Below are 72,089 nucleotides of genomic sequence, written 5' to 3'. Positions count from 1 at the left end.
AGAAAAGAAGACAATACAGATATGCCTTAATACAGAGATCCCTAAACTTTATTGCATTACTGTTATTTTATTTGACTTGGTAAAATAATATAATCCACCCATTATGTTATATATTTGGAATTTTGGATTAAATCTTTCATTATTAATAAAAGTATAGAATATGCTTTACATAGTGGACTTGGCTTAGCTTCCAAAGCCTTCACTTTAACCCTAGCTGGACCACTATAAGTAGAGGTATCAGGGAGACGGTTAGATGCATTCCATACAACTGCCCTTCCAAGCCCCTAGCCGAAATACCTTAGTGGAATTTCTCTCACATCCCTCACACTAATCTCTCCTTACAAGTTACATTCTAGCAAGGTGTAGGCGAGAGAACTACGTTGGTTTGATTCATGTGCTAGAGCACTTAGGCAATTTAATTGGGCTAGATGCAACCAAATTAGAATAAATGGTGGCGATTGTGCTCACGAACAAAGACGTCTCATAAGAACAAGAAGTGGTCTGAAACTCGTCAGTTTTGTTAGGTATAATCTATTATTTGCATATATTTCTAACAAATACAAATAATTTGAGGTACATCGTCTAACCATAGCCCAAAACATTAAAAAAAATCAATAAACATTTCTAAGATCTAGTTTGTAAGCTGTGAAAAATAAATTCAGATAAACGAATTCTATATATATACCTATGAATATCAATGTACGGATATTATAACAAGTGCATACATACCAAAAAAACATAGAATTACAATCTAATTTCAGATCGAAACAATAAAACGCCTTCCGAAATCCAGAGCAAAGCAAGCAATATTCAGTAGCCGACCAGTCTTACAGATGCTTGCGGGCACGCCCTATAGTAATAGTGATCTTAGCCTTGTCCATGTCGCTCTTGAACCATTCTTGATTCTCTTGGCCAACGACCGTGTCGGATCTCTCTTCGCTGGTGTCGGATCTTCCTTGCGAAATGTGTAGCTTCTGAGGAATCTCTGTCTGGAAGCCAGGTTTTTATGGTAACTGCTCTGGAAGTTATTATTAGAAAGTGGAGCTGCACAAGCCACGCTTAGACTTCTCACCAACTTCTTTTCTGCTTCAGGCCATGGGTAGAGCTTCTGAAAGCTAATATTTGTTGGGTTTACTTGGGCGTCTATGGACCTACTACTACTGTGACTAAAGCTCCTCTTCAGACTCATTTGATTAGTTGCTACGTCCATCTTTTCTAGCAGAGAATAATTGAAGGCCCTGTGCAAGCAAAATTAACTAGGAGATATTGGTTGAGTGCCGTAATCCTTCATTGTTTGTGTATATATAGAAAATTGTGATCATGCGCTTGCCTATTTAAGTAGGGATTCCTAATAACTTAAGGTTTTTGTTTTCGATAAGGATTCCAATTAACTTGGGTTATATAACCCTAACCCTACCCAAGTTTCCTTTTCGTACAAGGAATGTACTTGTCTGTGTTTCTCCTGTTACATGAAAATTAAAAATTAAAAAATTAAAAATTAAAAAATTAAAAAATTAAAAGTTAAAAAAAATAAAAAAATAAAAAAAAAATAAAAAGAGAAAAGAAATCCAAATAGACCAAAGGGAGCTCTACCCAACAAGATTCTCTCCGGATCTTTTTGGTGAGGATCTTGAAAATTCATAAATCATATCCGTTCATTATACATCGTGCAATCAGTTTTTATTAGATACTGTTTATATTTAATTTTAAATAAAAATATTTAAAATTATTTCTGACTGCATACTATATGATGAACAGATATGATTCATAGATCCTCGGAATCCTCACAAAGAGGATCGGGAAGGATCCAGATTCGATCTCTACGAAGAAACAATAAACGCCTGGATAAAACAGAAGAAAAGAAAACGTACTGCATTATGCGTGATTTTTATTTTATTAATATAATTTGATATTTTAATTCGGTGAAATCCAATAAAGCAACGTATCTAACCCAATTGATTCTTGTTTCGGATTGTAAAGTCCTTCTCTGGTTTGGTCTTCCCTCCATGGTTTTGTGGATTGTTAATGATACGATCCAAATCTCACTCTTTATTCAACCTTAACCAATACACAAAATAGGGAGTGGAATGAAGAAGAGGACAGTCATAGCTCCAATATATTTTTTTGTATTTAATTTCTTTTTGTAAAATATGTTTGTTACAGACTCCACTCACTTCTTGCTTCATATACTAGCTCCCACACACTTTATTCAGTTGACATTTTTTTAACTCACTGCCTAAAAACAAGTAATAACAACTAACGCAATTCTAATTCTGATTAAGGCAACCATAGATCATAACATTGCCCCCTCATTGAAGAACAACCTTGTATTAGAACTTGAAATATGGAACTTTCGCAGAGAAATCATCATAATCCTCCCAAATAGCTGTTTTTGTTGTCTAACCACGTCACTGCACCAAAACCTGAACTCCAGCAGCATTCTCTTGCTTATAAATTCTTATGTAACACCGCTAGTAGGGTAACTTCTGCAGTAGACCTTCCTCTGTGCTTAGCACCACCCTTGTGAAAGGCATGCCTTCAATCCAAGTGCTATGTTTCCAAAATGTGAGAGATGGAGCAAGGTGGTAGAAGATGGGACCATCTGCATGTTGAACGGTATGGATAAGGAGCCCAAAACTTTTGGGTTCCATACCAAAGCAGATAAGCAACTCTACTACTTTTATGCAAATATGCGTTTGTCCGCTGCAGACCTGCAGGATCTCAAAACAAGCGTCACTTGTAATAATGGCCGACCTCTCTTCTGATTCCACATGATGAGAGAGTACACTTGAATTAATGCAAATCCTGTTCATATTTTCATGGTTCATGATTTTAACCTAGATTCCTTGTAGACCTCTTCCTTTCTTCACATAATTAGCAACAAACAATAGTCTGGACAAATTGGTCTAAATTTGTAGAACAATAATACAGGCATTCTCACATAAAGAATGAAGAATATGAGGAGGCACAAAAAGGATAGCCTTATTGATTAGTCGATATTATACTATATATTTTACCCTATTTTTAGTTATAATTTATTGGTTATTTTGTGAGAATTTTGTTACTTTGATTTATATTTCCAATGTAGAATATTCGACTTCCTCTTAAGCAAAAATTGGTCAAACAGATGAATTTTAGAGTGATTATAATTAAAGGATGTTCGTGAGTCTTTCAAAATGATTATATCAACGTTCCAAATTTTTCTACCAACCAGTTTATTTATGATGGTGAAATAAAGGAGCAAAGGGCAATGCAATCAAAGTGACGTTTTGGACTTATTTGGGCTTTTTGGCGTCCAAGATGATGTCTTTTGGGTTTGAGGCCTTTTGAAATTATGTTTGGAACATCTCAAGCTTTAATTCTAGCTATTTTGGGCCTGCTTTGGAGCCCTAGAGATCTAGAAACGTGGCTAATTTGTGGCTGCACAGATTTCCCATCTTTGATTAGGATTATGTTTCCTAATTTCTCTTAACTTATTATGTTTCCTAGTTTTCAGTAAGGATTTTAATTGTGTAGCAATATAAATAAGGCTATTTAGCCATTAGGGGTTTTGAGGAAGAGAATAACGCACATCTTTTGATGATTTGAGTTTATTTTCAAAGTGTTTACCATCCAAGTTTTTAATAATATTTAGTTTTATGATTATTCATAACTAATTCTCTTTTGCTAGGGCAATGCCACAAGCCTTAGCAAGAATATGTAATTTCTTTTTTATTTGCTTATGATATTATGGACGTAGGTTTTGAAATGTTAATCACCGTGTTTAAATTATCTATTTGTCTTGATGCTTGATCATCATTAGGATATTTAGAAAAGTAATTTGATGCAATTTTGGTCGGAGGTCGGTCCTTGAAATTGACGAATGCTTCTTGTGGTTAATATGTGTAAGTTCACTTAGAATGACTACCACGTCTTAAGGATTGCATGGTTTTTCAAAAGGTTTCACAAAGTTGAATGAGTCTTGCATGTTTAGATTTGATCTGAATACCACAGACGAGTTGTATGTTTAATATACGCTCTATATTGGGATCCAAGTAGGCATACTTTAGGAAAACCTAACCTTCAAAATATGTATGTGTAAGTCATAAGTAATTGGAAGAACTACGTAAAATTGTTAAGATGACGGCGAAACCCTAGTGCTTAAATTAATTTTTTAAAACTGTTTTGTTTTAGTTTCTTTACTTATGTTGATTTCTTTAATTTTTTTTTATCGAATTCGGTTTTATTATTTTAGGTCATAAAATCAACCTTTTCCCAAACTTTGTTTTAAATAATTAATTAAGATTTGATTTGACATAAATTATTCATCCAATCCCTGTGGAAAACGACCTTGCTAGAACCGACTATGCTACGATTACCTTGTACTCTTGCAAGTATTTAAATTCTTTCATCCCTACTACTTTGTAGGTGGTAAAAATCCTATCAATTATGTCCACTGTATATGTATCATTTAAGTAGTATTACACAATAGACTCATTCCCATTACAATGTTCCATTACTTGCAAAGGCCTTTGTGAACCAAATAACCTCAAGATTTAAATTCAAAAAAATTGTTTGATTTGTTCTATAAGAAACAATAAAAATTCATCTTGATAATTAAATAGACAAATGATTTCGGATTGAATCAATTTTTTGCAAGGATGATCTACAAATTGAGATTTACAAAATAGATGGTTCAAATCGTTGAAATTCAACGTAAAATGAGCCCTACAACTAGTCCTCATTTTTACCCAAAAATGGGATCCTCTGGATAATACCAAAATTGCTCTTCTCCCATTATAATTTTAAAAAAAAAAAAAAAAACTAGAAACTAAAAAAAACATTGTAAAGTGATAGGATTAAAAGCACACAATTGTCCTATTGGTTTTCCTTATTAACACTAAGATTTATCAATTGTAGCATATGAAAATAAGGGTCTTTCCCATAGAAGATTGTTTTATCTAATGACTTAAATTATCAAAAAAATGGGTTGTTGTCCCTACCGACCAGCCACCGAAAAATAATTATTAGACCGACTTACAATTATCTAAATTCAACGAAATTTTATATGTAGACACTAGACACACAGAGGTACACTCACACAAATTGAATGAATTAAATCGAACAAAAACAAGACATAAACATATTTTAAATTATAAAAACAGATTCTATTTCACAAATTAAGAAAACGTGTTAAGGGCAGTGTTATCCACCACCAAATAATCATGCAAACATGTTATGTTTCATTCAAATTCCTTTTATTTCCGGATGAAGATGTTCAGGTCGGTTCAATATTAGAACATAACATATTGCTCTTTCTTACGTAGTATGTTAAGAGAATGACGATATCAACTTAACTAGTCCCTAGCATGCAATCTAGAATGGCGTGTTCATTGATTTAACAAGTAGAAATCATTAAGAATGAAAAGAGTTTGAGTCATCACAAGGCATCATAAGTACTGGCGTTGACTTACTTATCCTAGAAATCGGTTCACATGTTAATCGCAATTAACAAATATTACTCTAGAACATATGTAGGTCCTCATTCGACAAGGACAGGCACACACATATTCATAGCATTAGAATCCTAGATATGTGATAGAAATTTTTACCACCTGCAAAAGTAGGGATAAAAACACTTAAAAATACTTGCAAGAGAATAAGGTAGTTGTAATATAAACGGCTCAAGTAAGGTCGTTTCCACACGGATTGAATGAATAATTTATATAAATACCAAATCTTAATTAGTTATTTGAAAAGAGAACAAGGTAGTTGTAATATAAACGGCTCAAGTAAGGTCGTTTCCACACGGATTGAATGAATAATTTATATAAATACCAAATCTTAATTAGTTATTTGAAAAGAGAACAAGGTAGTTGTAATATAAACGGCTCAAGTAAGGTCGTTTCCACACGGATTGAATGAATAATTTATATAAATACCAAATCTTAATTAGTTATTTGAAAACAAAGTTTAGAAAATGTTGATTTTACGACCTAAAATATTAAAAACGAATTTAATTAAATTAAAACAATTAAAGAAACAATTAAAGAAACCAATTTGAAAGAGAACAATCTTAGAAAATAATGATAAAAGGACACTAGGGTTATGCCGTCCTCTTAACAATCTTATGTAGTTTTACCAATTACTTATGAATTACAACTTTGAAGGTTAGGTTTTCCTTATGTATATTCTACTTGTGGCATTCAAGTTAGAACGTATATCAAACATGCAATTCGTTTGTGGAATTCAGATCAAATATAAACATGTATGACTCCTTACGCTTTGCGAAAGCCTATTGAAAAACCATGCAACCCCTAAGACAGACGTGACATTCGTCCTAGGTGAACTTACAACTATCAATCACAAGAAGCAATACTAAATCCTACGGTGGCATTTCGACTGAATTGCATCTGATTACTTATCTAAACATCCTAATGGTAGATAAGCATTAAGACATAGAGACAGTTTAAACACAATGATTAATAATTCAAAGTATTCATGCATAATATCATAAGCAATTAAATAAAGACTACATATTCATGCTAAGGCTCAAGGCATCGCCCTAGCATGCAAACAGAAATTAGCTACAAACAACCATAAAACAAAAGGAATTTTATTGAAATAGAAAAATCATAGAAAACACCTTGAAATACAAATTGTCAAAGCCTAGCTAAGTTCTCCAAATTGATTGTTCTCCTCTGCTAATGGCTAATAAGCCTTATTTATACTACTAGAAAATAAAATCCTACCTAAAAAAGGTCTTCTAAAAACTAGGAAACATAATAGAATAAGATAACTAGGAAATAAAAGGTTTCCTATTTGAACTTAAATTCGGACTTCTCAGAAAATTATACTTTTGACAGACCAAATCAACTCTGATTTGGTCCCAAAATGTCTCTTTTTAAAGCTTGAGCCATCCCTAACAAATTCTCAGAAGGAATATTTCTCAAAATATGTGATCTTGACCTCCAAAATGCCCCAAACGTCAAAACACATCAATCTGGGAAAGCTGCGTGCTGGGCCTTAATTTCATCGCCACGGTTAAACGGCTTGGTAGAAAAATATGAAATTTTAACACAATCATCTTGAAAAACTTACGACCATCTTCCAATTAGAATCACTCCAAAATTCATCAGTTTGATCACTTTTTGCTCCAGAGGAATTTGAATGTGCTATATTGAAAATATATAACAAAGTATCAAAATTCTACCAAAATAACCAATAAACTATAACTAAGAATAGGGTAAAATATATTGTATAATATGAACTCATCAAATACCCCTAAACTTAGCTTTTTGCTTGTCCTCAAGCAAAACAAAACTCAAAAACAAATATATGAACTAACAAACTAGAAACTTAAACAAGACTAACTATGACACAAAAATTTCACCTTCAAGTTGCAATCCATAGAAAACATTAAAGTTTAGAACATCTTTCCAAAAGAATTCATGAACTTCCTTTGGTATAAAGTGAACCAACATGGTTAAAGAGACTACATTAAAACTCTTACCACTCGTCCTTTTATTTCAAACATAACTATCTTGAAACAACTTTTTTTTTCTTTCCCTTCCTTCACTTTTTCATTTCTTTTTTAGATTTTTTTTCCTTATTTTTCTAATAACAGTAGTGGTCGTACAATGTCAGTTCACTTAAGCTTTCAATCCAACCCATGCGGCGAGCTTTAGGTCAATGACACCCAAACCACTAAGGCTTTAGGGCACTAGGTGTAGAACACCCCTAAGAACTTACTAACTAGAGCTGAAAGGGCTATGAAACCAACTAACCACCATGCCCCATGCCAAGACTCTACCATTTAACGCGAGAATCACTACTGATCAGGTAAGACTGGCCCGGTTACTAAGAAAAGTCTTGGGTGGAACAATTATTACTTTATTTGTAACACATGCTAAACTTTACTTTACTTAGAACAAAATTAAAATACATTTAGACTAAAAATAAGTGTTTCAATCTCACTCCCCACAAACCATGTTGATGTGAATGTGCAAATTTTCAAAGTATAACTAATGAATTAGTGTCTACGCAACGATAAATAGAAAAGACTCTACTATAAGATTAATCTTCACCATCCATTTGTTCTAATGTTTAAAATAATCTATGGATATTAACTTAAAATAAAAAAAAAAAAATTATTGACCCAAAAAGTAAAAACCTAAAATTTTTTATTTCCCACCCCCAAACTTAAATCACACATTGTCCTCAAGGTGTGGAAATAAATAAAAATAAAATAAAAAATGATACTTACGACTAGAAATTCCTAAGATACAAAAATAAGTTAATCTAGACAAACAAAAGAAACACTAAAATGAACTAAAACATAAAATAGGCAAAGAAACAGCAGAAAATAAAATAAAACAAATAAAATAGAAAAGCAAGAAAAAGAACAAGTTGACCTGGAGTCAAACTCGAGACCTGGAAGCAAAGAAGAGGGGTCTCCTTGCACGCACACACGAAGCCACACGTGCAGACATGTACCCTAGCATTCGCCTATTTGAGCTGAGTGATCAGCTCACATTTCTTATTTCGAACCACAGCTACAAGACTAATGTTATTCATACCATGTTTTTATACCACCTTAGGTGGCATCTGATGTGGACAACCACATCATTTGAAAAATTTGCAAAACCCAAGGAAATGAAGGAGAAATACTCCTCGTATACCACAATCATCATTTAATTAACTAGTTTTTCTTAATTATTAGTTTATTAAATAATGAACTAAATTTAAAAATCCAAGAGTAATGCTATTCATATCATGTTTTTATACCACATTTCTATAGCATCTTAGGTGGTATCTGATGTGGACAACCACATCATTTGAAAAATTTGCAAAACCCAAGAAAAAGAAACAGAAAAACTCATCGTATACCCCAATCATTATTCAATTAACTAGTTTTTTTTTAATTATTAGTTTATTAAATAATGAACTAAATTTAAACGTGGTGGGCTCTCAAACCCTTGGCTCTAGCCTCCAGATTTCAGAACCCAACCAAACCAAAAGCATACAAGCTCAGCCACCACTCCACTGCGATGTCCTCCTCCATCTTCTTGCTGCCTCCATGTCTCAGAAATCCAGCACCCTTGAGCAGCAAGACCAATAACCTGGTCAGATGAACCCGCAGATTGCATCCTACTCTAGTCTGACACACTTACAGGTAGTTATTATCCCCATCTCCCTTCGATTTTGTCTCAAATGCTTGGATTAGGGAAAATGAATGAAAATTGCCCATTGCATGTGTGTTTACTGTGTTGTGGAGTTTGATTGGAAACTAGGTTGATAATAGAGAGAAGGAGATGCAACACCTAGCACGGATTCTAAATGCGAAAGAAATACAGACAATGGAAAAACCGAGACTCACAGATCCGCATTGAAAAGGTATGCTTCTATATCCTTGCAACTATGTTGTTAAGAATTTGTGAATAAAAATTTATATATGGTCTCAGCACCTCAGTATATTAAATTGGCTTGTTCATCATGCATGTAGAGCTCTATAAATTCATAATGTCTTATTCTTTGTGTTATTACATGAATGCATCCATATATCTCTTGATTTCCCCACTATGCTTATGTACTTGGTTTCTGTCTGTGCTTTGCATGTTTGCCATGAGGAATCCGTGAGCAAAAATGTGCATGAAACTTGATCTACGATATGTGGACCCTTTTGCACACTTGGATCCATGATTGTAGAACCATTTACTTAGAATTTGATGAATGATATGTAAATTAAGTTCAATGGAAGAGAGTGAGTGAGTGGATCCAAGTAGTGTAGAAGCCTCCAAGCAAACCCCACTATAAGCATTCCTGAATCTCAATTTGGTTTCTGTTTCCGAACTGCCTAATCTCATGAATATAGAGGAATGGATGATGAATGTGCTGGGGTGAATGAATGTTGATTGCACACCCTTAGTTGAGATTAGGCCGAATCAGTTTCAAATGCAACCCTGCAATCACAAATTAAAAAAAAAAAAAAAAAAAACCTAATTAGATAAGTAAAGAAAAATAACAAGAATTAAACATTGCATTTTTTTATGAATTTTCTGATTTATTTTCTGATTTTTGTAATTGAAATTGTTTGTACCATACTTGACCAATCCCGAAACTACTGAGCACCGGTCAACGTTATACCGTCAAGGACCCAGAAGTGTTTCCTTTCAACCAGGAGGCCAATCACAGCGCGACACGTGTCGACATCAGAAGCCAATCATAGCGCGACACGTGTCAACATCAGAAGCCAATCACAACACGACACGTGTCAATGTCAGAATGAAACTAGAAACTCTCTTCTATAAATAGAGATCATTCTCTCACAATATTTCCTAATGTCATTTGTACTAAATCATTCACTAGTACTCACTAAAGGAGAGCTTGAACCTATATACTTATGTAAACCCTTCACAATTAATGAGAACTCCTCTACTCCGTGGACGTAACCAATCTGGGTGAACCACGTACATCTTGTGTTTGCTTCCCTGTCCTTATCCATTTACATACTTATCCACATTAGTGACCGGAGCAATCTAGCGAATGTCACAAACTTAACACTTTCTGTTGTACCAAAGTCCTCACTGATTTTGTGCATTAACAGAAATAAAAGTAAGAAAATTAAATAAACGAAAATAAAAAGAAAAAAGTTAAGAAAAATTGGGTTGCCTCCTAATTACCGCTTTAGTTAACGTTTATAGCTAGACATAGATGAAGGAATTGATGGTCACGTCACTTGTTCTCTTAGAATCAACCACTCCATAGCAGCATCATAGGGCAAAGGTAGGTACGGAATGAGATGTTTATCAATTATGTTTTTTAGGTGAGTGGATGAATCCTTCATATTAGCCCTTCTTTGAGAATGAATCTTTGTAATAAAATAGGATCCTCTCCAGCAAGGTTTACGTCTTCATCGAACTGACTTAAATCTTGTATTTAACACCTACAATTTCTGCACTAGCCAAATTTCTTGACAAAGAATAGGGCTGCCATTAAACCTTTTCTTCATTCCCACATAGAATTTAGCCCACTTGTAGGAGTCTTTCTGGATTTCATCAAGTTTGATTGGATGTGCATGTGCATTGTCATGTGATTTTCCAAATTCTAAATTGGTGTGAACATTCACATCAAATTTGTCAATTTCAAAGCACACTTGCAACTTAGTTGATTGCTTTGCACCATCTTGATATGGTATGTGTGGTGTATGGACTTGAGTAGGGGAAAGGATTCTTGAGAAATTTCAGAATCATCAGGGGTTGTTTCCTCCATTAGGAATGGGTCACTGGAAGGTGGTTCTTTAATTTCATCATCCAACTTGTTATCATAACTCTTCACACATTCTAATGTATTAGTAGTCGAACCATACTCTGAATTTTGTGGCACATTACGTTGCTCAAAAGGCTGTTGAGTACCTGCCCATCTAAAACTAGGATGCTTATTCAAATCGGGAGCATAGTAATCAAAAGTGGGATCGTTCCAACGCCAATGTGAGTCGTTCCTCATATTAATATGCTCATCCACATAGTCTAGAAAATATTTTTTTTTTCAGGGCATTGCAAAATTTCATGGGTATTTGAATAACAAAGGGCATAAACTGTAGGTTTAAATCCATAGAAACTGTATTTTGCGAAAGAATCCCATAAGGGTGGTCCTCCTAGTGGTGGTAGTTCCTAGCCCATCGTTGAATTGCTCCCAAAATCAACATATTGTAACAAGGTGTTTTCTTGTGGGAATCCAAACCAATCCGTTGGAGGTTCTTGTGAGAATCCAAACCAATCCATTGCTTGTGAAGAATCCCATAAAGGTGGTGGTCTTGCTGGTGGTGATTAGCAACCCATCATAGTAGTGCTCTCAAAAATTGACAAACCAACCTAAAAAATAAAATCAGCAATTAAATTAAAAATATATGTATGTACAATAATAATTAACTAAGGATATGATAAACACAAATTATTTAAAACAATCCCCGGCGACGGCGCCAATTTCTTGATAGAAATTTTTACCACTTGCAAAAGTAGGGATAAAAACACTTAAAATACTTGTAAGAGAACAAGGTAGTTGTAGTATAAACGGCTCAAGCAAGGTCGTTTCCACAAGGATTGAATGAATAATTTATGTAAATACCAAATCTTAATTAATTATTTGAAAACAAAGTTTAGAAAAGGTTGGTTTTATGACCTAAAATATTAAAAACGAATTTAACTAAATTAAAACTGTTTATACCATATTTAGGGCCTCGTATATTTGGGCCTTGGGCCTTGTATTTAGGCCTCACACTAAAGCCCATACTTTGTAAAAGAGGAGGAGCCCCTTATTCTATAAAAGGGGACTTCTACCCTCATTCTAAGGGAGGCAAAAGAACCAAGCCTAAGAAGGCTAAGAGAAGCTATCATTACATTCGGGAGAGACCTCATACCACTGATGCTCTCCTCTCCCTTCTCTTCTTTCTCCTCCAGGGGACTTCCCCCAAACACTTGTATCCATACAATTACAGAGAAACAGAATCAACTACAGTGTGGACGTAGCCCAAACATTGGGGTGAACCACGATAAAATCCTTGTGTTCTTTGTGTTCTTCGTGTTCATGAGCGTTCATGCAGATTCACGGTCGGATTTACGTTGTTCCAAGACATCCGGTTTTGTGCATCAACATTTGGCGCCGTCTGTGGGAAACGATACAAAAAGTTGTGTCGGTTCTCTTTCATTTTTTTCACCTCCATCGTGAATCTGCAAAACCTACAAAATCTGCAGAAACCAAGAACCCAAATCTTTTCCAGAAAACCCCACAAACAGCAAGCCACCATGTCATCTCATCTATCTTTCTCTTTCTATTCATCTCTGCGTCCTCAAAGAAAAGAACACTTGTTCATCTCAAATCTGCCCAAACATAACCGATCAGATTTTATTCTGTTTGCCAAACATATGCTATCGTGCTATCCAAACACACGTGTTCTTCCTCACCAAAATACTACTAGCCCTCTATCCCATTATTGCAAATCACCATACGCCTCCCTTTATATTATTCCAAGCAAGCCACCCTGCCCAAAACGCCTCCGTTTTGTTTCGTCAAATCGCCGTCACACCAAAAGCTTTGCTATGAGAGCAGCTGTGGACGAGGTTTTTGCTCTCGAACCGCCGCCACCGCAGCCGTCGTCTTCCGGAAGCAAAACCACGCCCAACCCTAAACTTGTAGCATCTTTAGTGAGTGCTGTTTCTGGGCTAAATAGAAGAATTGCAGGCAATCACAGCATTGGAAGCTGATCGGGAGCCTCTGGAGCAGCTCGAGGAAGCTCTGAGGAGGTCTTACATTTTGGTCAATAGCTGCCAAGACCGGAGCTATCTGTATTTGCTTGCAATGGGATGGAGTTGGGTGGTACCACTGCACATGATTTGCAGGTGCAAGTGCAGGTGCAGGACATCAGGAAAAAGAGGGAGTGCAACAACATTAGTGAGGAACAGAAGAAGTGGAAGCTCCACTCCACCTTCCATCATACCCAACAGCAAAAGAAGAGACAGAAGGAATAACAAGAAAATGGAACGGGTTTGGTGGGAAATATCCCACACCCCATTGTCGGCCAAGGAAAGAAAGAAAAGAAAAAAAAGAAAGAAAAGAAAAAAGAAAGAAAGAAAAAGAAAGAAAGAAAAGGAAAAAGAAAGAAAAGGAAAAACATTTTCTTTTCAGAAAACCACCCATTATGTCTCCACCATGCCTCCACCGAAAAAAGGGAGAAGATTCTTTTCCTTTAAATATTCTATTATTTTATTATATGGCATAATTATTATAAAATAATGATTATATTATTTTTATATCATGATGACTCATGATTAAATAATATGATTATTATTTCTGATATCACATGATTAATACCACGCTATTAATTCATACAACATGTGATTTACCACACAACTGAATAAATCATTTATTTGTAGTAGGCACATCATACAATATTTTGCCTTGACAAACTATGACAAATGTGATTTATTCATTATACAGTCATACTTATGCTGTCATTTATTGTCAGGAATTATCGAGCAACTAGGTCCACTGATCAACATTGTTGCTGATTAACGAGGTCTACCAACTTATAGACTGATGAGCCACGTGCTTGTGGTGATCTCTTGTCTGACCGGACATCCACTTGCTCGGACATTCGCTTATTGGGACACCTATGTGCCTGGACCCAACTCGATGACCCTACAGATAGTCCCAACTCGATGCCCCTACGTATGGCCCCGATTCAAAGACCCGACTTGCGGACCCGATCCGCGGATCTGACACATAGACCCAATATGTGAACCCGACAAGCAGACCCGAGTCATGTCGAGAATCAACTCATACTGAGTGCATGTCGACATAAAGTAGATACTTGCAATAAGGAATACCACGAGCCGAGCCAACCAAGGCAACATAAGCCACGAGCCGAGCAGCCTCGCAGCGTGTGCTACTTCTAGTTGAGCGTCATTTCAAATTGAGCACTGCCTCATATCGAGCATCAGTTCAAGACAGCATCTAGTTACTTCGGCCCACACATGGACTGAATTTCAAGTCTCCAGCCAAAAGACTCTCTTGACTGAAGACTTGGGGGACTACTGTTTATACCATATTTAGGGCCTCCGTATTTAGACCTCGTATAAATACTCGGAGGACTCAAATGTAATTATGCAATAAGGGAAGGGGCAAATATGTAATAAGTGAGGAGTCCTTATTCTATAAAAAGACTCCTCATCCTCACAATTAGGGGGAGGCCAATTCCTAGGCCTGAGATCCCCTCTCTCACCCTCAGAAGCCTCCTCACATCCCCTAAGCTCTAAGCTCTCTCTCCCTCTTCAACAGAGAAATACAATACAATCAGTGTGGACGTAGCCCAAATCTTGGGGTGAACCACGATAACTCTTGTGTTATTTACATTTCATGCAGATTCACGGTCGGATTTACGTTGTTCCAAGACCTCCGGTTTTGTGCATCAACAAAAACAATTAAAGAAACCAATTTGAAAGGGAACAATCTTAGAAAATAATGATAAAATGACATTAGGGTTCTGCCGTCCCTTTAACAATCTTATGTAGTTTTACCAATTACTTATGAATTACACATGCAACTTTGAAGGTTGGGTTTTCCTCATGCATATTCTACTTATAGCATTCAATCTAGAACGTATATTAAACATACAATCCGTTTGTGGCATTCATATCAAATATAAACATACATGACTCATTACGCTTTGTGAAAGCCCCTTGAAAAACCATGTAACCCCTAAGACAGACGTGACATTCGCCCTAGGTGAACTTACAACTATCCATCACAAGAAGCAATACTATCCTCTGGTGGCATTCCAACCGAAATGCATCTGATTACTAATCTAAACATCCTAATGGTAGCTAAGCATTAAGACATAGAGGCAATTTAAACACAGTGATTAATAATTCAAAGTATGCATGCATAATATAATAAGCAATTAAATAAAGACTACATATTCATGCTAAGGCTCAAGACATCACCCTAGCAAATGGAAATTAGTTACGAACAACCATAAAACAATAGGAATTTTATTGAAATAGAAAAAGGATAGAAACCACCTTGAAATACAAATCGTCAAAGCCTAGCTAAGTTCCTCAAATTGATGCGTCTCCTCCACTAATGGCTAATAAGCTTTATTTATACTACTAAAAAATAAAATCCTACCTAGAAAAGGTCTTCTAAAAACTAGGAATTATAATAGAGTAAGATAACTAGGAAATAAAAGGTTTCCTATTTGAACTAAAATCCGGACTTCTTAGAAAATCAGACTTTTGACCGACCAAATCAACTATAATTTGGTCCCAAAAAGTCTCTTTTTAAAGCTTGAGGCGTCCCTAACAAATCCTCATAAGGAATCTTCCTTAAAATATGATGATGTATAAACTAACACACAAATTAAACCCTATAAGTTAGATGATTGTAGTATGAGCAAGTAGGGATTGTTCTAGGCCGGGGATTAAGAGGGATGCTAATCAACCTAAATTAAACTTAAAAACTGAAAACTAAGCTAGAATAACACAAAATAAGAAGTAAGGGGGTTTTTGGACAAATTTTAACAAAAATAAAGTAAATTGCAGCAAACAAAATAGGTCTTGTACGAGATATAGGTGAAAGACTAGTTAGAGGATTCTTCTCCACACATGAAACATATGCATACAAATCGATTTCCAGTTATTATTTCTATAAACCATGAATGACAATGCCCCAAATTAACTGTGAACAACACTAATTAACTCTCGGATTTTCCTAAGTTTATTGAATTGGACTCAGCGACGCAACCAAATTGTTCTTCTCAAGTTCCCTAAATATGAAAAGCATGATAGAGATACATCTCAAAGATCATTAAGTTATGTGAAAATCATAAGCATTGACAAAGCATTTGTAACAATGAAAAGCATGATACTCCTTCCAGGAATTTACTTAACTCAATCATGACTAGTGACTTTTTCTACTTACAAATATAAGTTCATAATGATTATGTGATATTCTCTTATATTCTAGCATCAAATCCCTGCATGCAAACTAAGTGTGCACCCTTAATAAACATACAAGAATAAGTTTTCTATAAAGCAGATAAGTAAATCGCATTCATGTTTTATGAAACAATAACTGGATGTAATCAATTTATATAAAACATATGATCATGGCTTCCAATTTACCTCTAGCTAAAAAGAAACTTAGTTACACATGTTCATCATAACTAAAAAACAATCTAAAATAAACATTGAAACTTAAAATAAAGATAGAAAAAACCCAGAAAACTCAAAATAAAGATAGAAAGAACCTAGAAAACTCCAGTTACTTCAATGGATGATTGGAGGTACACTCATCACTGGATGCAGGTTGCGGCACTCTTTTCTCCCCCCTTAATATTTGCAGCACAATTTGTTTTTATAGGGCAAAGGCACGACTAACCCTAGGAGTAAAAAGATTAGATCATTTGAATTATTTTAGGACTCCTAGAATCAGATAGGAAATGTTAGAATGTGATAAGGATTCCTCCTTGCGGCTGGAGATAAGATAAGGTAAGATTGGATAAGATAGGATAAGTTAAGGTTGGATAAGATAAGATTGGATAAGGTTGCTCTTTCTTGTCTAATTCCTTATCTTCCAAGCCTCAACTTTAATTCCTCCAGATTTTAGCACATATCTAGCACCATTTAAACACCAAAAACGTTAGCCCATATGCTATCCAAGCTTGATGTCCAATCCAAGTCCAAAACTGCTCCATTTTGCCATTTATTGTCATCTTTCCCAATCGGACCTACAATAATACGAAAATAACATAAATCACCAAAATAAATGGAAATTAACTAAGTAAATGCAAAGAAATAAGATAATAAAGTCGCATAAATATCCTCCTATCAAAATATGCCATCTTGACCTCCAAAAGGCCCAAAATGTCCAAAAACATCAATCTGGGAAAGCTGCACACTGGGCCTTAATTTCATCACCACGGTTAAACGGCTTGGTAGAAAAATCTGAAATTTTGATACAATCATTTTGAAAGACTTACAAACATCCTCCAATTGCAATCACTCTAAAATTCATCCGTTTGATTGCTTTTTACTCCAAAGGAAGTCGAATATCATACATTGAAAATATATAACAAAGTATCAAAATTCTACCAAAATAACCAATAAACTAACTAAGAATAGGGTAAAATATATGGTATAATATGGACTCATCAATGTTTACTACGTATGCATCCATAGAGAACACATAAAGAATTCATCACTGACATAAGTAGTGAACCAATTTTCATTATTTAATAAAAGAAATTGAAACTAAATGTCATAACGAACTTGCAGTCATATTCGGGGCTTCAAAACAACCCCTAACTACTAAAAATTTAGTTACACATTATTCTCAAATTAAACCAAAAGTAAGACATGTGTTTGAGAAGATAAAACCAAAAGAAGAGAATGCCAAGATTTCCTCGTTCCGCTATTGCTTCCCATCAGCTCCTAATGCAACTGCCCTTTTGTTTTCTCTTTTTCTTCCTTGCCGTTGCAACCTGCAGCCTTCTCTTTTTTTTTTTCTCAAAAGATTATTTCTGTAAAACTCTCCTTTATTTCCTCCCTCAATGTTCCTTTAAAAAAAATCCTTGCTGCATCATTTTCTTCTCCATAACTTCCCCCACTAAGAGCAATTTAGTGATGACAATAAGTGAGGAAATGGAAAAACAATTGTAACTCTTTGGGTAACCTTTATGCCAATTACTCACACTTAATCCTCATCTTTAATTCCAATTCCCTTGATATTTGAATAGGTGTCAGCTGGCTTGCTCTTGGCTGCATTAGTTTAGGCTGCTAGATTTATCGAGTTGATTGCTTTCATTGCTTTCTTGTCAATTAGAAACTGCTCAGTCGCTTGAGAACCTTTAAATGTTAAAACGGGCATAACATCTTCTAAAAAAATGATATTGACAAGCTGCAAGATGCTCCAGAAAATAGACATCTGCAGCTTTCTAAGCATATCCAAAGTCAGCTGATCTGCACAAGCAATTTTGACAAATTTGTTATTTAAACTCTCACTTGTGCTATTTTTCTCTTTTTTGCTTGACAATTCCTACAAAACACAAAAACAAAGTAAATAGCTCAAAAATATAAGGAACTAACTAAGAAAAGACAAGTGAATTTGATGTAAAATATATACAAATATGAGCTTATCAAATACCCCCACACTTAGCTTTAATTTGCTAGTCCTCGAGCAAAACAATAAAACATGAAAAAGTAGGAACATGAAAAAACATTAGCTTCCCCCTATGTAACCCTCATAGAATTTCATTCAAGAGAACAAATCATCGAGAACTCTTAGTTAGCACAAAACAAGCTAATCCAAGCTAATCTGCTTTATTCAAATGTTAGCAGTAAGTTTTTAATCATCCTTGAAGTGTAACGGTGTAACATGTGTAATAGCCATACTAATGCAGTTCCAAGTTTCTTTAAAACACCACATGAAAACAAGATACCTTCTTACAAGATATACACTCAATCACACATATGTTTAGTTTAACGTGTTTTGCTCAAAGAATCAAATGTGAAAGATCCACCATAAGCTTGCATAAAGATCTCATCTCCACAATCATAATTGCAAAACCTAAATCAAGAGGACTTTTATTGGATGTAACGAGGCTTAGGGAGAGGGTTATAGAAATGAAAGGATAGGTAAACACAAGTTCCAAGCTACATTGCAAGCAATTCTCTTGTTGAGATTTATAAGAACTTAAGTTCTCTAGCCACTCTACTAATACCTCCAACCACACCCCTAAATTGAAACTTTAAAAACTTTTTATTTGCTTTGGATACAATTCTTTTCTTTCTTTTTTTCTTCTCTTTTTATTTTGACATTTTTGTTAATAATAACTAAATACAAACATCAAATACCCACACACTTATTCTTTTGCCAAACTCCTTCGTATGTACATAACACACATGTCTCATAAGACAATCTCATATTGCTCACTAGTTAGCTTGAAAAAGGTAAGGAAAAGTGTTTAAGGTATAAAGGTAAGACATATTTGGTGATAAGAAGTGAAAGGCTCAACAAATACGGCTCAAATTGGCAAATTAACGATATCATTTTCCTTTAGGAAACATGCTAATTTGGGTCATGGTGATAAACCTAATGCCTCTATCATTTTCAAGGTCATGCAATCAAATGACAAACATTTCGAAAGATTGTTACGCAAGTTCTAGAGATGTAAGTCACATAAGTTCATCCCACATGAAAGAATAAGAGTGTATGAAAAATGCACACACTTTCAATAGGCTCAAAAACTCACATAAGTTGTATATGACCACTAAATTCACATATGAATCTTTATGTCATGTTTTAGTTTCACATCAACAAGGCTATGTGCAATTGATTTTTCAAAGATAATCAAACATGTACAAAACTAACAAGAGAATAAGGAATTTCACAAAACACATGCTTACTAAGTTCTTGATCACCGTGGTTCAAATTCAATCCAATTATATCATTGGGTCGGGAAACTAACAAAAATCTACTTCAAAACAATAAAGAAAATAAGACTATATTTTTGGATTTTCACATTTTCTAAATGTTTTTGTGTTTTTTTAGAGTAAGCAAAACTAACTAAGAAAACAAAAAGAAACAACACGGAAACAAATCAACCCAATTCTTAGTCGAAGGTATGAAAATTTTCAATTTGGTCATTTTGTTTCATCCTGACCCCCAAACTTAAATTGGACAATGTCCCCAATGTCAGAAAACACAATAATGCAGAAAATAAAAATAAAATAAATAATAAGAAACAAAAGAAAGAATTTGAACTGAAAACTTCCTTAATTTATGCATTGAAATCAAATCCCAAACTTCAATTCTACAACCAACACCAAGGGTGGACATAACCAAATTTTCCTACAAAGAAAAGAAATAATTCAGTTTAACACACAAGAAAATTAAGAAAAAAGAAAATGAAAAATTGAAACGACAAAAAAAGACAATGAATAGAAATATTGGGTTGCCTCCCAACAAGCACTTGCTTTTACGTCCGCAGCCGGACGATATCAAGAATAATCATTCAAGATGAGCTAGTTCTTGGAGGGGACAACCTCCACATCATCCTCTGCAAAAGACTTGTAATATGGCTTGAGTCTATGCCCATTCACTTTGAACTTTGGATTTCTAATGCACCTTGAGAAAAAATATTAGTTATAACAAATGGACCAACCCATTGAGGACGAAGCTTACTTGAAAATAACCGAAGGTGAGAATTAAATAGAAGAATTTTTTGTCCAATGACAAAGCTCTTCCTTAAGATCATCTTGTCATGAAATGCCTTTGATTTCTCCTTGTATATTGGACTAGACTCGTACGCATCATTTCATATTTCATGTAACTCATTCAATTGAAGCTTCCTCTGATTTCCAGTGACACTTATGTCCATATTGTAGGCTTTAATCACCCAATAAGCTTTGTATTCTAACTCTACTGAAAGACAACATGGTTTTCCATAAACTAACCGAAAGGGAGACATTCCAATGGGAGTTTTATAAGCAATCTTATAAGCCCAGAATGCATCGTTCAAGCACATGCTCCAATCCTTTCTACTAGGACTCACAGTTTTCTCCAAAATTTGCTTCACCTCACGGTTCGATACTTCTGCTTAACCATTTGTTTGCAGATGATAAGGTGTAAACACCTTATGTGTGCCATTGTACTTCCTAAGCAATGCTTCAAATGTTCTACTACAAAAGTGACTCCCTCCATCGCTAATGATTGCTCTAGGTGTTCCAAATCTTGCAAAGATGTTAGCCTTAATAAAATCTGAAACAACTTTTGAATCACTAGTTTTGGTGGCCTTCGCTTCCGCCCATTTAGAAACATAATCAATAGCCAATAAAATGTAAAGAAAACCATTTGAAGATGTAAAAGGTCCCATGAAATCAATTCCCTACATATCAAAGATCTCAACAATCAAAATAGGAGTTTGTGGCATTTGATTTCTTAGGCCTAAGTTACCTGTTTGTTGACAACGATCACATGTTGCACAAATCTTATACGCATCCCTAAACAAACTAGGCCAATAAAAATCACTCTCTAACACCTTAAGGGTTATCCTCTTTACTCCAAAATGGCCGCCACATGCATATGACAAAAAGTTAGAAAATATGTAAACTCAGATTCAGGGACACCTTTTAATCAATTGATCAAGATAGTATTTTGACAAATAAGGATCATCCCACTCATAGTATTTGGCGATTTTGACAAGCATATCTTTCTAAGCACGTGTAAAATCATCCAGAATCTTCTTATACAAGTGACCTTGTAATTGATAATATCTGCATACCAAGGGTAAGTGGTGTTTAATGAAAACAATTGCTCCTCTAGAAAACTCACGTAAAGGGATGAGATCTTCCACTGTGTTCAAATGCCTAATTCTACTACAACATTTTCGCACCCTTTCTTATCCTTGATCTCCAAGTCAACCTCTTGAAGCAAAAGTATCCATTGAATGAGTAGTGATTTTGCATCCTTTTTTGTGAGTAGATACTTCAAAGCTGCATGGTTGAAAAACACAATAACTTTAGTCCCAATCATATAAGATCTAAATTTTTCTAAAGCAAATACAACAACTAAAAGCTCTTTCTTTGTTGTCGAACAATTCAATTTTGCATCATTAAGCGCTTGAAATGTGTAATAGATGATATGTGGCACTTTGTTGACACGCCACCCTAGAACCACACCCACCTCATAGTCCAAAGAATCTCACATCAACTCAAAAGGTAAACTCCAATCTGGTGGCATGATCACATGAGTCGTTGATAACAACTCCTTAAGCTTGTTAAATGCTACCACACACTCTTATTCATATCAAATGTTGCATCATCTTGAAGCAAACGGCATAATGGTCTAGAAATCTTTAACAAATCCTTCGGTAGAAACCTGCATGTCCTAGACAAGAATGAAACTCCCTGACAATAGTAGGGAGAGGTAAAGAACTAACAAGTTCTGCTTTAGATTTATCGACTTCAATTCTCTTTTCAGATATGATATGTCCTAGAACTAACCCATGCAAAACCATGAAATGACATTTTTCCCAATATAAGACCAGATTGTTTCTTGACAACATTTTAAAACTAAGGACATATTATGTAGACATGTATCAAAAGAATCACCATAAATAGAAAAATCATCCATGAACATTTCAATTATTTTCTCAATTGTTGTGAAAATTAGATAACCGAAATTAGGCTCATTAATTCTCGAATTTTTTGTGCTTGCAAGTATACGAATCAAATGACAGTATAGCATATAAGCACGGATATCGTCCCACAAAGATCAAATTGATTCTAAAAATTTTACTAACTAAATTGAAACAAATTGTAATTGAGAAGCTTTAATGGAAAAGAGAGAAAATTTGAAATTAAACTAAAAATGAAATATGGCTTGAAAATAAAATGCATGAAATATAAAATTAAAAACATAAGAGAATAAAACCTAGGGCATCCAATTTCACCGTAACCAATTCTACTCAATTCCCTTAAATTATTCAACAGCCATGGCATCTGGTTGCATCAAAAGTATCCTTAATTGTTAACCCTCTATGGCATCTAGATGAATTTAAACAAGTAAGAACCCATTAAGCTCTATGGAAATCGTTGGAAAATCACACAAACCCTAATTGTATGGTATCTACAAATAGGTGTGTATGGCATCAATTGCAAGAAGCTAAACCCAAGTTAAGTATGACATCTACTCTAACTTGCATCAAATCAACCTAATTTAAACCTAGATGGTGATCAAGCATCTAAATAAAAAACAAGCGCATTACGAATAGCAAAAGATACTAAATAAAGAAGAAAAACACCACAAGGCAATTAAGTATTCATGGTAAAGAAAAACTCCAAAGTAGCTCTTCCTCTTGGCCTTCCTTGCCACAACCCCTTATGTAGAATAGATGATTTTTTTTGTTTTATTTTTTGTGGCTTCTCCTTTACAATGGAGAACCAATCTCCATATATACAACCAACGGCAAGCATTGAAAAGACCAAGTAGAAATGGTCAAATAAATGACCACTAATCTTAGCTCTAATGGACCTTTAAGTCCTTATTAAAGAAAAGAAAAGAAAAACAGAATTAATAAAACTAATAATTAAGGTCTCTCCTAAATTCCATTGAATAGCATTCCCATCTCTATTTGATTCCAAAACCATTGCAGTTTCATGCATTTGTTGTAACGCATATGCCTTGGTGCAGTTAATTAGCCTCTTGCTCCATTGGAATTACTCTAGACACCCAAAAAACTCATTTTTCACTTCATTTTTGCATAACTCAAGTATTTAATGTCTATAAATTAAAACAATATAAATTAGTGCATTTAACCCATTCATATATACAAAATCCAAAGGAAGTATATGATAAAAATATATGTAAATATGCACCCATCAAATACCCCCAAACTTAGATTTTGCTTGTCCTCGAACAAAACAAAAGAAAACACAAAGACAACAAATTTTTAGCTAAATTCCCAAATTTTAATCTTAGAGAAAACACCAACCATAAGACAACTTTCAAGAAATAAGCAACAGTAGTTCAAGACATTATCCAAGAGTTAACCAAATTTGAATTGAACCAACTTGGAGTGTAGTGTGTGTAATAGCCATGTCAATGCAATTTCAAGCTTCTTAAAATCATCATATGCAAACAAGTGAACTTCTCACAAGGCATACACTCATTCACTCATATATGTGGGTTAACGTGTTTCACTCAAATGATCTCATTGTACTTCTCGCCATATGCTTGCTTGTCCACCTAACTCGATATCAATATCAAGTAATTTCTTAGATCAAAAGGACTTTATTACGGTTGTAATGGGGTTAAGAATGATAGGCTAATGAAAGAAAAGTTATGAAAAAACATAGAGTAAATAGCTTGTAGAGCTTTACAATCGAATTTGAGAGATTAATGCTTAAACTGATGAAGCTCATCAAAACCTAAGCACATAACTTGAACTTTATTTCCATTGATTGATCTTTGAAACATTCCCCCTTTTTTTAATAATAAGCAGCCTATTTTTTTTTCACTCTTTTTTTCTCTTTTTTTTTTCTTTTCATATTTTTTTTTCACCATTTTTTTAGAACAATATTTAGCCTCCAACATTTTGAACTCTCGCCTCTTAAAAAAATTACTCTACAAGCTCTTTAAATGGTTATGATTTTTTTTTTTTTTACAAGGCTAGGTAGAGAAAATTTAGGTTTAAGAACAAAAAGGCTCACATAAAGGCTCAAAATGGCTAACTAGGGAAAATAATCATAAGGGTTGGCTAGAAAGGCTCAAACGAAAGGGGAAAAAAATTGCCTATATCACTTCCAAGATTTTACATGAATTGATGAATGTAACGAGAGGTATAAAGCAAGTTCTAGAGATACATGTAAAATGAGATCATACACACAAGAATAAATGAGATTGATGCATAGTGGTTCAATCATAAAATAGGCTCAAAAGCTCACAAGGATTACATAAGCTCATTAGATTCACATATGAAACGTTAAATCATGCTCTAATTTCACATTTACATGGCTATGTGCATATATATTTTCCAAGTCATGCTCATAAAAAAATATGGTTAAAACAAAGATAATGTAAAAACTAATGTCAAGCTTAAATCTCTTGAAAGTTATGAAAAACTTAAGACCAAATATCATCACTATATGAATTGGGAAGTAGCCAACAAGAACAAGACTCAAAGAAAAATAAAATGTTTTTGGATTTTTCAGAAATTTATATTTTTTTATGTATTTATTTATTTTTATTTTTCTAGAACTAAAACAAAGAAGACAAAAAAAAAATGAAGAGAAGAGTAAAGAAAATAGACAACAAAGGTGCATAAAGAAAAATTAATCAATAAAGCTCTTGGACAAAGAAACTTCCCTGGTTTAAAGGAGACGGGCAAACGAAGATGTAGAAGGGAATCCACCTCCAAACTTGAATTTTGTATTAGCAACAAGGTAAAGTGGCTCCATTTTTCCTGCAAAAATAGAAAACAATGGGTAAACTAAACAAGAGACTTAGGAAATAATTTATTATTGAAAAAAAAACTAACAATTAACATTAAAGCAAAACCAACTAAAAGATGTAACAATCCAATTAAGTAAGTAATAGAATCAACTTCGATCCCCGGCAACGGCGCCAGAAACTTGTTGCGACAATTAGATAACCGAAATTACGCTCATTAAGTCTCGAATTTTTGTGCTCGCAAGTATACGAATCAAATAACAATATAGCATATAAGCACGGATATCGTCCCACAGAGATCAAATTGATTCTAAAAATCTTACTAACTAAATTAAAACAAACAGTAATTGAGAAGCTTTAATGGAAAAGAGAGAAAATTTGAAATTAAACTAAAAATGAAATATGACTTGAAAATAAAATGCATGATATATAAAATTAAAAACATAAGAAAATAAAACCTAGGGCATCCGATTTCACCGTAACCAATTCTTCTCAATTCCCTTAATATGTTATGCTCAAATAGTTCCCCAATATTGACGATCGATTTTCCCTAAATTATTCAACGGCCATGGCATCTAGTTGCATCAAAAGTATCCTTACTTGTTAACCCTCTATGACATCTAGATGAATTTAAACAAGTAAGAACCCATTAAGCTCTATGGAAATCGTTGGAAAATCACACAAACCCTAATTGTATGGCATCTACAAATAGGTGTTTATGGTATCAATTGCAAGAAGCTAAACCCAAGTTAAGTATGGCATCTACTCTAACTTGCATCAAATCAATCTAATTTAAACCTAGATGGTGATCAAGCATCTAAATAAAAAACAAGCGCATTACGAATAGCAAAAGATACTTAATAAAGAAGAAAAACATGATAATAACAATGCCACAAGGCAATTAAGTATTCATGATTAGGCTACAACGTAGCCCTAGTAAAGAAAAACTCCAAAGTAGCTCTTCCTCTTGGCCTTCCTTGCCACAGCCCCTTATGTAGAATAGATGATTTTTTTTTTTTTTTTTTTTGTGGCTCCTCCTTTACAATGGAGAACCAATCTCCATATATACAACCAAGAAATGGTCAAATAAATGACCACTAATCTTAGCTCTAATGGACCTTTAAGTCCTTTTTAAAGAAAAAAAAAATAGAAATAATAAAACTAATAATTAAGTTCTCTCCTAAATTCCATTGAATAGCATTTCCATCTCTATTTGATTCCAAAACCGTTGCAGTTTCATGCATTTGTTGTAACGCATATGCCTTGGTGCAGTTAATTAGCCTCTTGCTCCACTGGAATTACTTTAGACACCCAAAAAACTCATTTTTCACTTTATTTTTGCATAACTCCAGTATTTAATGCCTATAAATTAAAACAATATAAATTAGTGCATTTAACCCATTTATATATACAAAATCCAAATGAAGTATATGATAAAAATATATGAAAATATGCACCCATCATGAATCATATCGGAAAAGATACTTACCATACACCTTTGAATTGTGGCGAGGGCGTTGCAAAGTCCAAACAGCATCCTCCGATATGCAAGTGTGTCAAATGGACATGTGAAAGTCGTCTTTTCTTGATCCTCCAAAGCAACTTCAATATGATTATATCTAGAGTAGCCATCAAGAAAGCAATAATGAGAATGACCAGCTAACCTTACTAACATTTGATCGATGAATTTTTCTCTTCTTTGCTAGACAATTCCTACAAAACACAAAAACAAAGTAAATAGCTCATAAATATAAAGAACTAACTAACAAAAGACAAGTGAATTTGATGTAATATATATATATATATATATATATATATATATATATGAGCTTATCATAAAGTGATTAGTGGATTCATTGTTTTTCAAAATATACTTTAATAAAAAACCATAAGATAGTTCTATTCACACATCCATTTTTACCTCCCACACTCTTGTTAATTTTTTGCCATTTATTTTCTAAGTTCATTGGATCTAAGTTCTAACAACCAAAAATTGAAAGGGATGTCTGAGATGTAAAAATGGTGTGTGGATAGTACTACCCAAAACAATAATATCTAAAATAGTTATAGCACCAAATTTTGGGCTAGTAGCATAGATCAACCTCCATAAATTAAGCCCGTTAACCACGATCCTTGAATTTGAATTACGGAGATGAATTCACACCCCAAAATTACTTTCCCGACTAGCTTTTATTTTTTTAATATTTTTCTAATATTCCACACACCACTATCACTTGATCTTCCGTAAATGCCCTGCCTTCCACTATCACTCGCCTCCCTCACTTCTTTCTTCCTCTTCCTCAGACATAGAGATTTCTAATCTCTAAAGTTCTCACATTTTTCATTCAACTTGCAATTTCATAAAGGAATTGTTATTAGCACTTCAAAATTTTCATTTTACACTCCTCACAAGTGTATTTTTCTTTTTAATTATAGAAAGTTTGGAGTGCGAAATGAGTTTTTTGGAGTGCCAATAACAATTTCCTTTCATAAAAGCCCTCATTTCTTGCCATCTTCTTCCTCTATTCCAATCTTTGCAAACCATAAGTTCAATTCTCCAAATTCCCCTATTTTTCACTAAATTCCTAATTTGCTTCCCAAAATGCAGCGCCTCTCATTCTCCAATGCCTTAACATCCCCAACCCCTCTCTTCTTCCACACGGAGCTCTCCCACCTCTCCCTCGAATCCCTATCTTTAACCCCCCAAAACCATGATAATCCGGATGGGCGGCAGGCGCAAAAGCTGATGAAGGTGAGTGATAGTGGAAGGAGGGCATTTACGAAAAATCAAGTGATAATGATGTGTAGAATATTAGAAAAAAATTAAAAAATAAATAAAAAAGCATGGAAGAAGTAATTTGGGATGTGTTAATGCCGCGGGCCTTTGAATAAATATTTGGAAACCTAATTTTCTTTTTCTTGTTTTTTTAAATCATGAGGTGTTCCTGTGTTATTCTGAATTTACCATTTGCACTATTTCAATTTGATCAATTTCATCCACATTCTCTTATGTCGCACATCAATGTCATCTTTGACATCAATTTTGTTTAATTTTCTGTTAAATTGATCCACACATGGACGGATCCATTCATGGACTCGAAAGTCTGAAAAACATCATGTGAGGACCTTTGAGGACCACCCAACGGTCTGGGCATGTGGTGGAAGAGAGAAGACCACCATAGCGGTGCAACAGAAGCTTTGAACCAAGAAGAAAGATATAATTTCAGATAAAAAGGAACACTGAGAATACTATCGTGGCTCTGCTGTTGTTGGACCTTGATTCCAACGAAGAAGACAGAGAAAATGACTTTCTCTCTCCATTTCCCATGTGACCAACTCCCTATTTTTTAATTGTTGTCCAATCAGGTTTTCCCGCCTAGCATTTTGATTAATAAAGGAATAATGTATTGCTCAACCAATACTTTTTATACCATATGTTTGACACTTTTATTTATTTAAAATCCACTATAAACTCATACAACATTTAAAAAATATTTCGTAAAATACTACGAATCGTAATCACTTGAACTTTCATCTAATGCCATCAAATAATACTAAAGCAAAAATTCTTATATTTTTGTATGTTATATGTTAAAATAATAATAAGCCTAATTAAATAATAAACTCAAATTCTCCATACTAGTATAATTTTTTTAAGTGTAAACAGGGATTTATTTAAATGAAATATAATAAATCTACTTAAATCCGCCAAGAACCCTGCATACACCCTATCTAGGCGCATAGGTGCTAGGCCCATGTCCGACATCCGACTACTACTTAATCTTGATTAGGATAACCGGATGTTAGAATCCTTAATCCGTCACTAAGTCCACTTGAACATATTTTTTAGGGTATGCTCGTCTCAACACCCTATCCACAAGCACTGATTGAACCAGCCACTCCTTTATCACAATTCTCTCCTACCTAGAAGAAATTTGGTGCAAATCGATGAAAGGGTGGTGAAGATGGTGAGATGCTGACAATGACACTAGTGGAGTAGACCGTAGCAACATGGGAATGACAATATTAAGGTGATGACAAATATTGTGATAATAAAAGTCTTCATGTGTTCATATTAACATCAATACTCCATTGGCACCAATTTACCTAAGTACAGTAGAATAAATTGAAAAAAAAAAAGATCAGAAAATGCCTGCAGTTGAGACACAATTCCTTTGTTAGTATTTGTAACAGTAAAGGGTTTTAGTTTAGATTAGTGGTGTTATTTCCATTGATGCTACACGTGGAATTGTTGTTCAATTAGGTTTCTTCAATGTTCATCTAGTTGGACAAGATATTCGACAAAATATTGGAAAAAAAAAACTTGAATCAGAACAAAAAAGAAAAACTAGGCAAAGAGACATGTTCTTCTGTCCATCATCTCCATGTTATAATGGTATGGCGTATCGTCGCAAAAGTTATAAACATTCATAAAATTCGTAGTGAAATGTGGCATACAATGTTGTCAGCTCATGACAAAACAATACGAAATTAATAGAGTAATGCTAAGTAGATTAGATTGTAAAATATCAGTATACTATTTCATGTGGTAAGTGATGCATATAACTAACAATTAATCAGACAGATTCATTAATTGACATGACATGTATACGTCACTTACCATGTCAAATGGTACACTTTCTCATGTGGCAAATGATACATACAACCAACATCCAATTATGTTGATTAATTAATTGACGTGACATGTACACGTTACTTACCATGTCAGATGATACACTAATGTGGTACAAAAATATGATATATATATATATACACACACACACACATATCATTATCAATTGGCATATCTCTGTGTTGATAAGGTAATCGGAAGATGACCCTCGTGGTAAAAAAAAATAGAATTTAATCCTTTATGGTGTAGTCTATTAGCAAATTTAGTCTAAAAGAGATTTTTTTTTTTCAGTTAAATGTCTGTTAAATGCAGGGAAAATGTACGTGTACACTTTCCTCCTCCTCTTCTCTTTGCTCTCTTTGCAATTTTCCAGCTGCTCCGTTAATCCCATCCTTGTCCCCTCCAACCTCTCTCCTCCCTGATTGCCCTTCCTCTGCAAATCCGACCAATCTATAGCCATTCCTCTGCAAATTTGACCAAACCAGTGCACTAGCCAAAACATTTATTACAGATGCCATGAATTCGATTAATCATTGATCAAACCATAGTTTCACATGATACAATTAATCATCGGCTTGGAAAGGGATGAAGGACTGTGACAGGTGGTGGTGGTGGGTGAGGATGGTTGCCAAAGGTGCAAAGGGCAACGAAGTGTGTGATTTACAGCTCAAAATTAGGATGAATGCAGAAATTAGGTTTGTGTTACCTATTTCGTTTTGGTATGCTATTTGGGTTTGGATTTGACTTGTTAGTTGGATTCCTTACTTGGTGAAGAGATTTTGTTAATTACTTATTTGATTAGGATTTGGATTTACTTCCAATTAGAATTAGGATTCTCTTTGTAGCCTAAGTCCTATACACTATAAATAGGACCTTAGAGTTAGTTTATTTAGTATGCCTCCACCATTTGTTTAGAGAGTTTTCTCTAATGGGGTTTTGGGGTGGAGGTCACTATTTGGAGTCATGAGTGTGGCAAACTCATGGCTCAATCGTTTGGAAATTTGGTGAGAATCAATTTGTGAGTTAGAGAACAAGTTGGAATAAGCTTCTCTGTTTGTTCAAGTTCTCCACTCGTTTGGTTTAAGATTTGTAATTTGTGGGATTTGGGTTGTAAGAGTTACAACACTCTTTTACAATGTCCGCTTGTTTAGTGAAATTTCTCGCTGTGCTTCGCCCATCAAACTTACCAAAATCAGAATGCGACGTTAAGCATCTTGCTAGGTTTGATTTCTGAATCCATACCCTGGAAGAAAAAAAAACCTTGTTTCATAGGACGAGATGAATCTTGAATGAGATGAAACAATCGAACAATCAAAGCCCCATACTTAGTCCCAAAACCAAAGAATATCATAGAAGGAAGATAGATTGGGGTGATGAAAAAAGTTTCCTTACCAAGTCTCAAACAGACTTGTAGTCACTCTGAGTAGAGTAATTGAATTAAACGATGATGCCTTGTTAAATCATTACCTCAGTTCTATGTTCAGTTAATGTAGTCATTCTCACACCTGTCTGTCATTCTTTCACTCATCTTTCTCTTGAACCACGTTAATATCTTGTGTTTATATTTTGAGATTGATTGTTTTAACTTTCACCTACAATGTTAATATTTGGTACTTTAATAAAAAAGAAAACTAATTAAAAGAACTTGAAAACTTTGAGTTTTAACGATAAGGACAAAATAAAGAGTAAAGTAAAAATATGGTTTTTCGTGTAAAGTAAATAGTACCGGGAGCTTTTCGTTACAGTTCCCTTAATAAAATTCACTTCCACTTGCATATAAAAAGTACAGCACGAAGATGGCGACTCCCAGCTCCATAAAGGGTTTATTCATTTGTTCGTCTTGAAATGTATTCAATTTTTTTATTTACAAATATGATGGATGGCACACCAGCCATGGTGGTTGGTGTAGGCGGAAGGAAGAGGGAGTTAAGAAGGTGAAAAAGTTGCATGGCTACTCACGCAATTTGAAAGAATTGGGTTTGATTGTGCTTTCAAAAGGTGTTGGGAGATAGACAGATATGATAGAAGAGGGTGTTTGGTTGTGCGTTTAAAGGGTGAAAAAGTTGCAGCGATTCTCACCCACGAAAATGGTTGGAGATAGACAGAGAGAAGAAGGTGAAAATACAAATTAAGATAGAAAGATGAAAAGAGAATGTGAATAGAAAGAAAGAGTGATGTAAAATACATTTTTACTCATGTATTTAAGTAAAATTAACGAAAATTAACGAAAAAAATTTGAAAATTTTGAATTTTAACGATAAGGACAAAATAAAGGGTAAAGTAAATAGTATCAGGATTGACTTTTTAGTTTTAAAATGTAGCTTTTCGTTAAAGTAAATAGTACCGAAAGCTTTTCGTTAAAGTTCCCTTAAAATTATTTATGGACTAAATTTGTTAAAAGATTATACTATGAGCCTACGAGAGTTTAATTTTAATTTTTTTTTTTTTAAACTATGATGACTATCTTTCAATTACCTTATCAACAACTATTTATCCGATTAGGATTAGCAATTCATCGCCATCTAACTGATTATTATTATTATAATGAATCATTAAGCTAGTTGATTATTGACGTTGCAAATCACGGAACAATCCAGATTAGTTGGGTGGCACCACAAGAATGACATGTGATATGAGAAGAAAGTGAGTGCCTGGGAATTATTTATTTAAGTTAGTTAAAGTCAAGATATGAGAAAAATAAGATTTTTTTGAGGATTTTTGTGTGTGCGCACTGTGCACGGCTGGTAGTAGGTAGTAGGGGTGGTTCGGGTCGGGATCCCGAACCGAAACTCCTTTCCCGAATCCCAAACCAAAACATTTCGGGATGGGATTTTATATCCCGAAACCGAACCGAATATGTGCATTTCCCGAAATTCGGGATTCCCGAAAGTGTTTCGAGATTTTCGGGTAACTTCGGGATTGGGCCTTGAAGAACTGGCGATGATGGTCCGTATAGTGCATCACAGATTCTGAAGACAAAGAAAAACAAGAAGATGATTAGGACTGCTCGAAATTGATTCTTTCTCATTCTCTCTCTCTCTCTTACACACTCACACTCTCTCTCTGTGAGAATTGTGTGCTAATCAGTGAAGAAATCTCTCGAGGCACAGAGATGAAGCGTTGCATGCAATTGGGAAAGCTTCTGGGCCTACTAACTACTAATCTTAGTTAGCTTGCTACCTGAATCATCTCCTACAAAAACACATAAAATGGGGTTTCCTACTGATTTGGGGTCCTCTATTGAAGGAAGAGGATCAAATACACATGAAAAGTTCCCTAATTCGAAACCCTCACACATTTGACAAAATACTCACTCAGAAATCAAGTTAATCGAAAATTAGGAACCCTAACCTGGATTTTGGGACTCGATTGGTGTCGGATTCGAGTGTGTGAGGGTGAGTCGATGGAGAAGCGGCGTGAGTCGATGGAGAAGCGGCGTGAGTCAATGGACGACGAGGACCAGCATGGATTCGACGGAGGAGTGGAGCGGCGTGGGTCAATGGAGTGATGGACGATGAGGAGCGGCGTGGATTCGACGGAGGAGTGGAGCGGGGGGACTGTGAGAGTGAGTGAGCCAGTGAGGTGAGAGAGCAAGAGCGACTGAGAGAGTCTAATAACCTAACAAACAAATGACCTAACTATAGACGGTTGGATTAGATTTTAACAAATCCAACGGTTCAAGTAATGTCTAATTAAAAATTAAAAATAAATATATATATATATATATATATATATATATAATATTCGGTTCGGTTCGGGATTCCCGAAAGCTTTCAAAGTTGTGGCCGAATCCCAAACCGAAACTTTCGGGTCAGGATCGGTTTCAGGTACCGAATGTTTCGGGAAATTCGGTTCGGGAATTTTTCGGTCTAATTTCGGGACGAGATCGGGATTTTCGGGAAAAAATTCCACCCCTAGTAGGTAGTGAAAATTTCATCAAAATTTCATCACCATGCACTTTTTTAGCGTGCATGCCATGTATATAAAGAGGAGTACTTTGTGAGAAAAGAAAATATTCACTTTATAGAATTATTTTTATTTTCATTTTACATTGTTCAGTCAAATAACTAGAAAGACAAAGAATGTATTAAGGTGAACAAGAGTAACGTTAGTGGGTTAAATGATCAATTGTTAGGAGGGAGAGAGATTGGTAAGGATCAAACCTGCAACAAGGTTTCTGAATATACTTGTTTTTTATCAATGCGGTAAAGCACCATCTGTGGGTATGCAATCTTACGAAGAGAGTAACTGAAATTAATTTTGCTTCAAATTCCTACAATATCACCAAATACACAAAAACTGATTTTTTTTTTTTTTTTGGTATAACCAAAAATTGATTCATCATTGAACATGGTGAAGCCATGTTTCTTATATTTAAAGTATTTCTTTCTATCTTTACCATAGTGATGAAAATATGTTGAGCCCTAGCATGACGGCATGAGTTCGAACCTCGTCAGTGGCTAATCTAACATTTAATCTAACAAAATCTATCGTTTGACAAAAAAAATGTATTTCTTTCTATGTTTCTTCTTTTTCTCTAGGTAATCACTAAAACCTGGTGTATAAATTTCTCCACAATAAGTATATTCTCCTTTACTTTTCTTCATTTTCTTCTTTGTCAATTCTTCTAGGCAATAATTTTTTAGCTTATGAAAAACCCATCCTATCCTAAAAGCTAAATTATTTAATTGGAAATGGATATGCAATCTTAGAAAGAGAGCATATTAAATGTTTATTGAAAAAAAAAACCCAATTGCAAGTAGAACTACAAATAAATTTCAATCATATTGGTGAAGGGTAATGCTAAAGAGACTAATTGTTTAAGCTAAATTTGTTAAAGTAAATGACATGAAAGTTGGTAATTAGGTTATTACTTAATTATTGACTAATGTGCTTAGTTCTTATTAATGACACATCATTTAATTTAGTTATTTATTATTAATGATACATCATTTGTGGTGACATTTCAAGTACATTTTAAAAATCTCTGTAAATGTCACATCTCGGCCCAGGTCCACCACATTTCGGGTCCGTTCCACCACTGTAGCACGATATTGTCTGCTTTGGGCTTACCATTCCCTCACGGTTTTGTTTTTGGAAACTCACAAGCAACTTCCTAGTGGGTCACCCATCTTGGGAGTGCTCTAGCCTCCTTTTCGCTTAACTTCGGAGTTCCTACGGAACCCGAAGCTAGTAAGCTCCCAAAAGGTCTCGTGCTAGGTAGGGATGAGAATATACATTTAAAGATCACTCTCCTGGACGATGTGGGATGTTACAGTAAATATCCAATTCTTACCTAAAAAAAGACTAATAAGAGAAATTTTTAATATCATAGTCAAAATTAAAAGGGTGTGTCTAGTAAGTTTTTTTTTTTTATTTATTTGAAACATGGAATATCACCGAACATAAATTGTTACAATCATTAAAAAAAATGTAATACGTCAATATTCTACTTTAATAAATGAGATTTGAGTCACACAATAAATTAGTTATAACTTATACCTTGATATTGTACCAAACACAAATAGTATACATCCTTCATTGTGAAGAAAAAAATAATTATTAGTTGTAAAGTTAGACGAGTTTTAAACACATAACATAAAATCATGTCTATATAGTCTGATACATAACTGAAGCTCCCTTCTCTCAAATAACTAATAATTTAATGCGTAATGGTTTTTGGTAAACGGACTTGAAATGTGGGAAGATCGAGGGGACCCATGTGGCAGGCAGAATGTGGGGATTTTAAGAGCTTAGAAAAGCAATAGCAAGCAGCAATGGCTGGGTAAGCTTTGCCTCTGGAGCCACCTCGCTTTCAGTTGTAACCAAATGGGAAGATTAAACATCACCCTCTTGACTCTTTGTCAACCAGAAAAAGATTTAATGGGGTTTTTGACATATAGTGGAGTGTGGTGGAGAATTGGTAGAGGACCCACATGGGATTAGAAACAATTGCAAGAAAAGCACAAACCTTTGAGATTCATTGCAATTCATCTATCTTCAAGTTTCTGTCTTTTTGTGGTGGGCTTTAAGAAGAAAAGGTGGATTCTAGTACCCTGATGATGATCAGAGCCCTCCAAAAAGCTTCACCTGTTTGCAATTTTCTATTAATATTTTATAACCCTTTTGGAATTTGGTCCTGAATTTTGCGTAGTATTGAAGCAGTACCCACCCTTTATCTTTACTAAATTGGTTGTGACTATGTTCAAAGAAAGGTTGAGGGATTTGCAGGACTGAAAAGCTGTGGTTGGTATGATGGGGATTTGGGAACTTTATCTCATCTGGGATTCATCAGACTCTACTGTTTTTGCAGAATCTTAATTTGTTTCAGGTAGATTTTCTGGGACTTCTGTTTTGTTAGCTTATCTTTCTTCATTGAATTTGAATGCCCCACCTGCTTCAATTTTGTTTCTTTATTTTGACTGAATGTGTTATCATACAAATATGTGGTTTGATGATAATGGATTGTGGATTGTTGCATGCTATCGGAATTTTGGGAAAGGGAAGCTTTTTTGGGATACTTCCAATCGATATTGCTATTTCTTTTTCATTCTATATAGGTTAATTTCTTTCAATTGGATTGTGCTTATTGGAACAGGGTGTGAATGCCACAAAGCGAAATTCCGTTGGTTCGTAGTCATTTTAGTATTACATGAATCTGTTAAATGGTTGTATGGTTGCTCCTGTATGCTCTAAGAAACTTGCTGAGACTGTATAATAGTTAGCTTAGCTAGAATTTATGTCTTTTTCTCTTTCTTTTTCTTCCGGTTTTCATGCCTTCTCTTAGTTATGATTTCGTTGCTTGTACATATGGCATGTTCTGCGAACTGCTGCAGTGCTACCACCCTAAATCTGGAAATTGTTCCCAGATTAAGGCTTATTGAGTGTATGCTGTTCATAGATATTCTCCGATCCCACTCTTGCTGTTTCTTGCTCTGCGAATGTCATTGTGATAACTTTACGAGAGAGAACCAATTTTAGTCCACCCTATTTCTTCGCTTTATCTTTATTTTTTATTCTCAGTCTGTATCGGGCTAGTCAGTCATGACATCCATTAATGTTTTCTTTCGATGTTTAATAGCTAGCACAATTTAACATTCGTGCCACTAAATATCTCTTATTTTTGCCTTTTGTTTTTGTTTCTGCTGTCCATTTAATGTCGTGCTTTCTCTTCCCTAAATAATAGACTCCTGGTGCAGGTACGGTTTGCCAGCCTAGTGGCGGATAATATTTCTAGTTATGGGTTGGCTAACTAAGATTCTTAAAGGTTCTAGCCATAAGGGGCATTCTCATAAGAAATTTAGAGAGGATAGAACATGGGACGAGCCTCGTAATTCAGTGGTAATTACTCTTTTGACTTCTATAAACACAATTATTCATTGTTCCTGCACATTTAATGTTGTGGTGGGTTAGTTTTATGCCCATAGTAGGTAGACCGATATCTACCCGTCACAAAGTTAATTGACAGAAATGACCATGATAACCTAAGTCTGAAGTTTCCTGCATGCTGATCATGCTTGTATTTTTGTGTTATTGTACGATGCTAACTGTATGTTGTTGGCAACTTGTAATCCAGGAAGAAGACATAGATGTTGCTATTGCACTGTCCCTTTCAGAACTAGATCAAAAAGGAAAAAATGTAATCGGTAAGTTTCACAAACTTGCAAAAACCAATTGATAACTTGCATGTGCTGCATAAGTACGAGAGTTTCCTCACTGGGATACAATAGACTAACTGAATAACTTGGAATTCCCCCACTTTTCATACAAGGATTAGTAACTACTAGTGCTAGACATGAGCGATCGAGCAATATGCTTTAGGTGTGCAAATGCTTCTTGAAATCCGTAATGAATTGAATTGTGACATTTTCTATCAAGCATAGAGCTTGACTTCTGCATTACTCCACTAAAGGGGTATAATCATAAAATTTGGTTGTTATCTTCTGTTTGAGTGATAAGTTACTTATAATCCATTACCCTACTTATTTTTCAGAAGATGAATCGCAATCAGAGGATGACGAACAACCGGCTAAAGTTGAATCACACGATGATGAACAATCATCTGAAGTTGAATCAGACGATGATGAACGATCTGCCGAAGTTGAATCAGATGATGATGCTCGATCTGCCAAAGTTCAGTCGGACGATGATGAAAATCCTGCAAAATTTCACTACGAGGAAGATGAACAAAGTGCTAAAGTTCAATTGGAGGAAGATGAACAACTTGCAAAGGCTATTCAAGAAAGTTTGAACATGGGTTCTCCTCCTCGACATGATAATGGCAACATATCTCAACCTTTTTCATTCTTCACGCCAGCTGGGTACAGGTGAATACGGACACTTTGCTATTTCTTGAATCTAGTCTAGTCAACCAAGTACTGTCATATGCCAATTTCTGTTATCTACAGGTTCGCAATAACTTTGAAAATGATTAGACTTTGTTCGATAGGAAACATTCAAAAAAAATTGTGAAACAATACAGATATAACTTTGTTCGATAGTCAACATTTAAAAAATTGTGAAACAATATGGATGTTTAGGGAAAGGAATGAAGTTTGAGTTGCCCATATGGAAGCTTAGACTAGCTTTATAGCTCACATGCCTAGTTATATTAAGCCACCTGATGAGTTTTCAACCTATGTAGTAAGAATTGATACAGAAGGTACAAAATCAAATTATAAAAGTGTAACTTGTTTGAGAATGACAAAAATAGGTTGATATAAATTTATCCTTTGCTATACACGTGTCTCTTCCGTAACCAGAGAGGAGTGTAGTAATTTTTCTGGAGTTGTTTTACTGTAATTATTACGAATCAGAGGTGCAAGATCATTAGTCTTTATGATTTCACATTGTGTAGTTACATAAAACTAAGCCACTTGAGAATTGAGTCTTGCATTTCATGTAATTTTATAGCTGTATTCCAAAGGTGCATATGTAATCTGAGAAGGTTGTTAAAATTGTTGTTTGTAGGACATGTGCTGGCTGCAAGTTGGGAATTGGCCATGGACGATATTTGAGTTGCATGGGTGCTGTTTGGCATCCAGAATGCTTCCGTTGCCGTGCTTGCAATCTTCCAATTACTGATTATGAGGTCAGAATCTGGTTCTTGTTCAGTAAGAATTTTCTTTGGAATTGGCTGACAAAATACTTGAATTCCCAGCCGAGTTATTTTTAAAATTGGAAACATGATTGTATATAGCTATATATAATATAATTTTGGATCTCCCATCCGTGACAGTATTCTATGTCTGGGAATCACCCTTACCACAAATCCTGCTATAAGGAGCAGCATCACCCAAAATGCGATGTTTGCAAGAGTTTCGTAAGTTTATCTTCTATTTAGTTCTTTAATGATATTACATTTCCATTTTCTTATAAAGAGTGAAGCATGCCCTTTTAAATTTATTTCTCTTTATAATTTTCTGTTTTTTCTTTTCCGGTTCTTTCTTTATAGATCCCAACAAATTCAGCCGGGCTTATTGAGTATAGAGCACATCCTTTCTGGCTACAAAAATACTGTCCTGCTCATGAGCGTGATAGGACCCCTCGGTGTTGTAGCTGTGAAAGAATGGAGGTAAGTTCATGAAAACACAACCCGTCCTCTTTGCAACAAAACAATAAATCCTGAAGGAACTGAAATGGATATAAGACATTATTTTTAGTAATGATATGCCTTCTAACCTTGCAGCCCCGAGACACAAGATATTTGTTACTTGACGATGGTCGGAAGCTGTGTCTGGAGTGTCTAGACTCAGCAATTATGGACACTCACGAATGTCAACCCCTTTACCTTGAAATACAAGATTTTTATGAAGGTTTAAACATGAAAGTGAAGCAGCAAGTTCCAATGCTCTTGGTCGAGAGACAAGCTCTAAATGAGGCCATGGAGGGAGAAAAGAATGTAATATTGACGCCTTAAAAGCTTGGAAAAATAACGTGCCATTGCATTTCCCATTGCATTTCTTCAATCTGATGTTTATTTGAACTTTAATGTGGGCAGGGTCATCATCACATGCCGGAGACTAGAGGACTCTGCTTGTCAGAAGAACAGACCGTTACTACTGTAGGAATTTGTTCCTTCAAATTTTAGCTGTAAAAGTGGCATTTATATTTTCTAAGCTATCTGTTCACTGGACAAGAGTTCTATGTTTATATTTTACTATGTTGCAGATTCTGAGGAGGCCAAAGATTGGAGATGGCTACCGGATGATAGACATGGTAACTGAGCCTCATAGGTTGATTCGTCGCTGTGAAGTAACAGCAATTCTTGTGTTGTATGGCCTTCCTAGGTAATATTTCTCTTGTTCCCTCTTTATCCATATCATTAGTCATGTGCTAATTGTCTATGACCTAAAAATCCTGTAAACACAGGTTGTTGACAGGGTCAATTCTGGCTCATGAGATGATGCACGCATGGCTAAGGCTTAACGGTGTGTGCCTTTCCTGCAGGACCTGCACTCAATATTCCGTTTATGACATTTGTAACATTTCCTTTTGGTTGCTTGCATTTACTAATAGGTTGTTGTGCAGGCTATCCAAACCTGAGCCCAGAGGTCGAAGAAGGTATCTGCCAAGTGCTAGCACATATGTGGCTGGACGCCGAGACGTATTCTACACCAGGTAGTGATGTTGCCTCATCATCATCCTCTTCTAGTTCGGCTTCATCTAAGAAGGGTAAACGCTCTGACTTTGAGAAAAAACTCGGTAAATTTTTCAAACACCAAATTGAGTCGGATTCATCAACAGCTTACGGAGAAGGTTTCAGGATAGGTAACCAAGCTGTGCTCAAGTTTGGTCTGAGGAGGACCCTCGACCATATTCGATTGATCGGAAATTTTCCCGAGTGACTTGTAGCGTTGATATAAAGAGTTGTTACTACATAAATCCATACGTCGGCCGTGCCCATATTGCTTTTATAGGATATACATCATAAGATATACTGACATAGAGATCAGCAAAGAAAATGCTCATTTCTGTGTGAATTGCTGTCATCTCCAAACAGTTTGGGAAACATATGAAACATATTGTTAAAATTATAGGGTAAATTACATTTTACCCCCTCAGGTTTGGGATCAATTTCAATTTCTTACAACATCTTTAAAACATTTCACTTTCATACCTCACATACTATTTTATTTCAATATAATACATCCGTTATATTTTCCATCAATTGGTCTATTAATAGCTGACGTGGCTATCACATTTGTGCTGATGTGGCTGCCACTTGGCCAAAAAAAAAAATATACATTAAAAATATTATAATATTAACACTATTTAAAAAAATAAAAAAATATATATAAAAAGCCCAAAATTCCATCCCTGCAACCCCACATACCACCCTACCCCTACCCATCTTCTTCCCTCTTACTTCTCTTCATCTCTTTCCAAACCTCCATAACTCTAATATCTTCTTTGTCAAAGCAAAAAACCAAAATCCATTTGAATTAAACCCTAATGGATTGCTAATAAAATCAGTACCTTCAAACAAATTGGACCCAAACCCCTCTCCCTCCATCCCCTCCACCCGAGCACCCCTCAGCACGGGTCCCACCATTGTCGGGCTCACTCCGACACATCCTTTCGCACCTCCAACTTCAATGACCTCCACCTCTTCGACCCTTCCGACCTTGACCTCTCATACCTCGCCTCTCCCAACCTCCTGCCATGTTTCTCAAGTCCGACGACTCCTCGGGGGGCCAACCACCCAACCCCTTCTCCTCGATCCCCAAGCCCACCGTTTCCTTCGGCTCCATCACCACTGCTGCCCACCTTCAAAGCCTCTCTGTCGACTCTGACCTTTTCAATAGCCTGGGCAAGACTCTCTACGGGTTTGGGGGTTAGGTTAATAGGGTTTCAGAATGGGGATATATGGGAGTTGCAGAGAGGTGAGGGGAAGAAATGGGATCTGGGTTTGGGGATTTTATTTTATTTTTAATAGGGTTAATATTATAATATTTTTAATGTATAAAAATTTAATTTCTTTGCCACGTGGCTGCCATATCAGCACAAATATGGCAGCTACGTCAGCTCTGAACGGACTAATGGATAGAAAATGTAACGGATGTATTATATTAAAATAAAATAGTATGTGAGGTATGAAAGTGAAATGTTTTAAAGATGTTGTAAGGAATTGAAATTGGCCCCAAACCTGAGAGGGTAAAGTGTAATTTACCCAAAATTATACCACCACATTTTTTCACTCAATTTGTTTGGCACAAATTGTAACAAAAAGAATGGATTGCTTTCAGAGGCCAAAAATGTTTACATTTTGATATTTTGTGTCTGTGACATTTTTTTATCCACGAACACCAGGCGTGACCATCCTTCATTAAGAGCAACTCCACCCCAGCCCTTTAGGCTGGCACCCAGCCCAAGCCAGGCCACAAGTTGGCCCAAAATTGACAAAGGGAAGAGACAGCCTATCTGACGTCAGCGTGACGTTAGATAGCCTTTTATATTCTTTTTGCACCAGGCACGTGGGAAGGACGTGTGACTGGGCGCGAGTCGCAGACAACAAAACAGAGGCGGGCCCACTTGCGCAGGTGCACTAAACCTTTCTGATTGGAGGCCACGTGGCCAGTCCTCAGTCGTTGGATTTCCAACGGCTAGATTTCTGGACCATTGGATTTCCAACGGTCAAAAAATTTTGAATTTGAAATTGATTTGTATCGTCTGATCCAAAAATCAATGGTCCATATTTTTCCGCCAGAAATTAAAGAAAAAAAAAGGCACAAGGGTCAGAATTATGACTGTTGGCCACGTGTCAAGGTATAGGCTGTTGGATTTGAATCTTTTTCAAATCCAACGGTCCAGATTAATTACCTAAATTAAAATTGATAAAAAAAATTAATTAAAAATTGTTAAAAAATGCAGAAAAGATAAAAAAAAAATTATTTATTTTTCCTATAAATACCTAACCCTCATATTCCACCTTACACCACATTTCAATATTTTCAACAATTTTTACCAAAGCTTTCATATAATTTTTGAGAGAAAAAAATGATTACGTGGAAGCTCATCGAAGATCTTACTTGGTGTGAATCCTGGGTTCACACTACTCATGACCCGATAACGAGTAATGAGATGGATAAGCAAGAAATGTGGAGTAAAATTACGAAAGCGTTTTGCGATGTAAATGGAAAAGACGCCAGAAGTAGTCAAGGTCTTCAAGGTCGTTGGAAAAAACTCAACCCATCCTTTACTTGTTGGAAAAACGTCATCTCTCATGCTTTTGGTAATCTGCGTAGTGGGACAAGTTTAGCGGATCAGGTGACAATATTTTTATTTATTTATATGCATTCCATCCACATCAATATTTTAATTTATTTATTTGTGTTACACCCGCATTTTATAATACTATCTTATCCCACATTTATAAACACTACAAGCACAAGCATTCTACAATGCGAAGAACCAAAACAAATCATTCACCAGATGGGAATGTTGGCAAATTGTCAAAGATTGGCCCATATACAAAATTGTGGCAACCGGTCTAGAAGTTGTCATGCACGGCATGGGTCTACATAGTTTGTCAGAGGCAAACACGGTCGAACAAGAAGGCAACACATTTGAAGAGACGGAAGGGATGCTTGAAGAAGTGTCGGAGACCCAACCGACTCATTAATCCCTCAGGCCTTAAGGTAAAAAGGCATCAAAGAAAAAATGTAGTTCTTCCAAAAATGACTACACTAAATATATGGACGAACTTGGTCGCCAATGTGAACTAAACATGGCGCGGGAAGCAGCTAGAGATGAGGAAAAAGTTGCTGCTATGGTAGCAATATTAGCAGCTACTGAGAGACATGATGTGGCATCTGAGAGACAAAGAGAAATAGTTAATCGAGAGAACGTGATGATTAAAGAAGCACTTAATCTAGAAAATGAGATGCTTAGAGAAGAAAGGATGGTCTAGTAGATTGTGACACTATGAACAAGCCTCTAGTAGGACTATCTCTAAATTCAAAATATTTTTGGACTTCGGAAAAAAGAGACGTGGTGTGAAGGAGGTGTGCAAGAGATGCGGAAACAAGTCGAGGGGGTTCTAGCTACACATATCCTAGTAACGACAATCCTAGCTCCATAGACTTTGAATAATTTCGTATTTATTTTTAGTACTTTATGTAATTTCGTCTTTATTTTTAGTGCTTTATGTAATTTATTATTTATTTGTATTAATAGATGTAATTTCTTATTTATTATTAGTACTTTGTGTAATTTCTTATTTATTTTTAAAACTTTATGTAATTTCTAATTTATTTTTGGAACTTTATTTAAACACATCAAATAAGATAGTGACATGAGGTGCGTCGAGATTGATTGAAAATCTTAGCGGAAATCTATTCACAAAATAGTACGTTTGGATAATGATATGTGACGTGACAAGATTGGTTAAGAATCCTAGCCGAAATTAAAACTATTTTATTTATTTATTATTATTTAAAAAAAATTAATAATATTTAAATGGGTTGGGTGCTAGCGCATTTTGTAGGGGTGAAGATCATTTGTGCCAGTACATTTTTTAGGGGTGGATATGCATTGGCTTTTTATATTAGCACCCCACAAAATGTTGAATGCACCCCATATTAAAATTTATTATTAATGACTTATTTACTCTACTATGCAATGACAATTTTGACCTTATTAGGTTTAAAAAATAATAAAAAAATAACTTTTAACGCATTATTTATCTACTTCAACTCTCAAAACTCTTCACACCCTCCATTGTTGAATAAAACCCTAAGTAATGAAACTACAAACATGTTGATTAAGCAACGAAACTACAAACATGTTGATTAAGAAAAATTATTTTTGACGAATAGAACACGAAATCGGTGTTTCGAAAGCTTTAAAATCATTATTATTGATATTGAAAAAACATTCAAATGAACCTAAACATTTTTTTCAAATCATTCAATTTGAAATCATTCGGCAAAATAAAGTTTAGATGGTTTGAAATCATTCGGCAAAATTAAAAATGACTGTTATAAGATTTGAGAAATGTGGGGTGTATAAAAAATGTGGGGTGTGTATAGAAAGTGTAAGGTTTATATTAAGAATGTGGTGTGTGAGGGTATTATGGGGAAGAAAGTGGGGTGTATTAAGATAATTTTTAATTGAAAAAATAAATGTGAGGTGTATTAAGTATGTGAGGTTTATTCAACAATTTGTGGGGTGCTAATATAATAAGCCTATGCATTTGGTCTATTACTGTTCATTGAGGTCTATCACTGTTCACTAAGTCGATTAAATGGTCAGGGTGCTGGCGCTTTTTTTAGGGGTGGAGTTGCTCTGATGTATTCAAGGTTTCGAGTTTGAATTTCTTACCGTCTCTATCTATTGTTAAAAAATAAATAAATAATTAATTAATTAAAATTAAAATAGGGCTCTATACAGTGTTCGATAGACTAATTTTTGAAAATGAGAAATTAGGTTCTCATCCTTCATTTTCCTACTCCATTGATTAAAATCCTATTCTTTTTTTAATTTTTGATCAAGGTCCTTGGGTATTAATAACATCATTAATTATTTCAACAATAAAATATTTTTTTATTTCTAAATATATTCATTTAATGTTAAAAATGTTACAATTAGTATATTTATATTTATGACTAAATTTTTATCATATATTTTTAGTTTTAGTTTGTACCAATTTTTAATTTGCAACCCTTTTTTAATTTGTACTAATTTTCTTTTCAGTTTTAATTTGTACCCATATATTAATTTCTTTTTGTGCCCATATTTTTTAAAGTTTTATTTGTATTTGTACACATATTTTTTTTTAAATTTATTTGTACCCATTTTTTATTTTGCCAAATGTACCCATGCTAATTATATGTACCCATTCATGTACTTTTTTCAAAATTTTAATCTTAAAATGTACTCAATCTTAAATATACTAATTTGTTATATGTAAAATGTACCCTTTTTTTTATATAAAATCTATTCAATTTTTTTCTAATCCATTTTTAAACTTATATGGGCACATTTTTTTTCTTTGATTTTAAAATGTATCAATATCAAGTTTAATCGAAGAAATTTACTAATGTTATTAAGCCTAATATTATAATTATTTTTTTGTGATTTTGAAGAATGTTCCCATGTTTTAATACAATAATTTTGATGAATGTACCCATGTTTACACACACACACACACACACACACAATAGTATATTTATATTTTAATATTTTTAATCCCACAAATTATGGTTTTTTATTTAAAATCTCATTTATATAAACAACTAAAAATTATAATTTTTCATTTAAAAAATATAATAACGTACATAGAAATAAATTATCACATTAATTTCAGAGACTTCGATCAAAAATGGAAAACCAACAAGGTTTCAATCAAAGAACATTCATTGTTAGGGACCGCATCCAAGGTCTCTTTTTTGATAAACTTCTTGGCTTGAATATAATAATGAATGATTTGGCTTCTTTGATGCTTATTACCTTTATAACAGTCTAATATGCACACAAAAGTATCTCATTATCAAACTGTTATTTATGGGCATATAATGACTTCTTACGTGAAGCCAAGCCAAAGTATTTTTCATGTTAAACTATTACTTTTAATGTCTATGTAATTTTGAAAAAATCTCTCCCATAAAACAATTTTCTTTAATAGTACGTAACATTGAATAATACAGAAAATGAACGAATGAGATCAAAAAATAGAAGATCTAACGGTTGTAAATATCAAATCTAGCGGTTAAAATACTCTTAACATTGAAGTCTCTTTCTAAAATAAAAGTCATAATATAATTTAGGGCCCACTAGAAATGTGAGATCAACGGCCTAGAGAGTGAAAACGCTTCCAATAAGTCGTTCTCCCGCCAAGCACTTGAACCAAAAAGACCAAAATCTCCAACGCTTACACCCGCCAAACCCTTCGCTTATGGCTTATAGCCTCGTGCACACCAACTGTTCGACGCTTTGACATGCAGTTCAAGCAGCTATTTCGCAGGACAAACCTGATCAACATCCTCACCCAGCAACAAACCCGCCACTATGCTCACGATCTATTTCCCAACAAGGTCTCCCACTACCTCCACCGCGCCAAACTCATCGATTCCATTCGTCTCCAGCTCCGGTCCAACGCCCCAAACTCTCTCGCTCCGCTCGCAAACGACCGGCTTCTTGACTCCTTTGTTGTCACTCAAGCCCTCCGTTCCGCCCCCTCCGCCGATTCCGCCCTCTCCCTCGTTGAGTTTCTCGAATCAAACCGGCGTTTTGATCATACCCAGAACACGGTTCATGCCTTGGCCACCGTGCTTGCCAAGTCTCGCCGAGCTGCGGAGCTTAATTCCCTCATTGAAGCAGTTCATGCTGGGAAGTTTCGAAATGTTCGCGTCAGCTTCATGAATGTTATGCAGTGGAAGGCTGCAGTTGGAGATGTCGAGGCAGTTGTTAAAACATGGGATGAGTATAGGGTCAGCTCGGAGAAACGTGTGTGCGTGGAGTCTTATAACATTGTGATGCGCATTTTTGCGCAAATGGGGAAAGACTCGGAGGCGGTGAGGGTTTTTAGTATGATGATTGAAGAAGGGGCAATCCCGAATAGTCGGACTTATACAGTGATGATTGAGCACCTTGTGAGTTCTGGGAAGTGGAAATCTGCAATGGAGGTGTTTAATGTGCTGCCTTTGATGAGGGTAAAGCGAACTTTGAACCAGTTTTCAGTTTTGGTAGATGCATGTGTTGGTGTTGAACAGTTTGACGAGGTTGAGAATTTACTTAATGAAATGCGGGTTGATGGGATATTGCCCGGGCGAGCTATGCGTTTGTCTTTGCAACGGATTCAAGAGGCGGGGTTTGTTCATGAGACTGATGAATTTCTAAGAGAAATGTTGCCGAATGGGGGAATCAAGAGCATAAAGTATTGTGTTGATAGCGGTGATGGTGATGACGATGACGATGAGGATAGTGGTGAGGATGCTGGTGATGTTGGTGGAGTTGGTGATGTTAATGGGGTTCAGTTAAAGCCGTGGTTAGACCCAAGATCATTAGCAAATGCCTTGCAAAAATGGAACTCTGATGAGGTATCAGCATTGGAGGAGGCAAAATTTGTGTGGACAACTCGTTTAGTATGCAAGATTCTTAGGAATTTTAAATCAGCAGAAACAGCTTGGAGTTTTTTCTGTTGGGTCACTTGTCAGCCGGGTTTTACTCATGATATTTACACAGTACAAAGGATGATGACCCTTTTAGCACGCCACAGGCTTTCTGAATTGGTTGACCAACTATTAAACAAAATAAGGATTGAGCAAATGAGATTGCCCTTCTGCACTATCAGGTTGATCATTGATTTTTATGGTATCTCAAAGGAAGCTGACGCTGCTCTGAAGGTCTTTCACGATGATAGAAACCTGTGTGGCCCTATATCGAACTTTAATTTGATGCTTCTGTATTCCTCTCTTTTACGAACATTGACCAAGTGCGGGAGGGATTCTGATGCATTGGATGTGCTTGAAGAGATGATTATGTCTGGGATTGTTCCCGATATCCAGACGTTTTCAGGGTTGATGCATCATTTTGCACTAAATGCGGACATCAAAACTGTGCAGAAACTCTTTGCAATGGTTAGGCAGAGTGGAGTTCAGCCAGATGCTTATATGTTTAAAGTCCTGATCCAAGCATATTGCAAGTGTGGGAGAGCTGCTCTTGCGTGGCGGGTTTTTGAAGACCTACGGAATTTAAAGTTGGTGCCTGACGCCGCCACAAAAGAGCTGCTTGTAAAGAGTCTTTGGAAGGAAGGAAAGCGGAGAGAGGCTGCCGCGGTGGAAGAGAGTTGTGAGGAAGTAAGTGACGCCCTTCCGCTCACATTGCGCGGCCACTTATGGACGGTAAGCTCTGCTGATCTTACAAAAGTTTTTTCTATTTACTCAAATAGTTTCTTATCAGCTGGCGGGTAGAGTTTTTGTACTAATGGTTTACTATGTAGCGGAATACTTGAATCGTGCAATCGTGAAGTGAAGGACTATCTACAACTACAGATACTGTCTTAAATGTGTGCGCTTGTATTGTTATGTACTGGTATTTATTTTTCCCTTCACAGTGGATGGAAATTAGACAAATCGCATGTCCTTAATTAATCATTTGCTTTGTAGACATGTTTTCTTTTACATTGTCTGATTATTTGTTTCTACTGAAAACTTTAGTATAGCTATTGTCATTCAACTACTGTGGGTGGACGTAAGTGGCCCTTTACCACAATGGTGGAAAGGTGTTAAGCCCTTGCACGACGGCGTGAGTTCAAATCTAGTCGGTGACAAATCACGACGCGTAAGCAAATGTTGCCATAACTAATTGAGAAGCCTGCAGAATTTTAGCAGGTCGTAACAATGGCGGTCTCCTTCCTCTGCTCCAAACCTCTGTTTTCTTCTGCTACTCTTCTTCTTCACTGCCAGAATTTTAGCTCAATCAGCACCATCCAACTCGAGCACAAGCTTAATATCGAATCACACCAGATCAATGAATTTTTTTTATTTCAACACCTATGTCACCTTCACACCGAATCATCCGGAACAATGACCACTCCAAATTGAGAAAACAAATTCTGGTGAATTTCTGATCACAAATATATATTAATCAAGGCTATTGATTAACCCTTAAAACTCAATGTCAGCTTCCACCCCTTAAAACTTAAGATGACTCACTACAGGCAAAGTTAACCCTTAAAACTCAATTTCAGTTCCGTCACCGATCAATATACACCTGGTGTGTATTTAAAAAGTGCACTACTCGTCCAATAAATAATTACCACGTAATAAAATTATTACACAAAATGATGTGTTCAAAATGTGACTTCTTTGTCTAACTAATAAAAACTTGACACTTGGCAAATTTGGTTGCAAAAGAGCATCCTTACTACTACGAGTCCCAACATGTCACGATTCCTAAGAAGCAAAGTCGATCTACTGGTTAGCGAGAGATAAAAAAGAGGAAGACTAATGAAACTAGCTTAAAGTTTTAACGATAATGACAAAATAAAGGGTAAAGTGAATAGTACTAGTATTGACTTTTTAGTGTAAAAATGTGGTTTTTCGTTAAAGTTCATATAAAAAAGAGCGAACATTTGGAGAAAGAGATTGAAGTTCAGTATTCTTATTGGAATGGCAAGCTAAGTGTTGGAATATGCAAGTTAAGACAGTTTGTCAAAAGGGTTTTTATATTAACACCCCACAAAATGTTGAATGCACCATACATTAAAATTTAATATTAAATGACTTATTTACTCCACTATGCAATTACAATTTTGACCTTATTAGGTTTTAAAAAAAAATAAAGATTTTTAAATACACCCTAAATCACTTTTAGCGTATTATTTATCTTCTCAACTATCAAACATGTTGATTAAGAAAAATTATTTTTGACGAATGGAACACGAAATCGATGTTTCAGGAGTTTCACATGAGGTAAGACTTCATAGTTTTCATTGTTTTAGTGATTTCGATGACATCGATAATTATTTAATCTTGCGTTTGCTGCATTATTTAAACTTCTATATTCATATTCATCTTTTAGTGTTCATATGGTTAGATTCAATCCCTGAAAATTAAAAATGAGTGTTATAAGATTTGAGAAATGTGGGGTGTAAAGAAAATGTGGGGTGTATGTACAAAATATAAGATGTATATTAAGAATGTGGGGTGTGGGGGTATTATGGGAAAGTAAGTGGGGTGTATTAAGATAATTTTTAAGTAAAAAAGCAAATGTGAGGTGTATTAAGTTTGTGGGGTTTATTCAACAATTTGTAGGGTGTTAATATAATTAGCCTTGTCAAAATAGTACATACGTTTTTGGCATCCATTTTATACCGCTTATTTAATGCGTTAGAGTAGTTTATCATATTATAAATATTTTTGTCTTATAAAAAAAAATAGAAATCTCATGCACAATTTGTGGGGTTAATGAAGGCAGCCATTAAGAATTGGCAAGATTGAAACTATTTTGCCGTTTTCAATCATGGGCTCATGTATTAAACTTAAATTAATGACTAATCCTCTGTTTGACTAGTGTCAAATACTCATTAGCCAGGCCGGATAACGACAAGTATATCTAACTTCTTATTTTAAGCATGATTTAATCCTAATCAAGTTTCTAATCTTTTTATCGAATTTATCATCAATTTCAAGATGCAATGAGATATTCAAGTACAAATTCATAGCTGAGGAACTGCCATGTCAGCAACTGAAAAATTGTCAAAAACTCAGGTCTATAAAAGGCCTGTTTTCCTTGTAATTCTTCATTCATCAGAATCAAGCACAAATTCATTTGTTTTTCTTGCAACTCTAGCTGTTGAAGTTGCAACAACACCAATGGAGGTCATCTTTCTCCTAATTTTCGTATCGTTTTCGAGCAGCAACTTTGCATCTGCATTGCTACCCACCACAGGCCCTGACTTTTCATGCTCTGCAGACTCCCCTACCTCATGTCAAGCATATGTCACGTACATTTCCCAGCCCCCAAGCTACAAAGCTACAAGGATCTTGGATCCATAGCTGATGTCTTCGGTGTTAGTCGCTCATCGGTTTCAAAAGCGAATAAACAAGTCTCCGCTGACGGCCAGTTGGTTCCGGGACAGCCCTTACTAATACCTATCAACTGTGGTTTCACCGGAAACCACTACTTTGCCAATGTGACTTACAGGATGAACAGAGGTGACACTTATTTCCACGTACCAGCCACTTTGTTGGAAAACCTCACCAACCTTTGCGCGGTGAAGGACTTGAATCTCGGTTTGAATCCCACTGACGTGATGCCTGGCTCTGATATAATCTTCCCCTTGTTCTGCAAGTGCCCCTCCAAAGCTCATTCCAATGCAGGGGTCAAATTTCTCGCTACTTATGTGTGGCAGTCCATTGATGATGTCTTCAATGTGAGTAACAAGTTTGATAGCTCAGTTCTTGACATACTAGCAGCGCCGCAGCAGGCTCTCCCGTGTTGATCCCTGTGTCACAATTGCCACAATTTCCGCTTCTTCCTCATCCTCACTCTCCCAAACGAAACTCATCCAAAGATCATCGGATCCACATTGCTATCAAGAGCTCATTAGTTGCTTTACTGATTGCACTTTTAGCAGCACTGGTGGTCTATACTTGTAAGTTATCAAAGAAAAGGTGGGAAATTTTCGAGGTCATTAATTATGAGCCTGAAATCAATCAGGATAAGCTACTTTCCGGGATTTCCCAGTATATAGGCAAGTTAAGCACGTATGAAAAGGAAATGATAATGAAGGCAAACCATGAACCTTGACGAGCATTGTCGAATTGGGAGTTCAATTTACAAGGGCAATATATATGGGAAGGATTTGGCTGTGAAGCAAACCAAGGGCGATATCAAGGAGGAGCTGAATATCCTCCAAAGAGTGAATCATGTGAATCTGGTGAGCTTGTTAGGCACTTCGTGCGAAACAGGTGGGAGTCAGTGGTTCTTGGTTTACGATTATGCTGAGAACGGTTCACTTGACAAGGGGTTGCACCACAACTCTGCAGCCTCTTCATCATCAAGCTCTGCGTTGCCTTGCCTCAGTTGGAGCCAAAGAATACACATAGCTTTAGATGTTGCGAGTGGTCTGCACTGCATGCATGATCACACGCAACCGAACATTGTTCACTGGGATGTCAGGTCGAAGAACATCCTTCTGGACTCCAAATTCAAGGCCAAGCTAGCAAATTTCTCAATGGCTAGAACTGTTGCAGACCCTACAATGGCGAAAGTGGATGTCTTCGCATTTGGGATCCTTCTGTTCGAGTTGCTCTCAGGAAAGAAGGCCTTGAAAACAAAAGATAATGGAGTAAATGTAATGTTGTGCAAGGAAATAAGGGAGGGTTTGAGGCTTGAAGAGGAGAGAGTGGATACGATTATGAAGTTGATGGATCTGAAATTGGATAATCGCTATTCTATTGATGGTGCTTTGAGTTTGGCAGCCTTGGCATGGATATGCACTCAAGAAAAGGCTTTGGCAAGGCCGAAAATGGACAGAAGTCGTCTTTCACCTCTCGGTACTTGCTCAGTCATCCTCTAAGACAATGCATAACCCTTCAAGTTCAGAGTTAGAACCAGTTAGCATTGTCAAAGTAGTCATTCCAGTGCAAACATGCTGATTAGGGCTGGCAAAGAAAGTACTATGTCGTAATGCTTTCCCTCATTTTCTTACTCACCAAACAGATAACAAGAAAACTCTTGTCATTGGTTTGAGGTAGTAACATTATTGCTTCCACTCCACCCTGCAAGAATGGAGCTTCTTTTCCTGTTACCAACTCCAGCAGAAAACCCCAAAAGGCATAGATATCAATCGCAGGGTCACCAATCCATATTCCGTTTATTCCATTTCCATGTAACATTTTGGTACGCTGGCATACCTCATAGATGAATTCCCAATTGATTGCTTCTCCACTGACCGCGGGAGACTGTAATTTGCAATCTTGGCCCTTAACTTTTGTTGAGTAGAGCATTCATACTGCTAATATCCTTGTGTACATAAGCAGGACTGGTGAAGTTGTGCAGATAATGACGCCCATTTGCAATGTCCAAAGCAATCTGAATCCTATAATTCTAACTCTGAACTTCTGGACAACTGTTTTTCTTGAGCCAATCTCGTAATGAACCATTTTCCATGAACTTGTACACTAGGTACAAATCCTCATCGTGTTCACATGCACCCAAATGTCTAATCAGATTGAAATGGTTGATCTTTTTCAATAACTTCACCTACTCAGTCATATCTTTGCTCATTTTTTTATGGCTAGCACTTTTCCGTTGAGAAACCCCTGACACACAGAGCACCCCAACCAGTTCTTTTTGCTGAAATCCTCTGTAGAACCTTTCAACTCTTCATATTTGAAGACTCTCAACCAAACATCAATTTGAGCAATGGTAAAAATTGTCTTCCAGCAGTGCCCTTTTCTTGTTTCCTTCTGTATTCTTTTAAGAACCCTTTGTCTGGCGGCAAAAGAAGACCACATAGATAACCAAACAGAGAACTAGCAGAAGAATTTCAATTCCAACTTCAGCCCAAACACATACATTCTTAGATCTTCTAATTCCATGAATATGAGTAAGCGGAGGAGAAAGGAATGGCGGTGCCTGGGTTGAGAGCTTCAAGGCTCTACCAACAGTGGAATTAGAATCGGTGTAAATGCTAACAAAGGAGTATCATCCTCTGAAAACCCATTTGCATAAGCTACACTCTTTACACTTGCATTAAATCTCTTACTGACTTTAGGGACTGAATCATCCAAGCTGACCAAGTAAGTCATTAGAAATTCAGTACCATCGGCAGTTTGGTTGCTTGCAGGACAAGCACATCTCAGCGGTACCTCTAACTTCATACCGGACAACAAGTTTAATGCACTGTAATTGTTCTCTTGCATGGGAGCAATACAAGTAGACAAACTCTGATATGTCTGAGTTGCTATCGTAAATACGTGTGGTGTATAGGTGGAATGATATAAAGGGCTTTGGCCTCGTAGTACTGACCTGAACAAGAACATACTACCAGAACAATCACCTCTTTGTTCTGTGGAAGCAAGAGAGTATGGTCCGAGACAGTGTTGATCTGTGCAAGCTCGGACAGGTCTGAAGCTGTGAGGTTCGATATGGCAGAGACAGAATCATAAGGGGGTTGAGAGTGGAAAATCAGGAAAGCCTTGCAGGACTGCTTTTTTACATTGCAGCTGCACAGGAAAGCTGGGGATGGGCTTGTTCCCTTATTTTCAATACAATCAGAAGCTGAGTTTCCTAAATAACTTGAGCTTTGAGTTTCGGAATGAACAACAATAAAATTAAGAGCATGAACATAGAGCAATCCATGATCAAGTTACAACTTTCTGTGAGGAATTTTGGCAGAGAAGCTTAAAGTCTTGAAGTTTTGTACTACTTGGCAATGATTATGTCTGCAACATCAGCATTGCCGTGTTCTAATTGTTTTGAATGATCGAATTTTTGTACTTATGTTGACTAATTAGGCTTATCAAATGGAATTTTACCAGAAAATAAGCCCTGGTTGGGACCCTAATTCAACTCATACTGAAACTTTAATCTTATTTAAAGGAGCAGTAACTCATTAATTAAGGTAGTTTAGGGTAGGAATGTAAGGGAGAATCATATGATTAGTAGCACTATTGACTAGGCCATATTAATAATCCAGCTTTGCTGTGTTTTGTTCGCTACAACGACATTGCCTCATTATCAATGAATGGCCGTTCTTTATTAATAAATGGACGTTCTGCACAGAGAATTTCCTAAAAATATAATTCTGCAAGAAACAGGTCAATTTTCTTGGTCAAAACATTTCTTCCAGTCATTGTCTTAGTTCTTCTAGAAATTTGCCCGAGGCTTTTTACTGCTGCATATCCGAAGAATTTCCCATAATTTATACACAGTAGCAGCAGATGAATCTGAACCGGGAAAAGAGAAAGAAGAGCAGTAGATTAAATAAAATCTAGCTTTAAACTAAGCAGTTGAATGAGATCCTGTTCCAGTTTCGGTGCTACTAAGAACTCCCACTAAAGTTTGATAGCCTGAGATGTTGCTTGACAATTCCCCAGTGAATTGCTCATGTTTCTTGACATAAATTGCACCATCTCCTCCATGCTCGGGCGAGCAGCAGGGTTTCTTTTCAAGCAATTATCAATCAGTTTGATCACGAAAAGAGAAAGTTTTGGAGGATAACTCTTTTGCATAGAAGGGATCCATGAACTCCTTCAAACTCTGCCCTCCATCTTCGTTGTTAAGCAGAGAGTATACTACATCAGACAAGCAAATATTCTTTTTGTAAAACATAGCAACGTCTTTTCCAGTGAGTACTTCCAGCCTGCGAGCGCCAAATGCGTAGACATCAAGCTTTGTGGATATCAAGCCATTTTCCAAGTACTCAGGAGCTATGTAGCCTATTTTCCGACAATGTGATTTGTCAAAGAAAACTCACCTTCCGGTGCTTCTGTTGACCTTGCTAGACTGAAGTCTGCGATCTTGGCCCTGAAATCGCTGTCGAGAAGAATGTTACTGCTCTTTACATCCTTGTGGACATGGGGAGGAGTGGTGAAGCTGTGGAGATAGTGAAGCCCTGAGGCCACATCCAGCAGAATCTGTATTTTTTGTGTCCAATTCAGGAACTTCCCGTGATTGCTGCTGTAGTAGATCCAATCACTTAATGGTCCATTGACAGCATACTCGTAGATAAGATATGAATGTCCATCATTAAAGCAAACGCCAGAGAGGCGAATGAGATTAGAATGGCTGACCTTTTTTAGTAAATTTATCTCTTTGGACACATCTCCATTCATCTTCTTAATGGCTGCCAAATCCTCATTAATTTTGGCACGATAAACAGATCCTTAACCATATAAGCAGTACTAAAACCACCTGTTGCGCGTTGCAGATCCTCAAATTTGTAAACTTGGAGGGATTGAGCTATGCCAGATAAGCCTCTAAAAAGTCCCGAGACCTCTTCCTCCACCTTTTTCCCTTGTGGTTTTTCAAGCGGCTCAAAGCTCTCTGAGGCAATAATTGGATCAAAACCCTTCTTAGTACTTCCACGGAAGAATGTGCAGAAGATAATGTCACCTATGACCAATACAAGTCCGCCTCCGCCAAGAGCCCCAAAAAGGGTGTAAACCCATGTTTTGTTTGAGTTATTGGAGGGTGGTGGAGGTATTGCTGGAGGTGATGGTGATGATGTGGGAGGCTCTACGGTTTGAGAACTGTTTGGAGGGTTTTTCAAAGGAAATAAAAGTGTGGTGAAGGGAGCCCATTAGTTTCAAGAGTTCTCCCTGTATCCGAGCCAAATCTCGTGCTGATCAATGAAACATAATCACCTTGAGCGATTAAGTAAATCAAAAGATACTTGAAACCTAGGTCAGTTTGGTTCTTTGTGGGACAAGCACATCTAAGAGCAACAATGAGTCTATCACCAATGTACAAGTTTTCTGCAGTTAGATTACTATTCTGGTTCAGCATAGCTTGACATGTCGAAAGGCCTGGCAATGTGTTATTCGCAACAATTAAAAACGTATCGACCTTCACAACAACATGAGACGTGTTTATCTGATAGTACTCACCTGAGCAGGAGCAAGTAATCGGAACAATCACCAACTTGTTGGTTTCGAACGTTGCTTCTCAGAAACCAAATTTGTCTCTGCCAGCTGAGACACGTCAGAAGTCAGCATATTGGAGATGGCAAAGACCATGTTGTAAGGTGCCCGGGATCTGAAGGTGAGGAATGTTTCGCAACTCTTGCTTGCTCCATTGCAGGTGTAGCCAAGAACAGATTTTGAGTAAGTTTTTGGGTTGTAACAATCCGTGAAGGTCTGTCCCTCGTAAGGCTGCTGAGCAAAAATCAAACAAGAGCAACAAAAAATGGTGAGAAATGTAGCAGATATGAGATGGGGCATATCCATTTTTCTTGAATTGAATGATTTGGAGTTGTTCTGTCAAGACAAAAATGCATAGAAAGATTTGGTATATAATTCCAATATCACTAACATGGAGTTTTGTATGGTGAATTGTTAGCACAATTTATGCAGAAAGCAGGGTGGATTTAAGAAGAATTGTCTGGTTGAACACTTCTTTTTAATCTTCAGAATATGATCTGTAAGTGGAGTCAATCTTTAGTTAGTATTAAAAAAAGGTTTTTTTTTTTTTTTTTCTTTCTGTTCTTATTGAGAAAAGTAGGTTTGTGTTATAATACTCATCTTTGGGAGTTGTCAACATTGGCTAGGAAGGCACTCAAGAACAATTAAATACTTGTTATGATTTTCAAATCCTCGTGTGACAAAATACATATACTATCGTATTCTATTAGTGTTTTCCTTATCACGTGACACGGCCCAAATTATACCCAATAATTCCTCCTGTATATGATGTATCAGACGGGCAATTAGACTCTTATTCAACATAAGGTCCAACTCTCCAAATCTGCATTTCACACGGCAGAAACTTTGCCAACATAGATGTAAAAGATTTTCAAAGTATTAGTGCTTTATGTTGATTTACAGTAAGAACACAATCAAATATATCTGGCCTAAGTAGATATGGCATCTGCAATGGAACTGTTCAGTAATATTCATAAACATCGTTGAGTTCGGAACAAGCCTTCTAAACAAGCCAATAAATGATCTAGAATACATGTTACATCTTCTCCTTTTCTACCAAGTTTCTGAGCATAGATACAATATTGTAAAGAAGAAGATAAATCCTATACAAAGACAATAAGCAAAGCAATGAAAATTACATTGACAGTTACAAAAACCTCCGATTCCTCGTATCTCTGTTATGACCAGCGAAACTCCGAGTATTAGACAAAAGATGCAGCCCACGATACTATCACGCAGTCCGTTAGCGACCCAGACAGGTGTGACGACAAACAAGAGAAAACGAGAAACTGCACACATATAATCATCAGAAAACGAAAATCTAAAATAACAATACAATCATATCATAGACATAAGTCAAGAAGTACGTCATGGTCAAGATTAAAAAGATACCTGGAACAGTTTGAGGAAAGAAGAGGTTTGCGGCAACAGCCAGAAAGGAAACCCAATAACCGAATTGCCCCCTGCATACTTCGATTTGTAAGTTTGATGGATATGTGGGCATATTAGTTATGGAAATTTGAAAGGAAATGGTCAGTAAGCACCTCAAAATTTTGAACAACACTGTTGGGAAGCTTGTAAACAAGTACAGTACAAGAAAGTTACTTTGCATGGCTGATCTCCGCCCTGCTCGGTTCAAGATTAACAAAATTCTGTACAAAAAAATGTTGGATTCGGGGAATTAATTACTGTGCTAAGAGCTATGTTGACATGTCAAAATAAGATGGAATCAAATGTAGTCTATCTAAAGTTTCCTTCTGAAGACCTCATTGATGAAAGAGGTTTTGGTAGAAATTGAATCTCGAGAAAAGGTGATCATCATTGACAAATATCAAGTAGCAGTCACAAACAATACAACGCCTGTACTGGAAACCTTAACCCTGGACATATGAAGTTTTGGTAAATTGTAAAGTGAAACAAAGAACACATCAATAGACAACAAAATTTGATCCAAAGGAATAAAAGAGAAAAATTTGCTATTCAAGCCATTATACAAAATCTATCAGACAAGGTAACGATTTGATCGAAAATATATCTCAATGTATCAAGTATCTATCAGTTACAATAAAAAATGTCACAACAGTCAAATTTAAGTACAAATTACAGATTTTACTTTCACAGGTACTTTAACATTCTCTAATGACCTATCAATCTATCATACTCATAAATGTGACTCGCGAAACTTCAGTGACAACAATGGAATTAGACGAAAACCAAAATACTCGTGGTCAGGGCCACTCAAAACAAACTAATAAATTTAAACTGAAAAATAATAGGAAGAAAGGTAATTACTTTGCTCTGTCATCAATTACTCAACTAGAAATTTCACAGGATTTTCTCATATGTTTCTTCTTCCAGTTTAATTTATCAAACCCAATACAGAATTTAAACAGATAGTTAAAAGGAGCTGCAATTTCAAAATATCCAAATCATCGATTCATCATATGATAAGTAGAATATGGAAACAAAGTCCAAATATGGAAACAAAGTCCAAATCTTGAGAGTTTAACAACACATAGCCATCCTTTTACACCACATGCATCCAATCCAAGCAAACCAAAATCAACAACGTCTCACTAATTCTAACTAATACTGCAAGCAATGGAAGTAACATTCGAATTCATGAATTGGGTTTCCAGATTTCAACCAGCCGGGACAGTTGAATACAAAGTAAAACTGTAAAAGAATGAAAAAGTTGATTTTTTGAGTAGTGAAGTGACTCACAAGGCAAAGACGGTTCCACCCCATTGAAAGGCAGCTCGAGCCCTGCTCGCGCTCGATCCAAATCCATCTTCTGCTTCTCCAAATCCAACGTTTGCAGCAGCAGCCGCCAATCCAGCAAACCCCATGTCCATATTCTCCCTAAAAATTCAATTTTTTTCCACCATTATTTCTCCATGGTTTCTGTGGAGTCCGTGGACTGGAACGGAATGGTGGGTCGGAAACTTTTGAAGCAGCAGCCGCCAATCCAGCAAACCCGTGTTTTGCTGCCTAACGATGGTTGAATTCCACGTGCCGGGCATGCTTCCGCGACATGTTTTCGTCTTCGCCTTTCGCTTTTGTCTTGGTCTATTTTCCTTTCGCTTTTGTCTTGGTCTATTTTCCTTTCGCTTTTGTCTTGGTCGAATATTTTTCTTTCGAGAGTGCTCGAATATTCCCTTTCGCTTTTGTTTTGGTCGAATATTTTCCCTTAAATAGTTTTTCATTTTTTTTCTTTGTTTTTTGGGCCTCGTGTTTTGTTTTTTGTTCAAATGCCGCATGTTCCGTTGATGCAGCCTTATTACCACCAAATCTGGTCCAAAATCACGAAGAAAGCTTTTTAGTGGTTCATATTTCACACAATAAATTTCTTCAAATTCTTGAACGCACGTTAAATTCAGCAATGTATTATAATTATATTAATTTTTTAGTGGTTTAATATTTTTAAGTTACAGATTTTCACATACTATTTTTAGTTTCTTAAACTCCATTTTTTGTATTAAGCCATTGGATTAATAAATCAAATAGAATCAATGATCAAGACTAAAGTACTACAAAAAAACTTGCTAAATACGACGCTAAAACCTCGTCGTGTAAACTCATGAAAGCATCGTTTATGCGTTTTAACGACGCTTGTGATTGCATCGCAACAAACCTATGTTGCAAAAGTTTTCACAACTTATTGCGATACATTTCAAGCATCGCAAAGTTATTTTACGACAGCTTTGCGACACAATAGTTAGCGTCGCTACTGCTTTGATGGTGGAATTAAACAAAATATTTGAGACATGTTTGACACGTTGTAAATGCTTTTATCCCTACAATTTTTTTTTTTTAAAAAATACAAAATGGTTGGAAATGATATTTGTTCAATGAAAGATTGGGTTGCAATTTATAATCTTATTCACAATCATCTCAAGTTCAAAAGTAAAATAATATATGAATCAAAGAACTATGCTTTTAGAATTCCTAATAACATTGAAAGTACACCATCCACATATCCCAAAACATATAATCCTACTAGAGTCAAATATAAATAATCTTGTCTCAAAAGTTATGAACATATTTTTTTTTATTTCAAATATGCTCCAACATATTCAAGAGTTTAATTATGATCAAGACTCTTCATCACAATCTCCATGCAAACCTGAAAAATAAGAATTACACAGCCATCAATAACATGTGTCAATTAAAAGTTTAATCTTTTGTATAATGTTTTCTTTACAAACCTTTTATGAAAGCAATTGTTTCTATGCTTCTGGGTCTAACTAAGGTTGCTGCTCATTACTCCCATATGTTTCTTGTAGATGGCTTGATGTATTTGGAGCCTATATTTAACACCAACACGACAAATAGAAATCAAAATTGCTCAAATTTTCACACTAATTTATTCTAATAAATTGAAAAGAGAACAAAATCACATTCGAATGTATATACTTGCCCACTTCCGCTTGGTGATGTGTTAACATGGAAACCAATATGAGTCATCACGAGATGGAGTTTCGAATTGACTTCACTATACTTGGATCGAAGATCTTCAATTTCATATTCATGCTTAGCCTTAAGATCATCTATTTAGTCTTATATTGTCTTTCTACCTCTTCTCGTATGGTGTCCTCATTAACATTGGAAGATCTTAAACTTTGACAAAACACTTGAGATGGAGTTATACCTGTTCCATACATGCAAACACGTCCATATGCATCAGGTCCCATAACTCTAGTAAACACCTCATCTCGATAATCCTCGTCTTGCTCATGCTCTTCACTTTCTTCCAAGCATTGATTAAATTGATTCTACAAAACATGACCCAACTAGTTCAAATGACCAAAAGATAAAAATAATGCACAACCCAACTAATCAAAACGATGTGAATATGCAAAGTTTTTACTTCGAGTGAAAAATATATAAACTAACTGATACTTACAATAATGCGGCCACTTTCCTCATCGAAAAGTTCTTTGTCATCATTCTTTGTTTTCTTTGTTCTTTTTTTTATAAACATGGTCAACCGATCCGTTTTCTCTCCCTTCTCTCTCATCTTAAGAGAACACGATGTTTAATCAAGTTAGTAATGAAAATTGTTAAATGGAGAAAATAAAAACTTTCCAGCATTCCAGCATGTCGTATTCAAATTGGACCTGGTACAAATTATACCATTCCAGTTTTCTAGCATGGTGTGTGTGTGTGTGTGTATATATATACATCCCACTGCTTGTATTAGTATTAGTACTATTGTTAATTATTATCACTTATTACTGACTGCAAAACAAGTGTTCTGACCTCATGTTTCAATTGAGCAAATGAAGTACGACCAGTTCAATGAGGAGCACCTCCATGTGCATGATTAGCCTTATTTGCCTCAGAATATTCCTACACATGTTTAAAGAAACCATAATTCATCACTATTATAAACTTAAAATGTAATTTTTCCTAATTTACCTTTACATTAGGGAGGCCCCAATACTTTACTAGTGTCTTCCATTGATCTGTAGTGACTTGAGGAGGAGTGAAGGATAAATGTTTTTCATCGGTCAAGTATGCGTCATACCATCTTTGCTTAACCCGACACTTCCAATCCCTCCATCTATTGCCAATAACCTTTTAAGCAATGAAATTTATATGCATCAGGGACATCTGTGTTATCTTGTAATTATTAGACGATAATTATTATTGAAATGAAGACTTGTGCATCTGAGTAAAATTAGTAAATTTTGTAAGTGTTGTTTACCGTGACTTCTTTCCAAGTATCATCTAATACATGATCAGGCCTTTCAGTCCATGAAACATATGTTAGAGGAACATTTTGACCATTTCTTGCTATAATTCCAAGTTGTCCACTAAACCTAGTTGCATTTTCTTTTATTGGCTTCCATTTAAAATCAAAATCAATATGAACTTTTGTTCCAGTTCCCCATTCTGAGATAGAAAGAGCAGCTCCTCGACCTTTCCTAATACCTTCAGATTGATTTTCACCTATAAATTATTCATTATAAGCAAAATATAATTTGAATGATAGAATAAAAAACTAGAAAAAATAATGGTCCTTTAGCATTGCAAACCTGTTTCGTTTAATGGAGTTGCCAAAGGCTCATTCTCACAACTAGAGGCAGATGGATTTTGTTGTAGTTGTGTCTCTAATTGAGATTGTGTACGCCTTGTAATCGATGGCTGTTGTTGAGTTTGATTCAATGTGATATGCTAAGATGGCCTACATAACTGAGGCTGATTTGAACTTTGTCCACGCTGCTGAGATGGTCATGCTTGTGAACTACCCTTTTTAGCTCCCATTGGAGATGGGGGAATCAATTCCTCCATTGCTTTGCCTCTTCCCCTCTTTGGTGCCATTTTCTGTTGTACTAAAAAATTAGTATATACACACGATGAATCATCATAAAAGATTGATGTAAATAATTCATAATATGTAACCGAGTACCTACCAAGTACCTTATCAAATGCTACTCCATGTGCACGATTATTAATCTAACATATTTATATATATAGAAGTAATAAAGTAACTAATATAATTAGAATTTCCAAAATAGTGTCACATGATAACAAGAATTTCTAAGATAATCATTAACTAATACACTATATGGCCAATCATTCTTCCATCTCATTTTCAGGAGGATCATCAACTTCTTTAACATTTGTGTCTACGGTTGCTCCATCCATTCCTTCCCTGACCCAACCAACATCTTTATCATTCATAAATACAGTTTCATCCAATTGTTAGGGTGCATAGAGCTCTACTTGAGGCACTATTGTTGGGGTGTGGGAAGAATCCTTTGAACGCATATCAAATAGATCTTTTACAGTCACATTAACAACAACATGCCAATCTGAATCAAATGGATCTTGTATATAACAAACTTGCTTTGCATCTCATGCTAAAATGAAAGGCTCGTCCCCCACAACATTATCTTTGTATAACAGATGATTAAAATTCACTAATGTGAATCTAAACTCATCTTCTTTCATTCCACCAACTGCATCAACCCAATTGTACTTAAACAAAACAAATTTCAAAGTATTGGTATATCGGATTTCAACCACATCTTTCAACACTCCATAATAGGTGACATCACTTGAGCAAGGCTTTTTGTCCTTAACAGTAGCGTAGCTCATAGTGTCAACTTTCGATACAACACCAGAATTTTGAGTGGTTCTACTTTTTTCACTTTCTTTCGTATGAAATTTGGAGCCATTAATGGCATAACCTTTATATCTTCGTGCAAATTGGATAGGTACATTAGCCAAAGTGATGATGTAAAAAGTCATGCATTCTTCCATTAAGCGACCTTTGGCAACTGAGGCCTCAGGATGCGCACGATTACGCACATAACACTTAAGTGTTAATAAGTACCTATGTGTAATATAATTAAAATATCATCTAATGAAAATAGTTAATATAATAAAAATTACAACTACAATTTTCAATAGGATACATCCATCTAAATTGGACAGCCCCAGCAACCAATGCTTCCTTAGCTAGATGGATAGGCAAATGTTCCATTACATCAAAGAAAGACATTGGAAAAATCTTCTCAAAATGGCAAAGTGTATGCACAATTCGCTCTTGAATATGTTCCAGATCAGACTGTACATTCACTTTTAAGCAAAGTTGTCTGAAGAAATTAGTGAACTCAATCAATGCTTCAACAACGTTCTTAGGCAAAGCTCTGCGTGCTGCTATAGGAAGTAATTGTTGCATTAATATATGATGATCATGACTCTTAAGACCCCAAATACTCCGCTCCTTCATGTGTACATGTCGAGAAATATTAGAAGCATAACCATCTGGAACCTTTGTTCTAAATGGGCTAAAACCATCTAATGCTAAACCAAGTCTGACATTACGAATTCCACTAGCAAAATCTGGATATTTAGCATCAAAAGCTTTCCATGCAGGTATATCAGTAGGGTGCCTTAGCACACCATCATTAATACGCTCCTCGGCATGCCATTTCATAAACAAAGCAGTTTTGGATGACATAAAAAGTCTTTGCAATCTTGGCTTCAATGCAAAATATCTTACTTGTTGAGCAGGTATTTTTCTCGCAGAATCGGCTTTTGAACTGATTTTGAAAGAAAGTTCAGAATCGGCTTTTGAGAATTTTCTCGCAGAATCCAAAACTCACAAAAATACCCAATCGTTTAAACATTATAGCCTGTTCAAAATCCCATCCTAAACTCATTTGAACCTAGGCCTGAATTAACCCAACAATTCAAACTATTTTCCCCCACACCATTTCATTCGGCAGAGAACAAAACTCAATCTGCCATTGAACCATTTAAGCGCTCAAATTCACTATGTTAACTCCCCGAATATAATTACCATTATCAGAATTTGAACGAATTACATCCAGAGGGTTTATTAAATCTTATTAGAACCTCAGAAAACCCATTCCAGTTGACATTGCTGGCTGCAAAAACTGAATTTGCACAAGAAATTGAAACTACAAATGCTGATCGATTTCCCACACTTTGGTCACTAAGCCTAAGGGATTTACTTGCACCATCAAGTTTGATTTAAAGTTGCTATCAAATTACTACAAATCCAAATTTGAACTCGTGACTTTTGGCTTGAAAAATAAGCCCTTCATGCCCTTTGCCTTTGTTGTGGTCTCACCTTCCACCGTGGACTCACCGCAGCATCCCACCGATTCATAACACTCAGCAGCGTGATCATGTTCTCCCACTGTGGTCAAGTCCTCCAGCAGCAGTCTTGTGCTCTCGTGGTAATAAACCACGCTGACAACACCATTATCCTCTAAGAAGAATTGTCTATGCTGTTTGAGATTATTTACGGGGCTGCATAACAAAGTTTTTCCAGAGACAGCAGAAAGAGGAACCTATTTTTTTTTTTCATCGAAAGTGCTTCGAAAATAAAGAAGAAGAAGGGAATTGCTTTGAAAAAAAAAGAATTTTCTTTTGGGGAAGCTTCAAGTGGGCAACAAATAAAATATAGAAAATTTTTTGGTTCTGAGCACTTTGATAGTGCATGTGAAAAAGCGAAGTGCAATAATCGAGATTGGTGTTTATCACAAAGTCAATTGTCAACAGATTCTTTGAAGTGGGCTCTTCCTCTAGGCAAAATTCGGGACAGTTGCAATTGGAACCCTTTCCTACTCGTTTGGGTGTTACAATCAAACCAAATTCAAGTTTTATTAATCTCATTTACCCTATTAATTTTACTCATAAGGTTGATTTGCGGATTACTTTGAATAACAGTCACAAAGACCGAAAGTGGAAGTAAAGGTTTAATTTTAGGGATCCAAGAGTTTGAGTGCTCAATCATTTGGATCAATATAATACTTGTTACGGTTTTATATATCCTGATTTGGCACAAAGAGAAATTTTAACAACAAGAAATTTAAGGGGACCAAGGCCATTGAGAATTGAAAAAGAATCCATTGACGAGAAGGTGCTGCTTTTCTGCACAAAAATAGAGAAATAATTTATCACTTCTGGCCTAGTAGATAAGCAAGAAATCAACGAGCCTTCTATCGATGTGATCGCTTAAACAAGTACTCGTCTTTCACTGATTGAACAAAGCCTCTGTGAGTGCATGCGGTATCTGCTACTAAAAATAAATAAGTCTCTATCTTTTATTTTATTTTATTTTAACTTTTTAGTCTTTAATTTATTAAGAACATTTAGTATTTGTGGCGTGTAATAATTAAAAGTACACTAGTAGTATTTGTACTTAAGTTTGTGTTAAGTATTGTGTTTGTTTTGTAATTTTCTGAGCTATGGCAATTAAATCTTCCAAATCCGAAGTATTTAAAATAGAGAGGTTGAACAACGTTAATTATCGAATATGGAAGAGAAGGATCACTTATCTTTTAAGCCATGACAAGACTTTGTACACTATCAAGGACGAGAGACCCCTTGGGCCCTCTCAAGTTTATAATAAATGGGTGGAAGATAATGAGTTGGCTAAGGCCACAATTCTCAATTATATGGAAGCTAAATTAATACCTCTCTATGAAGAATATGATTCGGCCAAAGAAATCATGGATGTACTTGAAAAGAAGTATGGCCCTAAATCTCAAATGTACATTCAGTTATTGCTTGAGAAATACAATGGGACAAAAATGGAGGAAACTGATTCTACGGTCGATCATATTACTAGAATAGAGGTAATGGAAAAAGACTTAGCTAATGCTGGCCATCTAGTTTCTGGTAAAATGCAAGTTAGTGTTCTTCTTGGTAGCCTCCCAAATTCTTGGGAAAATGTAGTTACTTTCATGACTTATGGTCAAGTGGAATTAACGATGGATACATTGTCTGCAATGTTGGCTATTGAAGAAGTTCGTAAAAATTATAAGAAAAAAGAAACTGGACAAGGCAGAGCCAACCTCCTCATAGAGGAAATTTTTCAAAAAACAAGCAACATATGGACAAGCCACATAGTAGTAACAAGCGCCCAAACTTCACAAGTTTGGTGACACACCCCGACAGGAGTCAAGGCATGATGGCCGTCACATAAGAGTGACATAGACAAGTGCGCAACATAAGTGATACTAATAAAAAGAAATGTGAATAATTAAAAACCAAAACTAAACTTATTTAACTAGATATACTAAGTAAGTGTGTGAAAGTGATCAATTATAAGATACACGCATATCAGAACATAGGTAAAATGAAAGTGCAGTAGAACTAACTAAGTACTCAATATACAATAGGGAAAAGATCCCTACTTTATTTAGTAGAACGTCAGAATTGCCGAGTAGTCCTCGTGAGCCACCAAAGATGAACACCTACCTAGAACCTGGAGGCCCGCTGAGTATTAAGCCAGTCGGAGTCACCTAACGTGACCTATACGACTGGACCCATAGCTCATCAACATATGGAGTTACCTAATGTGACATGTACGACAGGCTGGGTGTAAATAAGTACGCTCAAGTACCATGATTACGTGAAAGATGTGCGATAAATCACGAGTCATTTACGAGTTAGAACTACCTATTGTGGTCTGTAAGATAGGCTAGCACCAAAACCTGGATCCAAGGTGAGTGTGCGGTGCGGGAGCTAAATAATCACGTGAAAGCTGTGCCCTGGCCTAGGGAGTAGATTGGGCCGCGGAAGTAGGTTGGACCACGAGAGTGTGCTGCTCGACAGGAGCAGGCTAGGCCACTGGAGTGGGCTGCTCGGTTGGAGCAGCTTGGGCCAAGAGAGTGGGCTGCTCGATGCGTAATGCATGCGAGAGTTAGGCTTGGGCCATGGCTTTAGTGACGTAAGTTGCCTTGGATGGCACGGCTCGGGCCGTGGTGAAGGCACCATGGACCTCACCATGGGTAGCTACCGAGGTAGCCACCGTGGTGGTTCCCATGGTGGAAACTTGTGGTGGTGGTATCGCTCCACTTATTGTCGAATTTAGCCTCGTGGATCGTCGTGGTCCCATTCCTTGGATATTGGAATTTTCACTTGTGGAATTTTCTAAATTTCTAGCCATTGTATTTCTCTTTTATGTTTTATCAAAGAATCTTTGCAAATAAAAAATTCTAATAATAAGAATGTACGAAAAATCTACAAATGGACAAGAAAATAGAAAAACCTTTTGATACGGGAGTCTTCTACGAGTATGTGACTCTTCTCTCAATGAAAGCACCAATTTGTGGATGCAAATTTCCGCCTTCTTGATCTTGGACAAAATTGCACCTACAAAACAAATAACACATTAAGTCAGCCACACGTGCCCGCGATGAATAAGAGGGTTTTGGCCGAAGAACCTCTGATGCCAAAGTTAGAATTTAGAGAGAAAAGTGTTTGAGAGGTTTGGAGAATTTTAACAAGAGTGAAGACCTAGGTTTTTAGAGAAAAATGGGTCATATTTATAGGGCATGGCTGGTCCTTTTTGGAGAAAGAGTGGTCGACCCTTTATGTGTATTTTGGGTGTTATTTGGTGATTTAATTAGCAAATTAATATATTGATTATGAATAAATGTATTAATTGGCTAATTAACATAATAAAAAGGAATGTTTTTGGGAGGTTATGGAGTGAATAAATAGCTGATTGATTAGCTAAAAAAGGGAAAATGAGGTAAAAGATATATGGAATGAAATAGGTTTTGGGAGTTACCTTGTAGAAGGGTTTGATGAGATAAGTTTTGAATTATTACCTATTTTGGGCATTTTTGATTTAGTTGAAGGATGATTGTCCGCTGCTCGCGCGTAGGAGTCCTGTTGTACCTCAATGGTATTTTTGTCCTCTTTTATCCAAAAATCCATGTGTCACCTTGTGATTATTTTTGGCTCCACACCTTTGTCTCTACTGTTCAAAATTTTGTCATATATATGGCATTTACGTTTATATCACATAAATAAAAATAAAATGATACGCATGAGTAAAAATGGAATGTTGGCTTGATTTTACATCTCTTTGTTTCGATTTTCTACTTCCTGGTTCAAAGATATGAGTAACTTATTAACCATATCATTATCCAAATATGTACCTAAATTGAATTGGGCAGATTGTTGTGGTGGCTGTGATGGTTCATATGGCTAGTGATAGAACTCATCCGATGGCGGCAAATATTCTTCTTGTTGTGAGCCTTGCGTCAACGAGGTTAGTACATCAAGAATTTCTTCATAACTCATAGGCATACTTGAATTTGATTGGAATTATTGTGGAGGAGGTTGTGGTGGCTGCATAGGTCTTGAATAGAACTCATCTTCTTGCTGCCAATATCCATCTTGTTGGAATTGTTGAGGTTTTCCCCACATGTAATCTGAATAATCTCTCCAATCCGAATTGTAAGCGTTGGAAAACATGTTGTCCCATGATTGGCTATGGCCTTGATAACACCAAGCATCTTCATTCGCAGCGAATTGAGAACATTGATAAGTTGGATATCCTTGCCCATATGACACACCATATGTAGGGACACTTTGCATTGTGGTCCCTTCGGGATATTGTGACAATTGAGAAGTAAGTTTTTCCAATTGAGCTTGAATGGTAGCAAAATCCATGTCTTACTTCTCTAGTACCTGAAATCAAGGAAACAAAACTAAATCAAATATCAAAAGTGTAAAAAAAAAAAAAAAAAAAACACAAATAGAAACAAAGTCAGTAACTAAAAACAAAAGACACGAAAATATAAAAAAAGAAATAACAAGGGATTGCTAATCCCCGACAGCGACTCCAAAAATTTGATGCGAAAATTACTTAACACACAAATTAAACCCTCTTGTATCAATTGTAGTAAAGAATGTAAGTAGGGATCGTTCTGGACCGGGGATTAGGAGGGCTTGCTAATAACCTCTAAACTGACTTAAAAACATAAAATTAAGTTTAAAACACCAAACTAGACTCAAAAGATGCAATACAAACTAAAAAGACTCAAAACTAGTTTAAAAGACTCAAAACAGCTTAAAACAATGAATTAGACTCTAAACTGACTCTAGGGATGGTTTTGGATGAAATTAGGTTCTAACTTGACTCAAGACACTTAAAAACAAAAATCAAAACAGATTTTGACTAATAAAACACTTTAAAGTAAAGGGGGATTTGATTTTGACGAATTTGAAAACAAAACAAACAGATTGTAAACTAAAACAAATTTTGGATGAATTTGGGTAAACTATGGATGATGCGCTAGCTAGAGGGTTCTTCTCCACACATGACACACTTGCACATAAACCAATTTTTAGTTGTTCTTTCGATAAATCATGAAACTCAACACCCCAGGTTAATTAAGTCCGCTTAAATTAACCTTCAAGTTCTCCTTAAGTTATTGAATTGGATGGGAAATCGCATACAACAATTCAAGCATTCTTCAAAAGTCCTTTTCGTGAACAGCACAATAAAGATACAATCAAAGATCATTAAGCATTATGAAAACTATAAGTATTGACGAGGCATTTGTTACTATGATGAGCATGAAACTCCTGCCAATAATTCATTTAACGCGATCGTTTATAAGTGACCTCCACTACTTGTGAATATAAGTTTGTAACTATTAGGTGAAACTCCCTTATACTCTAGCATCATATTCATGCATGCAAATTAAGTGTGCACTCTTAATAAACATACACGAATAAGTTATCAATCAAGCAGTTAAACAAATTGAATTCACAACTTATGAAATCACAACTGAAGGTAATCAAATCATATTCCAAGTATGTTCATGGCTTTGAATTCCCCCCTAGCTAAGGGGGATTTAGTTCCTCATACTCACAAAGCAAAGATAAACAAATTTAGACATTGAAAACAAAAGAATGAAAACACCTAAAAACGCTCCAATAATCCAACTTGAATGACAAGCACGTCCAAGGGTCCTCCTTCTTCTCTTTGTTGCGGCACAAGGTATGGTTTGATGGATGCATATGGATATATGGAAGGGAATGGCTGAATGTGTTTAGGTTGGATGGAGGTCACGGCAAGGAAAGGGAAATGAAGGTGCATGCAATTGTGTTTTTGTTGTGGAAATGCGTAGAATGGTTAAGAAGAAAAGACTCTGCCTTGCAGCAGAGTGTCTTCCTGTCCTTCTCCCTAAACTGTCCCCCAAATGTGTCTTTGGATGGATATATTTATAGGTTAGGGAGATGATGTAGTGGGTGGTGGTAATGAGTGGATGTAGTGGTAGGTGAATGTGTTGGGTGGTTGAAATGAGTGGATGTGTTAGGTGAAATGAGTGGATGTAGTGGTAGGTGAATGTGTTGGGTGGTTGTAATGGGTGAATGTGTTGGGTGAAATGAGTGGATGTAGTGGTAGGTGAATGGATGTGTTGGGTGAAATGAGTGGATGTAGTGGTAGGTGAATGTGTTGGGTGGTTGTAATGAGTGGATGTGTTGGATGAAATGAGTGTGCTAAAATGGTTATTTATAGGGAGAGGATGATGCACAAACTTCAAATTTCGTCCATTCCTTTTGCTCCAAGCATATGC

General features: G+C 35.9%; 4 protein-coding genes and 3 pseudogenes across 6 annotated transcripts; 4 read left to right on the top strand and 3 right to left on the bottom strand.

The window, feature by feature from the left end:
• The first annotated feature begins 35,910 nt into the window (after nucleotides 1-35,910).
• Nucleotides 35,911-41,212, top strand: LOC126604698 (protein DA1-related 1-like). Of its 2 annotated transcripts, none has more exons than XM_050271986.1 (12): nucleotides 35,911-36,449; nucleotides 37,305-37,459; nucleotides 37,695-37,764; nucleotides 38,112-38,445; nucleotides 39,089-39,209; nucleotides 39,357-39,440; nucleotides 39,573-39,692; nucleotides 39,807-40,019; nucleotides 40,119-40,181; nucleotides 40,289-40,407; nucleotides 40,490-40,548; nucleotides 40,649-41,212. In XM_050271986.1, exons 2-12 carry the CDS (start codon nucleotides 37,358-37,360, stop codon nucleotides 40,963-40,965), a joined length of 1,602 nt encoding a protein of 533 aa, XP_050127943.1. In that variant the 5' UTR covers nucleotides 35,911-36,449; nucleotides 37,305-37,357; the 3' UTR covers nucleotides 40,966-41,212. The 2 variants fall into 2 exon arrangements, with proteins under 2 accessions (XP_050127943.1, XP_050127942.1); XM_050271985.1 differs by having other exon boundaries at nucleotides 35,912-36,449; nucleotides 37,318-37,459.
• A 5,708-nt stretch (nucleotides 41,213-46,920) lies between these two features.
• LOC126605959 (pentatricopeptide repeat-containing protein At5g66631) lies at nucleotides 46,921-49,242 on the top strand. Of its 2 annotated transcripts, XM_050273416.1 has the most exons (2): nucleotides 46,921-48,963; nucleotides 49,062-49,242. In XM_050273416.1, the coding sequence occupies exons 1-2, from the start codon at nucleotides 47,059-47,061 to the stop codon at nucleotides 49,071-49,073; spliced, it is 1,917 nt and encodes a 638-aa protein (XP_050129373.1). In that variant the 5' UTR covers nucleotides 46,921-47,058; the 3' UTR covers nucleotides 49,074-49,242. The 2 variants fall into 2 exon arrangements, with proteins under 2 accessions (XP_050129373.1, XP_050129371.1); XM_050273414.1 differs by having other exon boundaries at nucleotides 46,922-49,242.
• Nucleotides 49,243-51,551: 2,309 nt separating this feature from the next.
• LOC126602818 (serine/threonine receptor-like kinase NFP) lies at nucleotides 51,552-52,067 on the top strand. Its single transcript, XM_050269672.1, has one exon. The coding sequence runs from the start codon at nucleotides 51,552-51,554 to the stop codon at nucleotides 52,065-52,067; it is 516 nt and encodes a 171-aa protein (XP_050125629.1).
• A 297-nt stretch (nucleotides 52,068-52,364) lies between these two features.
• LOC126602817 (serine/threonine receptor-like kinase NFP) lies at nucleotides 52,365-53,147 on the top strand. The gene has a single exon (XM_050269671.1). It carries the CDS (start codon nucleotides 52,365-52,367, stop codon nucleotides 53,145-53,147), a length of 783 nt encoding a protein of 260 aa, XP_050125628.1.
• A 2,162-nt stretch (nucleotides 53,148-55,309) lies between these two features.
• Nucleotides 55,310-57,598, bottom strand: LOC126605559 (lysM domain receptor-like kinase 4; annotated as a pseudogene).
• A 565-nt stretch (nucleotides 57,599-58,163) lies between these two features.
• LOC126605560 (cold-regulated 413 plasma membrane protein 4-like) lies at nucleotides 58,164-60,306 on the bottom strand (annotated as a pseudogene).
• A 1,072-nt stretch (nucleotides 60,307-61,378) lies between these two features.
• On the bottom strand, nucleotides 61,379-63,543 carry LOC126602816 (uncharacterized; annotated as a pseudogene).
• Between the last annotated feature and the right edge of the window lie 8,546 nt (nucleotides 63,544-72,089).

The sequence above is a fragment of the Malus sylvestris genome, chromosome 15 (genome assembly GCF_916048215.2).
Source record: "Malus sylvestris chromosome 15, drMalSylv7.2, whole genome shotgun sequence".
Taxonomy (NCBI): domain Eukaryota; kingdom Viridiplantae; phylum Streptophyta; class Magnoliopsida; order Rosales; family Rosaceae; genus Malus; species Malus sylvestris.
Note: the sequence above shows the minus strand (reverse complement) of the source record. Positions and strands in the feature narration are given on the sequence as shown.

Bases quoted from the DNA above. Each gene is read 5' to 3' on its own strand.
- LOC126604698 (XM_050271986.1), top strand. From the start codon at position 37,358: ATGGGTTGGCTAACTAAGATTCTTAAAGGTTCTAGCCATAAGGGGCAT. The intron at 38,446-39,088 runs GTGAATACGGAC...TGTTGTTTGTAG, and splicing joins TTCACGCCAGCTGGGTACAG to GACATGTGCTGGCTGCAAGT. The intron at 40,020-40,118 runs GTAATATTGACG...TAATGTGGGCAG, and splicing joins CCATGGAGGGAGAAAAGAAT to GGTCATCATCACATGCCGGA.
- LOC126605959 (XM_050273414.1), top strand. From the start codon at position 47,059: ATGCAGTTCAAGCAGCTATTTCGCAGGACAAACCTGATCAACATCCTC.
- LOC126602818 (XM_050269672.1), top strand. From the start codon at position 51,552: ATGTCAAGCATATGTCACGTACATTTCCCAGCCCCCAAGCTACAAAGC.
- LOC126602817 (XM_050269671.1), top strand. From the start codon at position 52,365: ATGAACCTTGACGAGCATTGTCGAATTGGGAGTTCAATTTACAAGGGC.